The 72,089-nt window shown below is 49.9% G+C and overlaps 1 long non-coding RNA gene across 2 annotated transcripts; it reads right to left on the minus strand.

The window, feature by feature from the left end:
- Positions 1-2,551: 2,551 nt before the first annotated feature.
- Positions 2,552-22,893, minus strand: LOC123648219. Of its 2 annotated transcripts, none has more exons than XR_006738527.1 (2): positions 22,868-22,893; positions 2,552-2,828 (listed from the first exon to the last, which is right to left on the minus strand). It is a non-coding gene; the product is annotated as an uncharacterized LOC123648219 (long non-coding RNA). The 2 variants fall into 2 exon arrangements; XR_006738526.1 differs by lacking the exon at positions 22,868-22,893 and adding an exon at positions 14,731-14,857.
- Between the last annotated feature and the right edge of the window lie 49,196 nt (positions 22,894-72,089).

Consider the following 72,089-nt stretch of genomic DNA (forward strand, 5'->3'; position numbering starts at 1 on the left):
GTGCATTAAGCTAAGTAAAAGAAGCCAGACTACTGGGGATACATAGTATGGTTTCATTGACATGACATTCTGAAATAGGTAAAATTTTAAGAACAGGAAATATATCAGAGCATGAGAGAATTTTCTGGAATGAGGAAACTGTTCTGTATCTTGATTATGGTGGAGGTTACTTGCCCGTATGCCTTCATCTAAAGTCATGGACACCAAAATGTGCATTTTACTACATGTACATTGAAAAGAAAGGTCTGTGGATGCCTACGGGATCCCAGGCATTTTGCTGAGAAGTGGAAAGAGTGAACAAAGCAAACTTCCATCATTTTCCACATCGTGTTTAAAATTTCAGTGAGGTACAGATGAGGGCATAAAAAAATAAAATGACTGCATTTTATGGTTTCAACAATTATGAGATAACGTTAGCTACAAAAAGTGATGAAAGTATAATAATTAGTCACTTATAGAGTAGCACTATTCAAGAATAAAGAATTAAAAAAAGACTGTAAAGCACCAGTCCCCCACCTTTTTGGCATCATTCCTTTCACAGCCATCTTTACATCACTGTTTTTTTTTTTTTTTTTTGGAAAGCAAGAGATGCATATCTAAAATACAAAAGCAGAAAACCAAAAGATTTTTCATTAATGACTTTAAATTACCTCAAACTTAATTTTGTAACCACTGGCTCAAATATAGTTTTCAAAATAATAAATGCTCTTATAAAGGATGATATACTAAGCTGGGCAGGGTGGCTCACGCCTGTAATCCTAGCACTCTGGGAGGCCAAGGTGGGTGGATCGTTCAAGGTCAGGAGTTCGAGACCAGCCTGAGCAAGAGCAAGACCTGTTTCTACTAAAAATAGAAAGAAATTATCTGCCCAACTAAAAATATATGTAGAAAAAATTAGCCAGGCATGGTGGCACACGCCTGTAATCCCAGCTACTCGGAAGGCTGAGGCAGTAGGATTGCTTAAGCCCAGGAGTTTGAGGTTGCTGTGAGCTAGACTGATTCCAGGGCACTCTAGCCCGGGCAACAGAGTGAGACTCTGTCTCCCAAAAAAAAAAAATGGTTGATATACTTAGCTTGAAATCAGGAAGAATGTTTATTTAGGATAACTAAATAAAAACCAAATTAAAGATGACAAATAAAAGATAGTAAGCATTTCTCATGAATTATCTCCTATTAATTTTATATTAAAATTTAACATAAAACATTTGCAAAGCTGATGTATGATAAAGTTGCAGAGACTAGCAATCTGGGGACTATTTATACTAAAAAAATTAAAATTAATTCCTATGTTCAAACATAACCTCCAGATGACCCAAAAGCCTGCAATGTGAAAGTCAAAATTTAAAACATTTACCAGAATATTTAAGAGAATATCTTTATGGCCTTGTTGTGGGGAAATATGTAGACCAAAAAAAGAGCTGGAATATCTAATCAGAATTTTAGCCATATAATTGAGGCAGTCGAGCAAGAGCTATTCCTATAAAAGCACAGACCTAGACAGTGGCAGGATATGTACCAAATCTAAAAAGTGGTTGTTTTCAAATGATGCGACTATGGATAATTTTTTATAACCTCCTTGTATTTTTGCATTTAATTGTATTTCCTAAATTTCCACACAGTATGTATAATAATTAAGAAAAAAAAACCCACAGTTTGTTTTAAGGATTCAACAAGATATTGAAAGAATCTTTCACATCAGGTAATACTAGAATTATAATACTACTTTACTATAATGAAATGTATTAATACCACATTAATGAGTAAAATTTAAAAAGCACATACTCTTAGGTGACTCCATTAAATAAAATTAAACACCTATTTTTTAACAAATTTCAACCCCAACTACAAACAGGATTCTCTTAATTGATAAAGATTTTCATATTTGAAATGAACAGCCAGCACTTTTTATCAGAAGATAGTAAAGGTATTTCCATCACCACTGTGATTTGAATGATCTGAGAATGTCACAAAATAGAAAGTACCAATGTATATATTGGAAGAGATTATATATAGATGATGTAGCTATCTACCTAAAAAGTATAAAAGTGTCATCTAAAAAGCAATTAAAATTAGAAATAATAGAATACAATTTTCTGCGCATCTACTATGTGCTAGGCTTTACTCCTAGTGCTTTACATACTTAACTCATAGTTTCACAACAACGCTATGACAGTACTATTAACCTCACTTTATAGACAAAGAGGAGGCTGAGGTACAAAAAGATTAAGTAAATTGCCCAAATTTATTCATAAAGTTGCTAACAGACCTGGGAATTGAGCCAAAGTTATCTATTTCTGGAGCCCATTCTCCTTAACTAAGGCACTCTAATGACAAGCTACAAAGTATAATCAAAGAAAGATCTGATTAAGAACAGCACAAACTAATGACTGCAGCTATTTGTCTATAATGACTGCAACTATTTGTCTACGTGTCCCCCTATACTAGCCTGGGACACTCCTGTGGGAATGGCCTTTGACTTTATCACCACTGTGGCTGATGTCTGCTACAGAACCTCTAGTGAACAGCAGGCACACAGTAATGCACATTTGACTGAATTTGGGAAACACACCTGTAATTAGTAGAAGAATCATAAATTGAAATTTCAGAAACTTGGTATTTCTGGAAATGAGACCTTCAATCAGCATAAAAAAAGAGAAATAACTTTGTGAAAAGTAGAAACACAACAAATGATCATAATATGAACAATTAACAAACTTAAAAATGAAGTTCGAAAAAGAAATCTTGGCATACCTCAGATACTGAAGGACAGAGACCACCAATATGTACCAAATAACCTTTATCTCTTCGTAAGCATTCGGCATTCATTTCTGCTTGTAGAAAAACACAATATACCACAGAAATGATCATTATTGTATTGAGAAGTTTAAGAGAAAATGAAAAATTGCTAAATATTTCATGGTTTCTTTTTACTATCACAAAGCTTATTATAAAGTTATCAGCAAATATCAGCAAGACCAGACTAAAGACCAAAAGCCTGGAGTACAGTGCTAAGATTTCTGGGCCTTAATCATATCTTAAAAAATAAATGGGTTGGATTAGTTAATATTAAGTCTCTCACAGCTCAAATGAATAAATTACATCTAAAAGGAGTAATCAGTTACAGCTGATTACTGTCCCTTGGTATCCCTGGGGGACTGGTTCTAGGACTCCCTGCAGATACCAAGATCTGAGGATGCTCAAATCCCTTATATAAAATCGCATAGTATTTGCATATAATCCACACACATCTTCCTGTATACTTTAAATCATCTCTAGATTACTTATACTACCTAATACAATGTAAATTCTATGTAAATAATTGTTATGCTGCATTGTTTAGCAAATAATGACAAGAAAGTTGGTTGAATCCATGAATACAGAACCCATGGGCTGACTGTACATCATGATTAAAAAAGTCTGTCATTTGTCCTTGGTTCAGAGAAGTCCTATGAGAACACTGGATGTACACAGGATCTTAACTCCTTAGTGTCAGCACTGGATAGAGCTAGTGGTTTCAGAGACCTCTTTACACACATTCCTTTGCTGGGGAAATAGCACACCAAGAAAACCTTTCAATCAGACAAATATCAACAGCAGGTATTATATAGCTTGTGATAATGTTAAGAGCACATACGAAAAAGAGACAAATTACTTGAGTTAGACAGTATGATTTTGGAAACCACAAATACGAGGATTATAGATAATTTTTTTCTTGCTTGACAAAAAAAAAATGGAAAATTCTTAGACTGCAATCTCATAGTCAATATTGTGAAGGGAACCTGGTCTGAAATCAAAAAAGATTCAGTAAATTGAGATTTGATGGCCGGGCGCGGTGGCTCACGCCTGTAATCCTAGCACTCTGGGAGGCTGAGGAGGGCAGATTGTTTGAGCTCAGGAGTTCGAGAGCAGCCTGAGGAACAGCAAGACCCCGTCTCTACTATAAACAGAAAGAAATGACTTGGACAGCTAAAAATCTATATAGAAAAAAATTAGCCGGGAATGGTGGCGCATCCCTGTAGTCCCAGCTATTCGGGAGGCTGAGGCAGAAGGATTGCTTGAGCCAGGAGTTTGAGGTTGCTGTGAGGTAGGCTGACACCACGGCACTCACTCTAGGCCGGGCAACAGAGTGAGACACTGTCTCAAAAAAAAAAAAAAACATATCCACACAAAAAAACCTGTACATGAATTTTCATAGCAGCGTTGTTCATCTTAGTTGTTTGGGTTCACTCACTCACTATCTATTCATTAGTGAATACGTAAGTCAAATGTTGTATATCCTACAATGGAATAATATTTAGCCATAAAAGAGGATGATGTACTATTGATATACACTGTCCAGATCACACTTGAAACATTATGCAAAATGAAAAAAAGCCAGTTGGCCACACAGCATATAATTCCATTTATATCACATGTCCAAAGAGGCGAATCTAGAAAGATGAAATATGTTAGTGGTTGCCAGGGGCTGAGGAGAGAGGGAAGAACGGGGAACGACTACTAATTTCTTTTTTTTTTTTGGGGGGAGGTGATGAAAGTATTATAAAATTAGGTAGTGGCAAGGACTATATAACTCTGACTTATGTACTTTAAAAAGGTGTTTATGTTATGTGAATAATCTCAATAAGGCTGTTACAGTAAAAAAATTATTTCTCCCCTCATTCCCGCAAAACAGAAAAATCGGTTACTTAGGATGTACTCTCAGAAGTACTAAGTTCTGCTCTGTGACATTGCCAGAGTGCTTCTGCAACAGGTTCCACAGATTTGTACTCCCTCCAGCACTGCATTTAGCACCTGTGTCACTGTGCGCACATCTGAATCACACCATCTCTTAAATCTGATAAAAAAAATTTTATTATTGGTTAAACACTTTCTTCTCCTATTTTCATCATATATTTCTTTTCAAAGGGTCAGTTCTTAGCCTTTAAAATTCACCATCTTTATGCATACAGCACAAATGCTTCAATTTCTCAGGAAATGTAGAAATAGTTATTTTCTTGCCATTTTGGTCAGCAATAATTAACTCATCCCAATGGGTTCCATTTCAGCTTTTAACAATAAAACCTGACTTGAAGTCAAATATTTTGAACAGTTATAAGAACCACTCTGCTTCTCAGACAGGGCAATTAAGAGGGTCACTACAATATGAGTCCACCTGGGTTATGTCTATTTCCAGTTTCCTGACTGCAATTCACTTTCAAGTGAAATGTCCAAGTGGCTTCCAAGATATTTTAAAACCATAAGGTGTAGCAGAAAGGAAGTGAAACATTTATTGGCATCTTCTACAATCCAAGTGCTTTATGTGTATTACTTCATTTAATCTTAATAAGCCTATTACCCTCACTTAAATGAAAAGAAAAATAAAAATCACCAAGGGTAAGAACTTGCCATGCAGCAAATATGTGCCAGATTTAGGGATCAAACTGAGGTGTGTCTAACTCCAAAGTCCATATTCTTTCTGCCACTGTACAGCGCTTCCCAAGCTTACTGACTCTGAAAAATCAGAAAGGACTTCAAATGTGAGTTCTGCCACTTACTGTGTGACTAGTTTCTAAGCTTCTTTAGAACAGTTTACAAAAACAAAATAAATGTAAAAAGAGGAGGCTAAAAACTCACTGTGGTTTTTAAAACAGCAAAATGTATGGAGTAATTCTAAACACTTTCCTTGAATTTATCTCAAGATTCACTTTACCTTCCAACAAACAGAGACACCTGCATATCCATTCACAAACATATAATGTGGATGAAAAACATTTTTTAGTGACTACACCGCCAGTCTCTAAACAAGAAATACATCATTTCTCAGTAAAAAAAATCCACATTGACTACACTGCTTTTTATTTTTCTTTACCATGTGAGAAGTGCTTTCCGCAACACATGCACCGTCCAGGATGTAGCATTGCGGGGTAAGAGAAATGGCTACTGAACAGAAAAAGACTACAAGAGCTTGCGAGCAAGCAGTAATACAACACAGAAAATGACATAGCTAAAAACAAGGCAAAACATCAACAGCCTACTTCTGCCCTAGGTAACAGGTACCTTTCCTGTGGCAAAGGAAAAAACATTTAAATTATAAAACCCTTAAAGGATATTTGATTGGCTTTAAAAATTGCTACTTTAGGCCCAGCACAGTGGCTGGCGCCTGTAAGCCTAGCACTCTGGGAGGCCGAAGGGGGAGGATCCCTTCAGCTCAGGAGTTCAAGACCAGCTTGAGCAAGAGTGAGACCCCATCTCTACCACAAACAGAAAAAATTAGCCTGGCATGGTGGCGCATGCCTGTAGTCCCAACTACTTGGGAGGCTGTGGCAGGAGGATCACTTGAGCCGAGAAGGAGGTTGCAGAGAGATATGACGACTCCACCAGCACTCCAGCCCCAGCAACTGAGTAAGAGCTGTCTCAAAAAAAAATTGCTGGCCGGGCACGGTGGCTCATGCCTGTAATCCTAGCACTCTGGGAGGCCGAGGCGCAGGGATCGTTTGAACTCAGGAGTTCGAGACCAGCCTGAGCAAGAGCAAGACCCCGTCTCTATTAAACATAGAAAGAACTTATACAGACAGCTAAAAATATATATAGAAAAATTAGCCGAGCATGGTGGTGCATGCCTGTAGTCCCAGCTACTCAGGAGGCTGAGGCAGGAGGATTGCCTGAGCCCAGGAGTCTGAGGTTGCTGTGAGCAAGGTTGACACCACGGCACTCTAGCCCAGGCAACAGAGTAAGACTCTGTCTCAAAAAAAAAAAAAAAAAAAATTGCTACCTTAAGACCTAAACAATTACTTGACAAGATTGGGACTGGTAATTTCCAAGAATGCAATACACCAATACATATCAGCAATTCTTCCACAAGAATTTTCAGTCATAAAACAAAAGTCAAATCAAACATTAACATAAGAATTCTTACATGCTAAATTTTCTTTTTCTAAAAACTCCCTCACTCTGACACATAAAAAGGGTAGCAATATCTAATAAAACTGTCATACTACACATAGATGAAGGATGTCAAAAAAAACACATTTTTCTTCTAGAAGTTTTTAATATTAAGACATCAGTAGGACTTGGGCAATCTAAAAAATATGAAAATATTTACAGGCCCATATTTCACCATACGGCTATTTAAAATAATTCTACTTTACATAGAGTCAGGAACGGTTTTTGTTAGCTAGTATAAAACAATCAGGCTATTGTACAATGGTGAGACAGCTCCTAAGAAAAAAATTACTGCTTAAGTAATTCTTGTCTCCAGTTGACTGCCACATTCTGCTCTCCATAAACACCATTGTTTTTAATCACAACTTTACTGACAGCTTTACCCTTGTCAAACAAAATTTTCACTTTCCAATAATACCCTTTCAAACTGAAGTAATAAAAAGCAATGCTTATATGATCATAACATTTGCTAAGGCAAAATGTTATAGAATAGTATGTAGAATAAGATCCTACTTTTGTGAAAAAGCATACATTCACTGATTTATCTGGAAGGACACTCAGCAAAATATTACCAGCGGTTGGTTATCTTGCAGTGGTAGGCGTAAAGGTTTCTTCTTTACCTTATATGTACTTTCTGATGCTCTGTATTAAACACTTCTTTTTCATATGCACATAAGAGAACAATTTGAGTTAAAGGATAGGAAACGTGGGTGTCATATTTTATAATAATTCAATACCACCAGTTCAAATCCACTTATTCAGAATTAACATAAAGCAAATGTTGCTCAAAAAATACCAATAAATTCCTCTGAGCCAACTAAGTTCAATTTTTAAACAATAAACTTCCTCAGATAAGAAAATGATGCCTGTAATTTCATGTCTCTTTACTGGAGAGCTGGGGGGAGGGTTGGAAATGGGCTGCAATGTCCAGGTAACCACAGGAAAGATAACAGGAAAAAACTCTGAGAAACAAGACAAAATCATTTCATTGATTTAGTGACATTTATTTGTAGAAGAAATCATGGAGTAGCGAAAGTAAATGATCAGAAAATGTAAGCAAGCGCTTCAAGAGTAATAATGGGCAAAAGAAGAAAAAAGCCAGAAAAAAAAAACCCAAAGAACTGAACTCAGACATATTTATGTAAATCATTCTGGGGGGGAAAAAAAGGGTAGATAATGCTGTATCACTAACTGAATCGGATCTGCTTTCTTGACTAGAAAAGGAACACCTTTCAAAAGGCTTATTTACTGCTCAGTAGCAAAACCAAGAACATTCTCAGAGGAATCTGAAGATCTTTCATGCCTGCTTTGGAATAAGCTAAACTATTAGATATACAGTTAGATAACATACAAACATATAAATAGCTAATTTTATGCATTAAATGAATCTCAAGTAATCATCAGATGTGAAGGGAACATAATTTTGAAAAAGAAAGAAGGTAAAGCACTGAGGTAATTTCACTAACTCCTACAAAGAAATTATCTTTAAACCAAACCAACTAACTCTACTAGGTTAAAACATAAGAAATTGCCAATATTCAAGCAAAAACCAGCAATTTCACATGGGCCCACCCAGTGGTCTCCTGATAAATACTGAACCACCACCTCTTTTGAAAGAAAGAGCCCTGATCTGCAGCTTTTGCTCACTCCTGTGTTGTAACTGTCCCCCCACGGCCAGTCCAAGCTGCAGACGAGGCACCGGGCACGGACTCGGAGCGAGAGGCACAGGCACCCACCGACGCCAGCACCACTGGCTCCACGGGACACGCTGAGGACCAGAGCAGGTCCCAGACTGTCTCACCCTTTTCTAAAACCAGGCTTTTGTCTGACCGATCCAGTTTCTGTCTTCCCCAGGTCAGAAGAAATGTGCTGTTGACAGTTTAAAATACTAGTACACTAAAATCATTCATAACAGAACAGCTGAGACTGGTACCCGGTTTCATCAATTCAATACTTCACTGCACACCTGTTTGGTGCAAGGTAGCATTCTGGGCATTGTGGACAGCAGGGAACAAGACAAAGGAGGTCCCTGCTCTCATAAGAAATATATATAAAAATACTTAATTTCAAGGACTGAGAAATGTCATGAAGAAATTAAAACAGTAATGGGGAAGCTATTTTAAACTGAGTGGTGACTTAGGTGATATTTAAGCTGAGACCTTAAAGTTAAGGGGCCAGGCTCAAGATCTGGGAAAGACCATTCAGACAAAGGAAAGGACTAGTGTAAAAGTCCTAAGGCAAGACCAAGCATGGCATGTTTGAGAAATTGAACAGACTAACTTGGATAGAGTGTAATGAGCAAGGGTGAGATTGTCTGAGAGGTTGTCAGAGGCAGGAAAATCTCCTGAGCCCAAGAATTCAAGACCAGCCTGGGCAACACAGCAAGACCCCATCTCTAAAAAAAAAAAAAAATTCTGCTCAGCTGGGCACGGTGGTACACGCCTGTAGTCCCAGCTACTCAAGAGGCAATGGCAGGAGATTGCCAATGTAAAAACCTCCAATAGAAGTCTCATAGTTTTAGGGAGGGATTTTCAGTGTACAAAAATGTATTAGTATACCTGTCCTCTTGGTACTGTACTGCCTATTTAGTCCCCCCTTAAAAAAGGAGAGGAATATAAGTACATTTATTGTTCTGCATGGCAAATTAGTAGCTAGCTACAACAATCCCAGGAGTTATGATCACACCACTACACTCCAGCCTGGGCAACAGAGCAAAACTATGTCTCTTTAAAAAAAAAAACAAAACTGTGACTACAGCTGAAATAAACTTAGTGGTAGGACTACACACCAGCTCAGAAATAAGGATCTTATTAACCCAAGATGGTTACTTCATATGTGAAATGCTAACATATGAATTCAAGTACATCAATGTTGAATTCTAATGAAGATGACCTAATTAGTCCATAAAATAAATTCACTATGTTGTTCAGGCTAGGATTATTTCAAAACCGTAGGCAAACACTTCTAGTGTATCATCCAAAATCATTTTATTTGGTATGTAAATAGACTTTTTAAGAATTATAAAGGTCATGTTGATTTTAAAGTGAAAGAAAAATATAACACCAAATCCGATTTTTGTTCAAATTAGTGCTCAGGAGTTAAAGTAAAATATCAGCATATCAGTCTAAATTACATGTTCATATTACAAAAACTGTAAAGAAATACACACATATACACCCACAGTCCCTATAGCCATGAAAACCAAGTCCACATTATGGCCGCATAAAAGTCCCCCAAGTCAATAAAGACAAATTTTTGCATATTACACAAAAATAGGAAACTGTGGAGACTGGTTTAAGGAGAATTCATACTTGCACATAAAATTATTTATTCATTCAGGAACTACTGAGCTACTCATTTCAACAATTTATCTAAAAGATTTTTTTTTTTTAATCAACCAACAGGAAATCAGACCTACAGCTCAGGGAAAAAGGTTAAAAGAAAAAAATCTTGTCTTAGCAGAAGGAAATACTAAAAATCTGTATATCATTAATTCCCCTTGCACTCTCATTTCCCAACTAAATATCAGTTAAACTGCATTTTTAGACTATGCATTTAAGTCTGTACAAGCATTTTTCTTTTTTTTTCCCATTTAAGAGCACAAATAAGTATACGCATTTAATGCTACTCAATAAACTTGTGATTATTGTAGCTAGCTGCTAGTTTACCGTGCAAAACAATAAATGTACTTATATTCCTCTCCTTTTTTAAGGGGGGACTAAATAGGCGGTACAGTACCAAGAGGACAGGCATACCAATACATTTTTGTACACTGAAAATCTCTCCCTAAAACTATGACACTTCTATTGGAGGTTTCTACAAAAAAAATAAAAACTGCTAAGAATACCATTAGGCTTTCTCAGTAATTTCTCCTTTTCTTTAACAAAAAGAGTTGAGCAAAACACAGAAGAACAATGAAGTTTTGGCTTCTGATCTCACCTGAGCCTACATCCCTGATAAAAAGAAGGGTATCATATAGTCCAACTTGAAGTGTCTAGTCCATGAAAATCACCAACACTCAGAACTCAAGAAATGGAACTTAAAAGAAACATGGGGCAAGCCCAAAATACATTTTTTACACGTTGTCACCCTATTTCCAAACCAGGTTTTCGTCTTCTTTATTTCATTTGCCTTAGCTCTCTTCATTCCTTTCCCACCTCCTCTGTTCCTTACCATTTCACTGTGTATTTTCACTTCCCATACACAAAAATTGACTTAAAACTTACTTTACATTCTTGTATCTAAATTTGTTTGTACTTAATTCTTACAGGACTATACAGTTTTAAGTGAAGTTCAAATACTTTTGTTACAGAAACATGCATATAGGCTGTAACCAGAATCAGGAGTAACAAGACAAGCAGTCATTCATTCAGGAACTGTGAGTGCCCATCATGAGCCAGCCATGGCCCTGGGGACTCTGCAGTGAGTAAAACAATGCTCTATCCCTGAGGGCATGAAAGCAAGCCTGCGCTTGGCAGGTTCAAGAAACCTGGAGGATGCCTGGGGGCCAAAGTAGAGGAAGCCAAGTAGAAACCTGATTGTGTAGGACACAAAACCAGAAAGGCAGGAGGTATAGATCAACAGAGGCTCTTATGGGCACAGTAAATATTCTGGCTTTTACTCTCAAGGATATAGAAAGCCACTGAATGGTTTGAACACAAGAGTAAAATAATCAGACTTTCATGTTAAAAGGATCACCCTGGTTGCTGGGTTGAGAATAGAAAAGTACAGAAGCAGCGGGGAGACTAGTGACTATGAAAATAACACAAGAGATTATGGTTGCTTACAGGGGTGGCAGCAAATTGTGGTTCCATTTATAGTTATGGCAGCATTTCAAGTACACAAAGAATGTACTTTCATGATAATTATTTGAATTAGACATGGGAGTATCAGAAGGAAAGCAGTCAAGATGTCTATGAGGTTTGGGGCCAGAGATACTGCAAGAGCGAGTGGACATTTAAAAGATGAGGAAGAATGGAATGGAAACAATTACTGGAGGGGGTGGGAGAGAAGAAGGAGGCGAGGAGTTGTTCAGTTGTGACATGTTAATTTGGCATCTAGATGTCTAGTTAAATTAGACATCTAGCTGAAAATGTTGAGTACACAGACGAACATACAAGTCTGGAGATTAGGAAAGAAATTCAGACTAAAGGTAAAATTTTTAGTTAGAAATATATAATTCTAGCTAGATGAGATCAAAAGGGACTAAATATAAATACAGAAGAGGTCTAAATATATATACCTGGAACACTGCCTCATTTTTTAGAAGTTGGAGTGATGAAAAGGAACCAGCAAAAGAAACTGAAAATAAGCAGTAATATCACAGAAGCAAAGGGAAGAAGGTTTCAAACAAGAGAACATTATCAACCACATCAAATGCTGTTATTGCTGCTATATTCACTGACATTAGAATTCACCAAAGAGGTCACTAGTAACCTCAAAAAAGAGCTGCTATGGTAGAATGGAAGAGAAAAAAAAAACCTCACTGTAGTGGATCCAAGAGAGAGAGGGAGTACTGAAGACCACAAATATCAACTTTTCTGGAGAGTAGTAACTAAAGAAAGATGTGAACAAGGTTTTTTAAAGATGGGAGATAGCAGTATCTATATGCTGCATATATAGCTATACGCTGACAGAAACGATCCAGCAACTATTATAAGCATTGACAAGTCAAAAGGGTCCACCAAAATTCAAAAGCTAACTGCAAAAAAAATAGTAATCTACATTATTTTGTAAAGATCAAGATTGGCTTTAGAGTGCATTAACTCAGACTTCTGAAGAGGCCAAATATTGTTTTTAAACATATATAAATAAAATAATAATAGGCAATGCAACCTTAGAATAAATGCAATACTAAAAATTTCATTTTCTTTTTAATAAGCAGTTCTATCAGTTGTAAAACTATAAAGTCCATATATGGAACCACAAATTATTACTAATAATCCTTCTAATTTCAGCATTATCAAAGTTAATCCTGTGTTTGTACATAGTAAAGGACAAAATAAAATTCCTGAAATGGTGCTTTAATTAAAAACGTTCCTTATGGAAAAGTAATCCAATGTTTATTATCATCACTGATTTTTAAACACAGAAAATATTGTTGTTGCAAAGATTATTTACAGAACACAGACCCAGAAGTACAAGACCTTTCAATAAATATGCTGTCCTAAAATCTTCTTGTAAGACAGAGATAATAAAAACACCAGTTTGTTAAATCTCTTCCTCCCTTGTTTTTAAAATGTAGATAGATTTTACTAAACAGACAATAGGAAAGTGTAACCCAATGATCTTAGCCCTTTTAAGTTACTTATTAACTTTTAAATAGACTGTTAGGAATTAACAGTTCCTGCAGTTCACCTGCCATCTTTCCCAACTTAAAGCAGGCATTAGGCATTTAAGACAGCTTCCACTTGCAACATCGATCATAAGAACTTTATGCTCGTTTTAAAAAAGGATTATTGTGAGTTTTGTTCATCCCCAGAAACAGCACTCAACACAGATCTCAGCACATAATAGATGCTTAACGAATATCTGTTGAGTAAATGGTAATGTTTAATTGTATTAGTGCAACATTAGGTTTTTTTTTTTCTCTCCTTCAATTTACAGTTCTCCCTTGTAGAAAAAGAAACTCAAGACCATAGCAGTCCCTCAAAAACACATAACAACTTTACTCACAATGAAAAATAAAGCCGGGTCTCAAAATACAATCCCAGTGCCTCTTTAAGTTCTCCATTATTTTTAAAGAAAATGAGATATAAAGCCTGTTTTTAAGAAATAGATAATGTATGCCAACTTTTCTCAAAATAAAAAATTCACATTTCAAAATTATTTTCTATGTTAGTAGCACTGAGAGTAACAACTGATTTTCCAAAGTATGCATATATTGGGTAAAAATCAAAAACAAGCACATAAACAAAACTACATGTTTTCTGCCAACGTTTTTTCCTTAATCTTAGGCAAAAGCCTAAATTTTACTACATGTGAGACCTGCTTGGCCTGATGTTTCCAGATTCATTCGTTCAACAAATATTTTAAGGAGCATCTACTGTATTCCAAGCCCTTTAACGTTTAAATTTTTTAAGCTGCACACCACCACCAAATTCCTCTACGAAGCCTCATCATTTAAAATAATTGCAAGGTAATAAGGAATCTCAACACTGTTTCTTGCACATATTTAAGTCAGTGGATTGGGGCGCTTTTTCAGCTGTTAAAGCGGCAGAGCGAGCCGCTACCCACCACACCCGGGACCCAAAGTCACAACCCGCAGCCACAGCCGGTGAAACCACCTGCGGGAGTCGCCCGCGCTCCTCCGAAGAGGCGGCGGGACTTTCGCTCTGAGCCCGGCGAGCTCCGCGGCGGGACCGGCGAGCGGGACGCGCCGGGCACCTCGGGCGACAGTCGGGGCTCCGGAGCCCGGGTCCCCGCCCCGCCAACCCGCACCTGGAGACCCCGGGCGTCCCCACCCGCCCCCTCGCACCACCCTCGCGACCGCAGACCCGCCAAGTGGGGGAGGGGTCCGCATTTCCGCGTCCCCGCGGCGGGCGCTCGGCCGCCTCAGTGCCCGCCTGCCTGAATTCCGAGCTGCGCTCGCGTCCCTTCCTCAGAGAGAACGGACGAAACCCAAAGGGCAGTCCTCGGGGAAGAGACCTCGCCCAAACCTGGAAACGGAGCCGCAGCTGCAGCCTGCAGCGCGCGGCTGGCAGGGCCAGGCCGCGCTCACCGCGGAGCCCTCGGGGACCGGGGTTCGGGGCTTCAGGCCGCCGCGCAAGGGCCCAAGCGGGCGAGGCGCGGGGCCGGCGCTGCACTCACCGTCGCCTTTGTCTCGGCCGCCCGCTCCGGCAGCCCCGTTCTCGGGAAGGCTCTGCGGCTCCTGCGCCCCCAGGCCCGCAGCTGCGCTCCAGGCGCGCTCGACGCTTCCCGGCTCCCTCCGCCCCGCCCAGACTCGTGCGCAGGCGCAGCCAGAGGCCACGCACGTTCCGAGACTGGCGGGAGGGCGGGGCTTCGTGACGCAACCGCCGCGGCCGCCATGACGGCCCCGCCCCGGCCAGGCCCCGCCCCAGACCCGCCCCCGCCTCGGGATGGGCGGCCGCGGCTCCCCCAGCCCCGCGACGCCCAGCCGCTTCCGAGGCGAGCTGCCCTTGGGCAGCAGGGGGTGGAGCCTCCGCGGGAAAGAGCGCGCGGAAGATGGCGACCGAGCCTGGGCGGGAGCGCGCGGGAGCCTCTTCCCCGCCCGGCCTGCAGGCGGCTGCGGGTGGCGCCCGCCCGGCCGCGGAGGGACGGCGTCTGCGCGCGCTGTGGGCCGTGGCCCCGCCCTGACAAGGAAGCGGGGTGCCGGGCTGGCGGGGGGCGAGGTGTCTGCCGGTGGCAGGTGGACCTCAAGGTCCAGAAACCCTCCGACCACTGTTTTTTTCAATGTATCAGTCAGAATCGTTTTGTAATTCACTGGCTTCAGGCCAAGCACATTCAGCTGCCTTTTTTTTTTTTTTGAAACAGTGTGTCGCTTTGTTGCCCGGGCTAGAGTGAGTGCTGTGGCGTCAGCCTAGCTCACAGCAACCTCACACTCCTGGGCTTAAGCGATCCTACTGCCTCAGCCTCCTGAGGAGCTGGGACTACACTCATGCGCCACCATGCCCGGCTAACTTTTTCTATATATATATTTTAGTTGGCCAGATAATTTCTTTCTATTTTTAGTAGAGACGGGGTCTCACTCTTGCTCAGGCTGGTCTCGAACTCCTGACCTCGAGCGGTCTACCCACCTCGGCCTCTCACAGTGCTAGGATTACAGGCATGAGCCACCATGCCTGGCCCTGGATTTTTTAAATAGACTTCATTTTTTGTTATTCAGATATTGTATCACAAAGTTTTTTTCTACTATCTCCTATGTACTACACCATATTAGCATAATGAAGGAAAAATATCACATCATCGTATCCATTCTTACAGAAGGAGCTTTAAACAAAGTACAACACCATTTTTTTTTATCTAAAAACCAAACAAGCTAGGTATAGAATGCAATTTTATTAGTATGATAAAAAGCATTTATGGAAAACACACAGTGAACATTATCTCAATAGTGGGGACTGAGAGCTTTTACCGCTAAGATCAGGGACAAAGCAAAGATGCTCACTTTCACCTCTGCATGCCACATTATACTGAACAACAAATCTGGAGGTATGACATTACGTGACATCAAATTATACTACAAGGCTACAGGAACCCAAACACCATGGTACTGGTGTAAAAAACTGAGACTGATCCAAGGGAACAAAATAGAGAACCCAGACATAAAACCATCTACCTAGCACCAACTGATTTTTGACAAAGCAGAAAACACACTGAGGAAAAGAAGCCCTATTTAATACATAGTGCTGGGAAAATTAGATATCCATATGCAGAAGAAGGAAACAGGATCCCTCTCTCACTACATACAAAACTCAATTCAAGATGGATTAAAGACTTAAATGAAAAGCATGAAACCATAAAAATTCTAGAAAAAAGTAGGAAAAACTTTTGAGACTTCAGCCAAGTCAAAGAATTTATGACCAAGACCCCAAAGACAAATAGCAAAAACAAAAATAAATAAATGGGACTTAATTAAATTAGAAAATTTGTACACAGCAAAGGAAATAACCAACACCCTGAATAGACAACCTACACGATGGGAGAAATACTCATAAACTATACATCTGACTAAAGACTCATACCCAGAATCTACAAAGAACTCAAACAAATAAGCAAGAACAAAATGAACACCCTCATCCGAGAATGGGCAAAAGACTGAAACAGACATTCTTGGAAAGAAGATAGACAAATGGCCGAGAAACATATGAAAAACTGCTCAACATCACTAATGATCGGAGAAATGCAAATTAAAATTACACTAACGTACCACCTTACCCCAATCAAAGTAGCCATTATTAAAAAGTCAAAAAACAGGGCCGGGCGTGGTGGCTCATGCCTGTAATCCTAGCAATCTGGGAGGCCGAGGCAGATGGATTGTTTGAGCTCAGGAGTTCAAGACCACCCTGAGCAAGAGTGAGACCCCGTCTCTACTAAAAATAGAAAGAAATTATCTGACCAACTAAAAAATATATATAGAAAAAATTAGCCGGGCATCGTAGCACATGCCTGTAGTCCCAGCTACTCAGGAGGCTGAGGCAGGAGGATCGCTTAAGCCCAGGAGTTTGAGGTTGCTGTGAGCTAGGCTGACGCCATGGCACTCACTCTAGCCTGGGCAACAAAGCGAGACTCTGTCTCAAAAAAAAAAAAAAAAAAAAAAAGTCAAAAAACAATAGATGCTGCCACAAATGCATAGAGAAAGGAACACTGATACACTCGTGGGACTGAAATTAGTAGAAACTCTATGGAAAACAGAATGGAGAGTCCTCAAAGAAACAAATGTAGACCTACCATTGGATCCAGCAATGCCACTCCTGGGTATCTACTCAAGGGAAATGAAGTCATTTTATCCTGCACTTGAATGTTTATAGCAGAACAATTCACAATTGCAAAGATGTGGAATCAACATAAGTGCCCTTCAATTCATGAGGGAACAAAAATGTGTGTATATATGTGTGTGTGTGTATATATATATATATATATATATATGTATGTATGTATATAAATCATGAAGTACTATTCAGCCATAAAAAGGAAGGAAACACCAGCCAGAGCAAGAGTGAGACCCAGTCTCAAAAAAAAAAAAAAAAAAAGAAAAGAAAAAAGAAAAATAAGGCAGGCATGGTGTCATGTCCCCATAGTCCCAGCTACTCAGGAGGCTGAGAAAGGAGGATCACTTCAGCCCCAGAGTATGAGGTTGCAGTGAGCTATGACCATGCCATTGCCTTCTATCCCAGGAAACAGAGCAAGACCCTATCTCCAAAAAAAAAAAAAAAAAAAAAAAAGGACTGAAGTAATGTCATTTGCAGCAATGTGGAGGGAACTAGAAACCATTATCCTAAGTGAACTATCTCAGGAATGAAAAACCAAAAACCGTATGTTCTCACTAATAAGTGGGAGCTACTAGATGGATATACATGGGCACAAAGCGATATAAAGGACATGAAAAACCTATAAGGGGGGAGAGAGGGAGAGTTGTTGTAAGATAAAAGCTTGCCCATAATGAACACTATTCTGGCGATGGACACACTGAAACCCCTGACTTCAGCATCATACAAGACATCCATGCAACAAAATCACTTGTACCACTTTAATTAGCATTTTGAAATAAAAAATAACATTGTACTGAAAGTTCTGTCCAGAACATTTACATAAGAACAGGAAATAAAAGGCATCCATATGTGAAAGGAAAGTAAAACTATTCACAGATTCCAAATCACATGATCTTAAGTATAGAAAATCCTAAGGAATTAAAAAAAATTATTTGAGCTAGCAAACAAATACAGCTTAGTCACAGAACAACATATCAATGCACAGAAATCTATTTTATTTCTTTACACTAGTAATCAACAACGGGGAACTAAAATTAAGAAATAAAATCCATTTGAATAACATCAACAACAATAATCCATTAGGAAAAAACTTAACCAAGGTGCAAACCTGTATGTCAAAAATTACAAAATGCTACTGAAAAAATTAAAGAATTTCTAAATAACTGTAAAGACAGTCCGTGCTCATGGACTGGAGACTGAATGTGTTTGAAGATGGCCATACTACACAAAGTGATCTCAAATTCAATGCAATTCCTACAAAAACCCAAAACAGCCTTTGGGCAGAAATGGGCAAACTGATCCTAACATTCGGATGGAATTTTAAGGGAACACAAATAACCAAAATCTTCTTGAAATAGAAAGACACACTTGGAGGCTCACACTTCTCAATTTTAAATCTTAAACCTTACTGCAAAGCAACAGCAATCAAAACAGGATGATACTTGCATGAGGGTACACATATAGATCAATGGAACTGAACTGACAGTCCAGAAATAATTCCATACCTTTATGGTCAATTGATTGTAAACAAGATCCGAGGTCACTAAATTCAACAAGTGAAGTTAGAGAACTATCCACATGCACAGGAAGGAAACTATACCCTTACATCACATCATACAGAAAAATTTAACTAAAAATGCTCCAAAGTCCTAAATGTAAGAGATAAAAACATAAACTCTAGAAGAAAACACAGAGATAAACCTTCCTACCATTGGGTTTAACAATGGCTTCTTAGATCTGACACCATAAGCACAGCAAGTAAAGAAAAAATTTCCTCAAAATTAAAAACTTTTGGGAATCCAAACACACCACCAAGAAGTAAGATGACAACCCACAGAGGCATGTTATATATGTGATGAGGGTCCATTATCAAGAGTATATAAGTAACTTTTAAGACTCAACAGCAAAAAGACAAACAACCCAATTACAAAACAGACAAAGAGCTTAAAATACACACTGCACAGAAAAAGACAAGCAAATGGCCAACAAGCACGTAAGAAGATAGTACACATTATGAGTTATTATGGAAATTCACATTCCAACCACAATGACATACCCACTCACACACACTAGAAAGGCTACTGTTAAAAAACATTAAAGATATGTGTTGGCAAGGATGCAGAAAAACTGGATCCCCTTAAACACTGCTTGTGGAAATATAAAATGGTACAGCCTCTGTGTAAAATAGTTGAATGTTCCCCTCAAAAATTTATAAGTAGAATTACCATGGCTCAACAATTCCATTCCGAAGTATACACCACAAAGATTAGAAAACAAGTGTTCAAACAAGAACTTGTACATGAATATTTATAGCAGCTCTGTTCACAATAGCCGACAGGTGCAAACAACCCAAACGTCCATCAACAGATGGATGGATAAGCAAAATTAGATAAATCATAACCTAATATGTTTATTATTCAGCCATCAAAGGGAAAGAGAAAACTGAAATGGAGCAGTTGTTATGGAACACAATATGGCAGTACCTCAAAAATTAAGGATGGAATTAACTTACAACACGGTGATTCTACTTCTGGGTATATACTGAAAAGAACTGAAAACAGGGACTTGAACACCCACGTTCATGGCAGCACTATTCACTGTGCCAAAAGGGCAACACAAGTGTCCACTGACAGATTAGCAGATAAATAAAATGTGGTCCATCCACACAGTGAAACATAAGTCAGCTTTAAAAATGAGTAAATTCCGACAAATGTAACAACACAGATGAACCTTGAGTCATCGTGCTAAGTGAAACAACCCAGGCACACAAGGACAAACAGAGTATGCTCTAGTTATGAGGTAGCTGGAGTAGTTCCCAGGGGCTGGGGGAGAGGAAATAGGAAGTGGGTGTTTAAGGAGTACAGGGTTCCACTTGGGGAACATGAAAGAAATTCTGGAGACGGATGGTGGAGATGGTTACATAACAATGTGCACGTGGTTCATGCCACTGAAGAGTGCACTTAAAAATGGTGAAAATGGTGAATCCTGTATGTATTTAATTATACAGGAAAAAGGAATGAAGTACTGATGTATATTGCAACATGGATGAACCTCGAAAACATCCTAAGTGAAGGAAATCAGACACAAAAGGCCATATATTATATGAGTCCATTTGTATGAAATGTCCAGAGCAGGCAAATCCATGGCGATGAAAAATAGATTAGTGCTTGCTAGGGACTTGGGGGACAGGGAAAGGAAAGTGACTTTGTAATGGGCTCTGAGTTTCCTTCAGAGGAAGAAAAAAAATATCTGGTACTATTAATAAATACATGGTTGCACAACACAGCCAATGTATGACATTCCATTGAATTATACATTTACAAATGGTAAAAACGGTGAAATTTTAAAAGTTGCTTTCCAATGTTTATATACATTGCCATAGGATGGACTAGGACTTTGTCATATTGACTGGTGATGTAAACATAAGTGTGCAAACCTGAGATACCTCGCAACTGGTGGACACATGTGTGCACACACACGGCTAGAGAACACAGCAAGGTAACATGGGGTTCAGTAAATTCTTATGAAATTTCCATGATCAATTAGGCCATTTGCCTTTCATTTGGCAGTGAGATTTAATTTTTCTTTACTAATTATATAAAATATAAACTGTTTTTGGCTACTATTTCCTTGGTCTATATATAAATCAAAGCTGAGTCTCACAAATGATACACTGAAGAGTGAATTTTTTTGTCTTTTGAAAACTCACATTATCAACTTTTCTACTGTTAGATACCACAAACTGCTGTGACTTTAAGGCTCTAGCTGGGCAAACCCTTGGAAAACTTGCTAAGGGTGTCCACTGGGTGGATGCATTGAGGGAACCTGAATAAAAACCCTGAGACACCAAAAACTGGCTGTGTCCCTGAAAGTGAGAGCAGAGTAGACTGCAGGCAGCTGGGGTAGACTGTGTGGGAGAGGGGAGCAGGCAGGACCGCTCAGGGTCTGGAGGCCATGGTCAGTCCTGCGTTGTTTCTCCAAGGCCAGTAGGAAACCACTGGCAAAGTTATAAATCAGGAGAGCGACATGACGAGACTTGAGTCTGTAAAGCGCTGTTTGCCTTTGTCAGGTTGAGACCACCAGTGTGTGTGTGAGGGATCTGCGCTCCCCCTGGGGGGCTGCACTGAGAGAGCATGGCATAAACACAGGGTGTTCCTACCCGGAATGTGGGGTCTGCGTCTGCTCAGGAGGAAGTGCTGCCCAAACCAGCCTTGGAGTCATCTCTGCTCTTTAGATCTGCCAAGGCTGGGAAACTGAGGGACAGGCTCAGGAACAGTTCCAGAAAAAGAAAACTGGAACCAAAGGGAGACAAACGTAAGTGTGCAAACTTGAGATACCTTGCAACTGGTGTGCATGTACATGCGCGCACACACAGCTAGAGAATTACAGTAAGGTAATACGTGGCTCAGTAAATTCTTATGAAATTTCCATGATCAATTGGGCCATTTGCCTTTCATTTGGCAGTGAGATGTTTCTTTACTGATTATCCCAATTATGAACTCTGTTTAGCTATATTTCCTTGATTTATATATAAATCGAAGGTGATTCTTACATATATCAAATAATATATATATTTTTGGGGGGCCAGGTGCTGTGGCTCATGCCTGTAATCTTAGCACTCTGGGAGGCCGAGGCGGGTGGATCATTTGAGCTCAGGAGTTAGAGACCAGACTGAGCAAGAGCGAGACCCCATCTCTACTAAAAATAGAAAGAGACTAGCTGGACAACTAAAAACATATAGAAAAAATGAGCCAGGCATGGTGGCACATGCCTGTAGTCCCAGATACTTGGGAGGCTGAGGCAGAAGGACAGCTTGAGCCCAGGAGTTTGAGGTTGCTGTGAGCTAGGCTGGTGCCACGGCACCCTAGCCCAGGCAACAGAGTGAGACTCTGTCTTAAAGAAAAAGAAAGAAAGAAAAACAGAAATTTTTTTGTCTTTTGAAAAATCACATCACCCACCTTTTCTACTGTTAGATATTACAAACTGCTGTGACTTTAAGGGTCTAGCTGGGCAAAGCCTTAGAAAATTTGTTAAGGGTGTTTACTGTGTGGACAGGTTGATGGAACTCGAATAAAAGCCCTGAGACACCAAAAGCCTGCTGTGCACCTAAAAATGAAAGCAGAGTAGACTGCAGGCAGCTGGGGTAGACGGCATGGGAGAGGGGAGCAGGCAGCACCGCCCAGGGTCTGCAGGCCATGGCAGTCCTGTGCTGCTCAGGAGGAAGCGCTGCCCACACCCCCCCGGAGCCATCTCTGCTCTTTAGATCTGCCAAGGCTGGGAAACTGAGGGACAGTCTCAGACACAGTTCCAGAAAAAGAAAACTGGAACCGAAGGGAAAGACACATTGTTCTCCCAGTTGGGAAAGGCGGTGAAACAGGCCTGGTGGATTGGATTGTCAGGGAGAAAGGTGTATTTCCTGATTTGGGGTTAACAGGGATGATCCGGGAGCGTGTGGCTGCTGCAAAACACACGGTAAAACACACGGGAGTACTTACCGTGAAGTAGCAGACCTCACACAGCAATGACACTGGAGACTCTGAAGGCAGGACACAGAGGACTTTGCGCTGCGATGGCACGTTCCCTGGAAGGAGAAAATTACTGTAAGGAAACTACGTTTATGAACAACCACCTGCACACCCTGCCAGTGAAACAGAAATGACAACGAACTTCCTCCCAGAGGCTGAGCCAGAGCCACGTCCCACTCAGAGTCTGATACCCCATTAGGGTGGAGAGGCCACCGCGTGGACGTCACACCCGTGGCCACCATGTCCTAGGCGTGGGGACCCCAGTGTGGTGGAAACTGTGGGTTCCCCGTTTCCAAATGTCCACATGGAGCCCCTCCCGGGTCTCTGAGGGCTGCGGACAGGAAGGCGGTGCCCGTGGGGCTGGGACAGGAAGGTTGAACTCACCCTCAGGGCCTCATGTCTGAGTGAGGACAAGGAGGTCGCACTCGCTTTGGGTCTGAGGCTAGGCCAGCAGGCAGCAGGGAGGTGGCACCTGTGGGCGATGCTAACATGGCGGCACCTTGTCCTCTCCCACCAAGTGCAAAGCCGCGAGCAATGCTGTGGGACATGACGGCGCTCCGCCCCCCTGCCGGCCCCCACCGGCCCTGCAGCCCTGGGTGCTCATGGGGGGGTGACATGACGAGCACTCCCTCCTGGCCTTGCTGGGGAACCAGTTAAACTGCAAGTTCAGCATCTTCGGAGCAGGATTTGGAAATTCAAACTCAGATGGGCTCACTGTCCTGTGTCTTTCAGAAAATCAGGGAGGCCCCTGGGAGGTTCCTGAGCTGAAAGGGCCCCACCTAAGAGGGGTCTCACTTGGGGGGGCTCACCTTTAAGGGCCTCATCAGAAAGGAGCCTCATGTAAAAGGGGCCTTTGCTGAAAGGGCCCTCAGCTGGAAGGACCTCCCTCACCTAAAGGGGACTCACCTGACAGGGACCTGTGCTGAGTGTTCTCAGGTAAGAGGGTCTCACCTGAGAGGAGCTTCACCTTAGGCGGGGGCCTCAGCTGCGAGGGGCCTCACCTGAAAGCGGCCTCAGTTGAAGGGGCCTTTCCTGAAAAAGGACTGAAACTGGCCTCAGCTGAGAGGGGCCTCACCTGAAAAGCCCTCACCTGACAGGGCCTCAGCTGGAGGGTCCCCTCATATTTTGTGCCTCATCATACCTGATAGCAAATTTGAACTTGCACAAAGTGAACAATCCTGAAGAGATGCAGATGGCTTCATTCGGTTATTTGTCTCAACATGTGCTTTGTTGAAGAGTGAAGGAGGGGCCGGGCATGGTGGCTCACACCTGTAACCCCAGCACTTTGGGAGGCCGAGGCGGGTGGATCATTTGAGGTTAGAAGTTAAAGACCAGCCTTAGCAAGAGCGAGACCCCGTCTCTACTAAAATAGAAAGAAATTATATGGACAACTAAAAATATATATACAAAAAATTACCCGGGCATGGTAGCACATGCCTATAGTCCCAGCTACTCAGGAGGCTGAGGCAGGAGGATTGCTTAAGCCCAGGAGTTTGAGGTTGCTGTGAGCTAGGCTGACGCCACGGCACTCTAGCCCGGGCAACAGAGTGAGACTCTGTCTCAACAAAAAAAAAAAAGAAGAAGAAAGAGAAAGACCTCAAGTAGCCAAACCAATCCAGAGCAAAACAAAGCTGGAGGCATCAAACTACCTGACTTCAAAATCTATTACAAAGCTATAATAATTAAAACAGTATGGTACTGGCATAAAAACAAACACAGTGACCGACAGAACAGGACACAGAACCTAGCAATAAACCCACAACTTTATGGTCAACTAATTTTCAAAAACGTTGCCAAGAACACAAAATAGAGCAAGGACAATTACTTCAATACAGTAGTCTCCCCTTATCCAAGGGCAATACATTCCAAGATCTCCAGTGGATAGTACTGAACCCCATACATACTGTGTTTTTTCAATCTGATAACCTAGAAGCCACATAAAGAATATATACCGTAGAATCCATTTATATAAAATTCTAGGAAATGGAAACTAATCTCTAGTGACAGAAGCAGATCAGCTTAATTGCCTGGGAATGTGGGTGGGTGGACAAAAGCAGGACCTACGAAGGGCTGAAAAGAAACTTTTGGGGGTGACAGACATTTTCGATATCTTGAATGTGGTGATGAATGCACAGATGTGTACATATGTCAAAATTTATCAAACTGAGCTCTTTAAATGTATAATTTTGTGTTTAAAACAAAGTAACTGACTACATATTAATAAGTGGTAACAAGTCTGATTTATATGAAAAGCTGGACCCTCCTTTCAATGCTTTAAGTTTGAAAACTATGGCCACAATATTTCTCTTCAGAAAATAACTCTTCCAAAAGTATAATATCTCAATGCTAAGGATCAGAAACATGACTACAGATCACAAATGATATTGCAAAAATAGCACTCTGACCTAGTATAATTTAGCATAGACAAAAAGGAGACTTAGTGGATTTCAACATTATTAATTCAATCGTTTGCTTTCAATAAATTCCTTCTCATCTACCCCATTTTCCAAGGCAGAAACAAGATGTTATCCTTAATTTCTGCCTTAACCTACAGCCAAACAACTACATTATCTCAACTATTTTTCCAATCTGTTTCTTGCCAACCCTACAAGCCACTAATCAAGTTCTAGGTACCACCTTCATCTTTTTATCAAAAAACAAACAAAAAACCCCATAATATGTGCTAACTAATCCTCACTCCTCCAATTTGTTCCCATTTTGGCTAGAATGATACTTCTAAAATGAATGTCAGATCGTGTTACCCCTGACTAACGTCCTCAGGAAAAGTTCATTGGCCTCATATGACTTCTAAGCGCCTTTACCATTTGATCCCCACTTTTCATTTACTGGCTCTACCACTTCATGCCCCATAATTGTGTCATTCAATCGTTCCCAATTTCCTTCTGTTCTTCAGATACACCAGGCTCTCTCTCTCTTGCCTATAGGACATCACACTGTTCCCTTCTGCCTGGCTTACTCTTCAAAACTTGATATGGCCATCACCTTCAGGAAGCTTTTCCCAAATCCCCAAATCTGTCCAGGCACTCTTCCAACATATCTTGTACCTTCCCTCCAGGGCACTTACATTACAGACGTTATCACTCCTGGCTACACCTCCAAATCATGGTGGGAACTTAGCCCCAGAATTTCAGATTCAGAAATTCAAGAATATGGCATCCAGTTCTGGGTGGTTTTTGTTTTTTGTTTTTTTTTTTTGAGACAGAGTCTCAACTCTGTTGCTCGGGCTAGAGTGCCGTGGTGTCAGCCTAGCTCACAGCAACCTCCAACTCTTGGGCTCAAGCAATCCTACTGCCTCACCCTCCTGAGTAGCTGGGACTACAGGCATGTGCCACCATGCCCAGCTAAATTTCTCTATATGTAGTTTTAATTGTCTGGTTAATCTCTTTCTTATTTTTTAGTACAGATGGGGTCTCGCTCTTGCTCAGGCTAGTCTCGAACTCCTGACCTCAAGCGATCCCCCCACCTCGGCCTCCCAGAGTGCTAGGATTACAGGCGTGAGCCACCACGCCCGGCCTGGGTGTCATTTTTTAAGAGACATTATTCATTAGAATGTATCCAGAGAAGAGAAAGCAGATGGAAGAGTCTGACAATTACGTCACATAAGCAAGAGATAAGGAAACAAGAGAGATTTAGGCTACCAAAAAGCACAGAGGAAGAAAGGACACCCTTCAAATATTTGTAGGCCTCAGCATAGTACAAGAAACAGGAAGCAGACTTCTTATGAGTTGCCAAAGAAGGTGGAACCAAAGCTACTATGTCGAAGTTTGAGGAAGGCAATTTTTGGTTTGAAAAAAAGAACCACCTGAAAGTCTAACCACCCCCCAAAAGATAATGGGATGCCTAGAAAAGTGGTGAATTCATAATCACTACAGGTTTTTAAGTATCAGGAACACTAAAAGGATTTCTATATTTGGGCAAATGTCACATTAGACAGTATCGAAGGTCCAAATCAATTCTAAGAGTCTACAACACCTAAATTCATGAAATATTTTAAATATAACTGGACAGTAGCTTAATGAAAGCACATTACCCTAACCCACCTTAACAAGAAGCATAACTTCCTAAAATGTGAGATTTAATTGCTTGTTTTTCAAAGAACTCAGAATTACTCATAAAAATAGTGATAACATTTTCCTGTATTAATGAAATTTTTAAGAAAAACATGAAACATGTTCAATAAGATTGTAAGGAGAGTCTCCTAGTTATTTGACGCTGCATAAAAAAAGAAACCTAGATGTCAATTTGTCACTCTATTATTTCTCAAAGGGTAAAATGACATCAAAAGGGCTTCTTTTTAGAATGTAATAACTTTTTGTCAAGATAAAGACAATTTATTACCAAGTCTTTTTGGCATTTTAATTCAGAAACCCCATTTGGATGCAGTCACAGAGCAGTCTCAAGTAAATTCTAGTCCATTCATAATTTGGTAGTATTACAGAAAGATTCAAGCATACTTAAGCTTTGAATTGAGGCAGCAAGTTAATATTTAATATGCTAAATTCCAAGTTTTTACAGGTAGTATGAAAAAAAAAATCAGAAAAAATGCTATCACCTAACTAGCAATTAAGCATTAAGGATAAGCACATGTTTTACTCAGTTCCTCTCAAGAATACACAGGGAACCTACCGTGTCCCATTCTGACATAGACCTAAAACATTACTAACATTTAAGATTCAATAAAATGTTAAAATACTTGTTTCATAAAAACTGAGATAAAAAAACACTAAAACAGACCAGGTGGGGTGGCTCATACCTGTAATCCCAGCAGTTTGGGATGCAGAGGCTAGGAGTTCCAGACCAGTGTCGGCAACATAGCAACACCTTGGCTCTACAAAAAATTTGAAAATTAGCTGGGCATGGCAGTGCAAGCTTGTAGTCCCAGCTACTCGGGAGGCTGAGGTAGGAGCATCGCTTGAGCCCAGGTGTCTGAGGTTGCAGTGAGTGATAGTCATGCCACTGCACTTCAGCATGGGTGACAGAGTGAGATCCTGTCTCTAAAATTAAAAGAAAAAAAAGTACAACACATCAAAACCAATAAGCATGTTTCACCCTGAGCGAAAAATCTTATAAAACCTTAAAAAATCCCAGATTCATCCTAAAACAGATGAGAAACCTAAACATTTTCATGTTTTTTAAAAAGACAACTGGGAATTAAAAACATAATAGCAACCTAGAGAATAAACGTGAGAAATTTGTTATATACCACTTAAATAAAAATTTTAAAATTCAAAAATGTTTTCTACAAATGCTAATTGATAAACTCTCAAAATCTACACAGGCAAACATGGGCACAGCTGCAAATGCCACATTAGCATCATTCTTAATCACTACATTAATTACATCTGAGAGAAAAGAAATTCCTTCTAGATCACTCTGAAGGGTCTTAACAAAAAAACGAACCAACCCCCCCCCAGCAGACACATCTACCTCGATGAAGAAAACACCAACATTTCAAATACTCCAACAATTACAAAATAGGATAATCCTGGAATTTACTTAACCTCAAAACATTATGAACTACTCCAACACAGGAACAATACTTTAAAAACATTTACAGTTTTCTAAAGTACAAAAAATATTCATTATGAATTCTGATTTCTTGGAAAACTTATTTTAACATGTCTCAATGCTGTTGATTGTCAAGAATTCTGATGATGTGCTTATCCAAAAAAAAACATGCCAGGCACTTTTTATTTAACATATAACAGCCTGCTTACATTGTTCTTTATCATCACTATTAGATTTCTTATCAACACCAGACTGATAGTGGTAAACTGTCAAGAAATATCCATTTCTTCCTCCAAGGAATACACATTTAACAAAGAACTATCACAACCCTCTACCACTAAAATCTGAGGGATTCCTTTTCTTATTATTCCTAGGAACATCATAAAACACTAATAGCCAGTAAGTCTAAAATCTAAAAGTTCTATTTGAATGTATACATTATTTTCAACAATGTATAAACTATTATAAGCATTGACAAGTCAAAAGGGTCCACATAAATACTATTTTTTTTTTGCATTAGCTTTTGAAATCTACATTATTTTGTAAACATCAAGATTGGCTTTGGAGTGCATTAACTCCGACTTCTGAAGAGGCCAAATATTGTTTTTAAACATACAGAAATAAGATAAAAAATAAGCAATGCAACCTTAGAATAAATGCAATCCTAAAAATTTCATCCTCCTTTTAATAAGCAGTTTTATCAGTTGTAAAACTACAGGTAAAGTCCATATATGGAACAAGTTATTATTAATAATCCTTCCAATTTCAGCACTATCAAGTTAATACTGTATTTGTTTGTAAATAGTAAAGAAAAGGACAAAATAAAATTCTTGAAATGGTGCTTTACTTAAAAACATTTCTTATGGAAAAGGAATCCAATGTTTATCATCACTGATTTTTAAACATAGAAAATATTGTTGTTGCAAAGATTATTTACAGAACACAGAACCAGAAGTACCTTTCAATAAATATGCTGTACTAAAATCTTCTTGTAAGAGAGAGATAATAAAAACACTAGTCTGTTAAATCTTTCTCCCTTCTTTTTAAAATGTAGATAGATTTTACTAAACAGACAATATGGAAGTGTAACCCAATAATCTCAGTCCTATTAAGCTACTTATTAACTTTTAAATAGACTGTTAGGAATTTACAGTTCCTGCAGTTCACCTGCCATCTTTCCCAACCTCAAGCAGGCACTAGGGGTTTAACACAGTCTCCACTTGCAACATCGATTATAAGAAAGAACTTTATGCTCATTTTAAAAAAGGATTATTTTGAGTTTTGTTCATCCCCAGAAACAGCACTCAAAACAGATCTCAGCACATAATAGATGCTTAACGAATATCTGTTGAGTAAATGGTAATGTTTAATTGTATTAGTGCAACATTAGGTTTTTTTTTTTCTCTCCTTCAATTTACAGTTCTCCCTTGTTGGAAAAGAAACTCAACACCATAGCAGTCCCTCAAAAACACAAAAACAACTTTACTCACAATGAAAAATAAAGCCGGGTCTCAAAATACAATCCCAGCACCTCTTTATGTTCTCCATTATTTTTAAAGAAAATGAGATATAAAGCCTGTTTTTAAGAAATAGATAATGTATGCCAACTTTTCTCAAAATAAAAAATTCACATTTCAAATTTATTTTCTATGTTAGTAGCACTGAGAGTAACAACTGATTTTCCAAAGTATGCATATATTGGGTAAAAATCAAAAACAAGCATATAAAGAAAACTACATGTTTTTTGCCAACGTTTTTTTCTTAATCTTAGGCAAAAGGGTATGTGCCTAAATTTTACTACACATGAGACCCGCTTTGTCTGATGTTTCCAGATTCATTCGTTCAACAAATATTTTAAGGAGCATCTACTGTATTCCAAGCCCTTTAACGTTTAAATTTTTTAAGCTGCACACCACCACCAAATTCCTCTACGAAGCCTCATCATTTAAAATAATTGCAAGGTAATAAGGAATCTCAACACTGTTTCTTGCACATATTTAAGTCAGTGGATTGGGGCGCTTTTTCAGCTGTTAAAGCGGCAGAGCGAGCCGCTACCCACCACGCCCGGGACCAAAGTCACAACCCGCAGCCACAGCCGGTGAAACCACCTGCGGGAGTCGCCCGCGCTCCTCCGAAGAGGCGGCGGGACTTTCGCTCCGAGCCCAGCGAGCTCCGCGGCGGGACCGGCGAGCGGGACGCGCCGGGCACCTCGGGCGACAGTCGGGGCTCCGGAGCCCGGGTCCCCGCCCCGCCAACCCGCACCCGGAGACCCCGGCGTCCCCGCCCGACCCTCGCACCACCCTCGCGACCGCCAGACCCGCCAAGTGGGGGAGGGGCCCGCATTCCCGGGTCCCCGCGGCGGGCGCTCGGCCGCCTCAGTGCCCGCCTGCCTGAATTCCGAGCTGCGCTCGCGTCCCTTCTTCAGAGAGAACGGACGAAACCCAAAGGGCAGTCCTCGGGGAAGAGACCTCGCCCAAACCTGGAAGCGGAGCCGCAGGCGCAGCCCGCAGCCCGCAGCGCGCGGCTGGTAGGGCCGGGCCCCCTCACCGCGGAGCCCTAGGGGACCGGGGTTCGGGGCTTCAGGCCACCGCGCAAGGGCCCAAGCGGGCGAGGCGCGGGGCCGGCGCTGCACTCACCGTCGCCTTTGTCTCGGCCGCCCGCTCCGGCAGCCCCGTTCTCGGGAGGGCTCTGCGGCTCCTGCCGCCCCCATGCCCGCAGCTGCGCTCCAGGCGCGCTCGCCGCTTCCGCTTCCCGGCTCCCTCCGCCCCGCCCAGACTCGTGCGCAGGCGCAGCCAGAGGCCACGCACGTTCCGAGACTGGTGGGAGGGCGGGGCTTCGTGACGCAACCGCCGCGGCCGCCATGACGGCCCCGCCCCGGCCAGGCCCCGCCCCGGACCCGCCCCGGCCGGGCCCCGCCTCGGGATGGGCGGCGGCGGCTCCCCCACCCCCGCGACGCCCAGCCGCTTCCGAGGCGAGCTGCCCTTGGGCAGCAGGGGGTGGAGCCTGCGCGGGAAAGAGCGCGCGGAAGATGGCGACCGAGCCTGGGCAGGAGCGCGCGGGAGCCTCTTCCCCGCCCGGCCTGCAGGGGGCTGCGGGTGGCGCCCGCCCGGCCGCGCAGGGGCGGCGTCTGCGCGCGCTCTGGGCCGTGGCCCCGCCCTGACAAGGAAGCGGGGTGCCGGGCTGGCGGGGGGCGAGGTGTCTGTCGGTGGCAGGTGGACCTCAAGGTCCAGAAACCTTCTGACCACTGTTTTTTTCAATGTAACAGAATCGTTTTGTCATTCACTGGCTACAGGGCCAGCACATCCAGCTGGCATTTGAAATGCAAAAACTGTTGGAGCCCCAGACCTCTGTGACTCCTCTGGCCGGATCCCATAGGTCCCAGAAGTCGGGACACGTGATAGTGTCCCAGTCTAGCGGCCAGTACTCCACCAAAGTACCCACAAAACTCTGCCTGTGGTCAAAAGGACAGAGAGAGCCAGGTGCTGGTGTCAGGACATCCTTCTAGATGCTCAAGCCACAGACTTTGGCATCATCCTTGGTTCCTCTCACACTCTCATTTTCACTTCCAATCTGCCAAGAAAGCTCGTTGGTTGTACTTCCAAAATAAATCAGACTAGTTCTCACCTGCTCTACTTCCAGCATCTCGATTATACCTCAGTGGCCTACTAAACTACAGGGCCTCCCTGCCCATCATCTACTCTGTTCATTGTCGAAACAGCAGCCGGAATATCCTCTCACAAGGAAATGTCATTTAGCGTTGATACTTAGCCTGAGCCAGGTATTTAAAATTACAACCACCAGACACCAATTCTCCATGCCCCCTACCTCATTCTTTTTCTTTTCTTCCCATGACACTTCACACCTGGCAGCAATCTCTATGGTAAGCTTTCCGGATCTATGGTTAGGCATTGACAGATTCAACTAAATGCAGATCAAAAATATTCGGGGAAAAAAAATTAAATAACACAAAAAATACAGTATAACAACTATTTATATAGCATTTACATTGCATTTGGTATTGTAAGTAATCTAGAGATCATTTAAAGTATACAGGAGGATATATATAAGTTATGCACAAATATTATGCCATTTTATATAAGGGACTTGAGCATCCACAGATTTTGGTATCGGTGGGGATCCTGGAACCAATCCCCTAAAGATACTGAGGTATGACTGTATTTATTTTGTATGTTTATCCTTTAGTGTCTCTCTTGTCTTCGCCGGTAGAAGCTGGGATTTTTGTCTGTTTTGTTCAACTTATGTATCCCAAGTGCCTAGAATAAATGAATTTTTCCCCCCCACCCGGGGCCTCTAACATGGCTGTTCTCAGGGCTCGGATGAAAAATATTTAAATTCCCTGAGATAATAAAAAGTGTAAAGCAACAAAAAATGACCCGTTTTGTATTTTAAATTTCCTCTTGGTTTCCATTTCTATCAGTTAATTTGGTCAATATTATATTGATAACACTCTCTTTACATATTTAATTTAGCCTTTAAGATTTAAAACAAAACAATTTAAAGCCACAGATTATACAACACAGTTTGGATTTTTTTGTTTGTTTGTTTCTTTCTTTCTTTAAGACAGCGTCTTGCTCTGTCACCTGGGCTAGAGTGCAGTGGTGTCATAATAGCTATCTGCAACCTCCAACTCCTGGGCTCCAGGGATCCTCCAGCCTCAGCCTCCTGAGTAGCTGGGACTACAGGCACACGCCACCACACCTGGCTAATTTTCCTTTCTAGTTTTTGTCAAGACTGGGTCTCACTCTTGCTCAGGTTGGTCTCAAACTCCTGACCTCAAGTGATCCTCCTGCCTCAGCCTCCGAGAGTGCTAAGATTACAGGCACGAGCCACCATGCCTGGCCCTGGATTTTTTAAATAGACTTCATTTTTTGTTATTCAGATATTGTATCACAAAGTTTTTTTCTACTATCTCCTATGTACTACACCATATTAGCATAACGAAGGAAAAATATCACATCATCATATCCATTCTTACAGAAGGAGCTTTAAACAAAATACAACACCATTTTTTATCTAAAAACCAAACAAGCTAGGTATAGAATGCAATTTTATTAGCATGATAAACAGCATTTATGGAAAACACACAGTGAACATTATCTCAATAGTGGGGACTGAGAGCTTTTACCGCTAAGATCAGGGACAAAGCAAAGATACTCACTTTCACCTCGGCATGCAACATTATACTGAACAACAAATCTGGAGGTATGACATTACGTGACATCAAATTATACTACAAGGCTACAGGAACCCAAACATCATGGTACTGGTGTAAAAACCTGAGACTGATCCAAGGGAACAAAATAGAGAACCCAGACATAAAACCATCTACCTAGCACAAACTGATTTTTGACAAAGCAGAAAACATACACTGAGGAAAGGAAGCCCTATTCAATAAATAGTGCTGGGAAAATTGGATATCCATATGCAGAAAAAGGAAACAGGATCCCTCTGTCACTATATACAAAAATCAATTCAAGATGGATTAAAGATTTAAATGAAAAGCATGAAACCATAAAAATTCTAGAAAAAAGTAGGAAAAACTTTTGAGACTTCAGCCAAGTCAAAGAATTTATGACTAAGACCCCAAAGACAAATAGTAAAAACAAAAATAAATAAATGGGACTTAATTAAATTAGAAAATTTGTACACAGCAAAGGAAATAACCAACACCCTGAATAGACAACCTACACGATGGGAGAAACACTCATAAACTATACATCTGACAAAAGACTGATATCCAGAATCTACAAAGAACTCAAACAAATAAGCAAGAACAAAATGAACACCCTCATCCGAGAATGGGCAAAAGACTGAAACAGACATTCTTGGAAAGAAGATAGACAAATGGCCAAGAAACAAATGAAAAACTGCTCAACATCACTAATGATCGGAGAAATGCAAATTAAAATTACAATAACGTACCACCTTACCCCAATCAGAATAGCCATTATTAAAAAGTCAAAAAACAATAAATGCTGCCACAGATGCAGAGAGAAAGGAATGCTGATACACTGGTGGGACTGAAAATTAGTAGAAACTCTATGGAAAACAGAATGGAGAGTCCTCAAAGAAACAAATGTAGACCTACCATTCGATCTAGCAATCCCACTCCTGGGTATCTACTCAAAGGAAATAAAGTCATTTTTATCCTGCGCTCCAATGTTTATGGCAGAACAATTCACAATTGCAAAGATGTGGAATCAACGTAAGTGCCCTCGAATTCATGAGGGGACAAAAATGTGTGTATATATGTGTGTGTGTGTGTGTGTGTGTATATATATATATATATATATATATATATATATATATGTATATAAATCATGAAGTACTATTCAGCCATAAAAAGGAGGGAAACACCAGCCAGAGCAAGAGTGAGACCCAGTCTCAAAAAAAAAAAAAGAAAGAAAGAAAAAAGAAAAATAAGGCAGGCATGGTGTCATGTCCCCGTAGTCCCAGCTACTCAGGAGGCTGAGACAGGAGGATCACTTCAGCCCCAGCGTGTGAGGTTGCAGTGAGCTATGACCATGCCATTGCCTTCTATCCCAGGAAACAGAGCAAGATCCTATCTCTAAAAAAAAAAAAAAGGACTGAAGTAATGTCATTTGCAGCAATGTGGAGGGAACTAGAAACCATTATCCTAAGTGAACTATCTCAGGAATGAAAAACCAAAAACCATATGTTCTCACTAACAAGTGGGATCTACTAGATGGGTATACATGGGCACAAAGCGATATAAAGGACATGAAAAACCTATAAGGGGGGAGAGAGGGAGAGTTGTTGTAAGATAAAAGCTTGCCCACAATGAACACTATTCTGGCGATGGACACACTGAAACCCCTGATTTCAGCATCATACAAGACATCCATGTAACAAAATCACTTGTACCACCTTAATTAGCATTTTGAAATAAAAAATAACATTGTACTGAAAGTTCTGTCCAGAACATTTACATAAGAACAGGAAATATAAGGCATCCATATGTGAAAGGAAAGTAAAACTATTCACAGATTCCAAATCACATGATCTTAAGTATAGAAAATCCTAAGGAATTAAAAAAAATTATTTGAGCTAGCAAACAAATACAGCTTAGTCACAGAACAACATATCAATGCACAGAAATCTATTTTATTTCTTTACACTAGTAATCAACAACGGGGAACTAAAATTAAGAAATAAAATCCATTTGAATAACATCAACAACAATAATCCAGTTAGGAAAAAACTTAACCAAGGTGCAAACCTGTATGTCAAAAATTACAAAATGCTACTGAAAAAATTAAAGAATTTCTAAATAACTGTAAAGACAGTCCGTGCTCATGGACTGGAGACTGAATGTGTTTGAAGATGGCCATACTACACAAAGCGATCTCAAATTCAATGCAATTCCTACAAAAACCCAAAACGGCCTTTTGGCAGAAATGGGCAAACTGATCCTAACATTCGGATGGAATTTTAAGGGAACACAAATAACCAAAATCTTCTTGAAACAGAAAGACACACTTGGAGGCTCACACTTCTCAATTTTAAATCTTAAACCTTACTGCAAAGCAACAGCAATCAAAACAGGATGATACTTGCATGAGGGTACACATATAGATCAATGGAACTGAACTGACAGTCCAGAAATAATTCCATACCTTTATGGTCAATTGATTGTAAACAAGATCCGAGGTCACTAAATTCAACAAGTGACGTTAGAGAACTATCCACATGCACAGGAAGGAAACTATACCCTTACATCACATCACACAGAAAAATTTCACTAAAAATGCTCCAAAGCCCTAAATGTAAGAGATAAAAACATAAACTCTAGAAGAAAACACGGAGATAAACCTTCCTACCATTGGGTTTAACAATGGCTTCTTAGATCTGACACCATAAGCACAGCAAGTAAAGAAAAAATTTCCTCAAAATTAAAAACTTTTGGGAATCCAAACAAACCGCCAAGAAGTAAGATGACAACCCACAGAGGCATGTTATATATGTGATGATGGTCACACTTAAAGTATTTTTTTTAGGTTAAAATAAACTTTTATTAAATGTTAGAAGAGAGTTATACATAATTCACAAATTCTTTACAAAGAATTGCCAATCCTTGTCCACTTTTGTAATAATTCCTGTACAGATTTAGAAATTTTGCTGTGAAATACGGTCTAGAAAACATTTCTTTAGAAAGCATCATAATGCTAATTTTAGGCAAAATAATGTTTAAAAGTGAAATCTTTGCATGAAACTGAGCCGAGACACCCTTATTCTTTATCCCAGTGACAAAATAATGGTAAAATAAATATTAAACTGAGGAAACCATAAGTATCATGTAAACTCCTCAAATTCACCCAAAACATTTGATTACTTTCAGAACCAGTGCCATCCAAGGTATCAAAAATCATAGTATGTACTCAAATAAAATGAATGTTAATTAAATTAACATTCAAAGAATAAAGATATTGTCACAAAGAAGTACCCCTTATTGTAAGATATATTATAGAGGTCTTTGTACATTGAAGACTTATGGCAAGAGCCATAAACCCTACAGAAGATAGTCTCCTCACACAGAATAATGATAATTCATCCATTTTAGAAGTGAATAACATCTTCTTAGTAGTGCTGCTGGTATAAAAAAAGATACAAATTCAAAATAAGCTGGCAACATACAAAAGTAGCCAATGGTTTTGGTCTTTGTCTAAGAGTACATTCCCTAGTTTAACAAAGACTGGCTTTGAATCTCCCATTGAGAAGCACACGGTCACCACTTAAACATGGTGAAAATGGTGAAAATGGTGAATGCTATATGTATTTAATCATACAGAAAAAAGCAATGAAGTACTGATGAATATCGCAACATGGATGAACCTCGAAAATGTACTAAGTGAAGGAAATCAGACACAAAAGGCCACATATTATGAGTCCATTTGTATGAAATGTCCAGAGCAGGCAAATCCACGGTGATGAAAAATAGATTAGTGCTTGCCAGGGACTTGGGGGACAGGGAAAGGAAAGTGACTTTGTAATGGGCTCTGAGTTTCCTTCAGAGGAAGAAAAAAAACATCTGGAACTATTAATAAATACATGGTTGCACAACACGGCCAATGTATGACACTCCATTGAATTATATATTCACAAGTGGTAAAAATGGTGAAATTTTAAAAGGTGCTTTCCAATATTTATATACATTGTCATAGGATGGACTAGGACTTTGTCATATTGATTGGTGATGTAAACATAAGTGTGCAAACCTGAGATATCTCGCAACTGGTGGACACACGTGTGCACACACATGGCTAGAGAACACAGCAAGGTAACATGGGGTTCAGTAAATTCTTATGAAATTTCCATGATCAATTAGGCCATTTGCCTTTCATTTGGCAGTGAGATTTAATTTTTCTTTACTAGTTATCTAAAATATAAACTGTTTTTGGCTACTATTTCCTTGGTCTATATATAAATCGAAGCTGAGTCTCACAAATGATAAACTAAATAGTGAATTTTTTTATCTTTTGAAAAATCACATTATCAACTTTTCTACTGTTAGATACCACAGACTGCTGTGACTTTAAGGCTCTAGCTGGGCAAACCCTTGGAAAATTTGCTAAGGGTGTCCACTGGGTGGATGCGTTGAGGGAACCTGAATAAAAACCCTGAGACACCAAAAACCGGCTGTGTCCCTGAAAGTGAGAGCAGAGTAGACTGCAGGCAGCTGGGGTAGACTGTGTGGGAGAGGGGAGCAGGCAGGACCGCTCAGGGTCTGGAGGCCATGGCCAGTCCTGCGTTGTTTCTCCAAGGCCAGTGGGAAACCACTGGCAAAGTTATAAATCAGGAGAGCGACATGATGAGACTTGAATCTGTAAAGCGCTGTTTGCCTTTGTCAGGTTGAGACCACCAGTGGGGGGGGGGATCTGCGCTCCCCCTGGGGGGCTGCACTGAGAGAGCATGGCATAAACACAGGGTGTTCCTGCCCGGAATGTGCGGTCTGCATCTGCTCAGGAGGAAGCGCTGCCCAGACCAGCCTTGGAGTCATCTCTGCTCTTTAGATCTGCCAAGGCTGGGAAACTGAGGGACAGTCTCAGAAACAGTTCCAGAAAAAGAAACTGGAACCGAAGGGAAAGACACATTTTTCTCCCAGTTGGGAAAGGCGGTGAAACAGGCCTGGTGGATTGGACTGTCAGGGAGAAAGGTGTGTTTCCTGATTTGGGGTTAACGGTGATGACCGGGGAGCGTGTGGCTATTGTGAAACACAGTGAAACACACGGGAGTACCTACCGTGCAGTCGCAGACCTCACACAGCAATGATGCTGGAGACTCTGAAGGCAGGACACAGAGGACTTTAAGCTGTGACGGCATGTTCCCTGGAAGGAGAAAATTACTGTAAGGAAACTACGTTTATGAACAACCACCTGCACACCCTGCCAGTGAAACAGAGATGACAACGAACTTCCTCCCAGAGGCTGAGCCAGACCCACGTCCAGCTCAGAGTCTGATACCCCATTAGGGTAGAGAGGCCACCGGGTGGAAGTCACACCCGTGGCCACCACGTCCTGGGCATAAGGGACCCCAGTGTGGTGGAAACTGTGTTTCCCCGTTTCCAAATGTCCACACGGAGCCCCTCCCAGGTCTCTGAGGACTGGCCGCCCCTTAACAGGCGGCTGGGGACAGCAAGGCAGTGTCCCCAGGGCTGGGACCGGAAGGTCGCACTCACCCTCGGGACCTCAGGTCTGGGCATGGGAAGGCCTCACTCACTGGCAGCCGCATCCTCTCACACAGGGCGTGATGCCAGAGGACAGGAGCAAACAGATGGTATATCTGACATACCATCAAAACAGAAAATAAAATAACTTTTTCAGACCAAAAAATGAAAGAAATTATCACCACCAGATTCTCATTACCAAAAAAAAACTAAAAGAAATTCTTCAAGCAAAAAAACATTAACCAGCTGGAAAGGTGGATCTGCACAAAACAACGAGGATGACAAGTACTATGCCCTGTCCCCATCCAACGATCCTGCGTTTTCAAACCAACTCGCAGAGTCCCAGAGGGAGAGACCGTCTCACCCACGCGTGCAAACGCTAACCTCGGTGACGGCTCCGCCGGGTCCCCCACGACGGGGCCGACACAGACTCGGCAGTGGCGGGTCAAGGCAGGGGCGGCAGCTCTGCCTGGGCGCCTCAGCCCTTCCCACGGGAAAAGAGAACAGGACCTCCCCGGAGCCCAGGGGAACTCAGGGCTTCACGGTGAGTCCCCACCCCCGCGGGCCCGGAGGGCAACGCCGGCTGAGCTGTGGCCGCCTCCTCCAGGGACACTGTCGCTGCGGCCATCTGGGAAGGGAACGCCGGCACCTGCCGTGTGCAGAGCGCGAGAGCGGAGCACTGCTCCCCCCCACCCCATGCAGAGAGAGAGAGACTGAGTCAGAAGCCAAGGAGGGCCCTGCTCGCCCCTGGTCACTCGGCCACAGGGGACAGCTCCAGGGCAGGGACCCGGTGGTCCAGCAGCTGAGGCCCCAGCGGCAACGCCCTCTGCCCCCCACCCTGGCGCCATCTGCCACCTCATGGCCAGGCCGGGGCATCCGCCCCCCCACTGGCCGCCATCGGACAGACGTTACCCGCACTGTAAGGAGCGCAGAGAAGACCACAGCCTCTCAGCAGCCCCTGCCGGCCCGTCACACTCGGCTTTCCCATGAGCCCCCGGTGCTGCCTGTGCCTGACGCCTCCAGACCAGAAAGCGGCCTCTCAGCTGAGCTGTGGGTTTGCTGTGCTGTTACCTTCAAAGGCCAGGGAGAGGTTCACCTGCTCAGGTGCCAGAGGAGTTTGCGCACACCTGGTGAGAAGCTCCCCAGGTGACCCAGGAGTTCCCCCACAGGCTGCTCAGACGTGGGTGCAGGTCGCTGCTGCGTCCTCCCCGTCCACGGCCCAGGCGGGAGCCGACAGGCACCAGAAGCTGCTGTGTGGTCAGCACACGGCTGGGAGAAGCCCCTGGCACTGGAGCTGTCCAAGCCCCGGGGACAGGCAGGGCCAGACCAGGCCCGCATCGGGACAATTCAGCACCGGCCATGCAGGAGCCCAGGGCAGGGCAGAACCCCAGCTGGGAACCTGACCCGGAGCCCCAGCCATGCCCCCCCACAGTGCCCTCCCCACAGTGCAGACGCTGCCTGCTTCGTGGTTCTGTGAAAGAGGAAGTAAATCCAAACGTTGTCCTTGTAAGGACACAGCAAGGGCAAACCCCAACCTGGGAGAGCTGGAGGCTGTGCAGCGGCCAGGCCATCCCTCCTGCTTCCCAAGTATTTTTCAGCTCAGACAAGGTAGTTTTCATTTATGTAAGTTTCATTTGGGTCTTCTTTATTTACATCTTCTATACCTTTGCTTTGAACACGTTGATGCAGTTATGACAGCTATTTTAATGCCCTTGTTCTCTGCTGACATCTGTATCAGTTCTGGTTTGCTTTCAATTTATTGACTGCTCCTTAGTATGGGGGTCATATTTTTCTGCTTGCTCGGACATTTCATTGGATGCCAGACCTTGTGGATTTTACCTTGTTGGGTGCCAAGTGTTCTTACGAGGCTTCGAATACTCTTGAGTTTTGCTCTGGGATGCAGCTGGGCTTCTTGGAAAGCATTGACCAATTCGCATTGACCAATCAGGACTCAGCCTCACTGACCAATCAGACTCAGCCTCACTGGCCAATCAGGACTCAGCTGCACCACCCATTCAGATTCAGCCGCATTGACCAATCAGGACTCAGCCACACTCCAATCAGACTCAGCCGCATTGACCAATCAGGAATCAGTCCCACAGACCAATCAGACTCAGCCACACTAACCAATCAGGACTCAGTTGCACTGACCAATCAGACTCAGCTTTAGCACGTCTGGAGCTCACATGCATTAAGCAATTAGAACTGAGATGCACTGATCAGTCTCAGCCACACCGACCAATCACACTCAACGGCATTAACCAATCAGACTCAGATCCATTGACCAAACAGGACTCAGCCGGACTGACCAATCAGATGCAGCTACATTGACCAATAAGGACTCAGATGCACGGACAAATCAAGTCTCAGCTGCATTGACCAATCAAACTCAGCCGAATTGATGAATCAGGACTCAGCCGCACTCCAATCACACTCGGCAGAATTGACCAATCAGACTCAGTCTCACTGACCAACCAGACTCAGCCACACTGAACAATCAGGACTCAGCCTCACTGACCAATCAGACTCAGCCTCACTGACCAATCAGGACTCAGCTGCACTCCAATCAGACTCACCCGCACTGATCAATCAGGACTCAGCTTCCCTGACCAATCAGGACTCAGCCGCACTCCAAACAGACTCAGCAGAATTGAGCAATCAGACTCAGCCTCACTGACCAAGCAGATTCAGCAGAATTGACCAATCAGGACTCAGCCTCACTGACCAATAAGGACTAAGCCTCACTGACCAATCAGATTCAACCACATTGACCAATTAGGACTCAGCCTCACTGACCATCACGACTCAGCCTCACTGACATATCAGAGTCAGATGCACTGACGAATCAGGACACAGCTGCACTGATCACTCAGGACTCAGCTGCACTGATCAAACAAGACTCAGCCGCATCGACCAATGAGATTGAGCCACATTGACCACTCAGGACTCAGCCTCACTGACCAATCAGGACACGGCCACACTGACCAATCAGGACGCAGCTGCACTGGCCAGTCAGGACTAAGTCACATCGACCAATCAGGATTCAGCTGCATTGACCAATCAGGACTCAGTCTCACTGACCAATCAGACGTAGCCACATTGACCAATCAGAACTCAGTCTCACTGACCAATCAGACTCAGCCACATTGACCAATCAGGACTCAACTTCCCTGACCAATCGGGACTCAGCCTCATTGACCAAGCAGACTCAGCCGCATTGGCCAATTAGGAGACAGCCTCATTGACCAATCAGGACTCAGCCTCCCTGACCAACCACAGTCAGCTGCACTGACCAATCAGGAATCAGCTGCACTGACGAATCAGAAGTCCGATGCGCTGACGAATCAGGACTCTGCCGCACCGACCAATCAGGACCCAAGTGCACTGACCAGTCAGGACTCAGTCGCACCGACCAATCAGATACAGCTGCATTGACCAATCAGGATTCAGTCTCACTGACCAATCGGAATCAGCTGCACTGACCAATCAGGACTCAGCCTCACTGATCAATCAGGACAGAGCTGCATTGACCAATCAGGACTCAGCCTCACTGACCAATCAGGACAGAGCTGCATTGACCAATCAGGACTCAGCCTCACTGACCAATAAGGACTCAGCTGCACTGACCAATCAGGACTCCGCATCACTGACCAATCAGGACACAGCCTCACTGACCAATGAGGACTCAGCCTCACTGACCAATCAGACTCAGCCACATTGACCAATCAGACTCAACCCTATTAACCAATCAGGACTCAGCCTGACTGACCAATCAGGACTCCGCCCCACTGACCAATCAAGACTCAGCCTCACTGACCAATCAGGACTCAGCTGCACTGACCAATCAGGACTCGGCCGCACTGACCAATCAGGACTCGGCCGCACTGACCAACCAGGACTCAGCATCACTGACCAGTCACGACTCAGCCTCACTGACCAATCAGGACTCAGCCTCACTGACCAATCAGACTCAGCTGCACTGACCAATCAGACTCAGCCGCATTGACCAATCAGGACTCAGCCTCACTGACCAATAGGACCAAGCCAGTGAATCCCTCATTTGTATAATGAACCTGACCGGAGCCTGGGCGGGAACTTCCGCTGTGTGACCTGAGCCTTCCCTGTGCTCTCTGGAACGGCCACCCTATCACACGGAAGGTGGGGTCTCTGGAATGAGTCTCTTTCCTTCAGACTCCTTTTTAGAGAACTTCTGTTCCCGGCATGGCGCGTGTCCAGCAGACCTTCCCCCAGCTGTCCATACCCGTGGCCGGCCCGGCCCCGCCATGCACCCTCCCCAGACCTCCCGCTCAGGCGGCAGCTCATCCCTACTGGGGCTGCACGGGAGCTACTGGAGCCCCGAGGGCACGGACCTCGCTCGCTCGGCAGTGGGCTGCATGGTCGCGGTGCCCGGCAGAGGCTGCCTGGCTCCGGCGCATCACCTGGTTCTGGCAAGCAGTGGGGTCGCAGGGTGTGCTCCCTGGCGAGGGCTGTCATTGGGAGTGTGCAGATATCCTGGGGACACCTGCTCCGGACACCAGCTCCGCCCTTTTCCTCTCACTTCCTCGGGAACAGTGAAGGAGACCTGCTGGGCTTCGTCCTTTCCAGCCTCCAGGTTGCCCGAAGGAAGGGCAGGCACACCTGGCACCCTCGCGGGGCTGGGGCAGCACTGGAGTCAGAGACCTCGTCCCAGCGACCTTCTGGGCCAGTAAGTAGCCTGAGGCCGGGCACCTGGGCTGGGCTAGAGCTCAGCAGCCCAGCCGTGCCTGGCCCCTGGGTGGCCTGTGCCCACAGGGTGCGGGGACAGCGCTGTGGCTCACAGCGGCTCGAGCTTCCGTGGCTCCTGCTGGGTGTGCGGGGGAGGCACAGACAGCCAGTGCCGCTCTGTGCCACCCTGGGAAGCTCTCCCTGTCTGGGGCAGCGGCCGCAGCCACGACAAGTGGCCACTCACATGGAGTGTCCCGAGGAGAGGCGGAGGATTGCCCTGCTGTGACTGGAAACACGGACAACCGCCCCAGGGCCCCTGCGCTCGACTGGACTGTGACAGAAGAGCTGAGAACGCCCAGTGTGGGAGCTTGGTGCCGTCTGGGGCGTCCACAGCCTCTGAACGGCCTTTGTTCCCCTGGGCCTGTTCACTCGGGCCCTGGGGACCCGGGAAGCGCTGGGCTCAGGGACGCAGCACAGGGAGGTGAGTTCTTCAGGGGTGCCGGCCACTTGCTCCCACCAAGGGCAGTAGGGAGCCTCCCTCCCCCAACTCCAGACTGCTGTGGTCTTTCCATTTCACTGTCCCCAGGCCTCACTGTTACCACCAGGGATCTCGAGAGCCCCGAGCAGCCGTGGCCCAAGAGCGGCAGGCAGGTGCCTCCACTTGCCCCAGGGCCCGGCCTCCCTCTCGGGTGCTGCAGCTGGCTTTGGACTTAGCTGGGGGCTGTTCCCCTCCTGTCCCCGTCTCCTCTCCCCCGCCCCCTGTCAGCTTCCAGGGACCAGGCCATCATGGGGCCCAGGGCATGTTCTGGAGAGGCTGTCTGGGGCCCTGGCAGGACTTGCCTCCCTGGAGACCCGGAGGAGCTGGAGCTCCTTCCCTTTCCTCCTTTTCCTTCTGCCCACTCTGGGCTGGGCAGGCTGCCTCTGAGGGTCCAGTCACGTCCTGCCAGGCACAGGGCCTCCACAGGCATGTCCTTCACTCGGCTCTGAGTCCGAGGGCGATGGCTGGAGGGGCCCTGTCCCCAGGGCCTGGCCGAACCCACGGTCTGTGCAGAGCCAGGCCTTGTCCGATCCTTGGGACGCTTCCGTCTCCAGGACACACGGGCCGTCCCTGCCTGCAGCGGTGGCAAGACGCCCGGTGTTGCCTGCCCAGGAGTGGGGTCTGTCTCAGCAGGTCCTCCCTCGGTCTGTGGCCACACCTGGTCATGGTGAGCAGCACGGGCTCAAGGTGTGCTCCGAGGTGAGGACACGATGTGAGGTGGCCCAGGAAGGGTCCAGGGACTCCGGGAGGGCTGCAGGCCGCTGCCCCTCTGGGTGGAGGGAACTACCCTGGACAGGGCTTGGGATAGAGATTGGAAGGGTCCTGGTGGCACCACAGCCCCCAAGCCAGCCCTGCGGAGGCTGGAGCATTGAGGGGAGAACCACGGATGGCTGTAGGACCCGGCAGCCCCCGGAGGGGGGGCGCCCAGCAGTGGCTCAGGAAGACCCGCTTTAGGAAGCCCTGCCCACCTGCAGGGCCTGGGGCTGTCACCAGCTGGGAGACACAAGCTCCTGCCAAGCACAGCAGCCACCCAGCCGTTTCTCAATAGTCTGGCAACACAGCTCGGCCCGCACAGCTCCCTGGGCTATGGCACCCTCAAGGTGCTTGACGCTTTGCCCATAGACGGAAGAGGTCAGTGAGAGGTGCCCAGGCCAGGGCACTCACACACAGGGTGCTGATTGCTGCCAGGCAGAGACACGCAGGGCGAGCTGAGAACCTGAGTTATGAAGATTTAGTGGTAAAGGTCATGATGCCAAGGTCACAGAGTATCTTCATCCGCAGGGATGGGTTATCCCCATGGGACAACCTGGTCCTAGTGACAGGCCCCTGGTCCTAGTGACAAGACTTTGTCCTAGTGACAGGAACCTGGTCCTGGTGACAGGCCTCTGGGCCTCCAATCCTAGGGACAGGAACATGGCCCTAGGGACAGGAACGTGGTCCTACTGACAGAAACCTTGTCCTAGTGACAAGGACTTGGTCCTAGTGACAGGGACATGATCCTAGTAACAGAGACCTGGTCCTAGTGACAGGTCCCTGGTTCTAGTGACAAGACTTTGTCCTAGTGACAGGTCCCTCATCCTAGTGAAAGGCCCCTGGTCATAGTGACATACCCTGGTGCTGGTGACAGGCCCCTGGTCCTAGGGACAGGGACGTGGTCCTAGTGACAGAGACCTGGTCCTAGTGACAAGACTTTGTCCTAGTGACAGGAACTCAGATTTAATGACAGGAACCTGGTCCTAGTGATAGGCCCTTGGTCATGGTGACAGGTCCCTGGTCCTAGTGAAAGGCCCCTGGTCATAGTGACAGGCCCTTGGTGCTGGTGACAGTAACGTGGTCCTAGGGACAGGACCTGATCCTGCTCACAGGCTCCTTGCCCAGGTTGCTGTCACCTCACTGGCACCCCAATTTCCAGTCCTTCTGTTGGTGTCTCTGCTCTGATGCTGCCATGGCAGCTGTCCCTCTGCCTGTGATGTGTTGGATCACATTTCCACAGGTTTTGTTTCAGGCAGGCGAGTGGCCAGGAAGGTCCAGGGAGATTCATTGTGGGCTGTGGGTTCCATGGGGCCTATTCTGAGCAGGGAAGGCCCGTGAGCTAGTGGGCAAGGCCAGATCAGGTGTCTGAGCCCAGTGGGGCGAGGGCAGAAATGTCCAGGCCTGTGGCACTGCGGGAGGGCACTTGCTCCCCCACAGCGTGACATCACTTACCTGTGTGTTCGCACCTCTGCTCCCGCCAGAAGGAAATCCTCACGAGGGCAGGACTTGGACCTGCGCTCGGTCCTCACGCCTCACTTTGCCCTGAAGGCCGATCTCTAAGCGGGCTCAGGCATCCTGCGTGATTGCCAAGGGCCATCTCGAGAGCCAGACTCAGCCACATTGGCCAATCAGGCCTCAGCTGCACTGACCAATCAGGCCTCAGCCGCACTGACCAATCAAGACACAGCCGCACTGACGAATCAGGACTCCGCCGCACTGACCAATCACGATACAGATGCACCGACCAATCAGCACCCAGCTGCACTGACCAGTCAGGACTTAGTCGCTACGGCCAATGAGATACAGCCGCATTGACCAAGGAGGACGCAGCCTCACTGATCAATCGTAGTCACCTGCACTGACCAATCAGGACTCAGCCTCACTGACGAATCAGACTCAGACGCACTAACCAATCAGACTCAGCCGCATTGACCAATCAGGACAAGGCTGCACTGACCAATCAGGACTCCACTACACATACAAATCAGGACACAGGTGCATGGACCAATCGTGACTCAGCCTCACTGACCAATCATGACTCAGCCTAACTGACCAATCAGAACTCAGCCTCAATGACCAATCAGGACACAACTGCACTGACCAATTGGATTTCAGTCACACTGACCAATCAGGACACAACTGCACTGACCAATGAGGACTCAGCCGCACTGACCAATCAGAACTCAGCTGCACTGACCAATCAGACTCAACTGTATTGACCAATCAGGATGCAGCAGCACTGACCAATCAGAACTCAGCCTTAATGACCAATCAGGACTCAGCTGCACTGACCAATCAGAACTCAGCCTCACTGACCAATCAGGACACAACGACACTGACCAATCAGGACTCAGCTGCACTGACCAATCAGAACTCAGCCTCACTGACCAATCAGGACACAACGACACTGACCAATCAGGACTCAGCTGCACTGACCAATCAGAATTCAGTCACACTAACCAATCAGGACACAACTGCACTGACCAATCAGGACTCAGCTGCACTGACCAATCAGAATTCAGTCACACTGACCAATCAGGACACAACTGCACTAACCAATCAGGCCTCAGGTGCACTGACCAATCAGAACTCAGCTGCACTGACCAATCAGGACGCAGCCGCACTGACCAATCAGAACTCAGCCACACTGACCAATCAGGACTCCCCTGCACTGACCAATCAGAACTCAGCCTCACTGACCAATCAGAACTCAGCCACACTGACCAATCAGGACTCAGCTGCACTGACCAATCAGAATTCAGTCACACTGACCAATCAGGACACAACTGCACTGACCAATCAGGACTCAGCTGCACTGACCAATCAGATTCAACCGTATTGACCAATCAGGATGCAGCAGCACTGACCAATCAGGACTCACCTCCACTGACCAATCAGAACTCAGCCTTACTAACCAATCAGGACTCAGCTGCACTGACCAATCAGAATTCAGTCACACTGACCAATCAGGACACAACTGTACTGACCAATGAGGAATCAGCTGCACTGGCCAATCAGGACTCAGAAGCACTGACCTATCAGGACTCACCTGCACTGACCAATCAGAACTCAGCCGCACTGACCAATCAGGACACAACTGCACTAACCAATCAGTTCTCAGCTGCACTGGCCAATCAGAACTCAGCCTCACTGACCAATCAGGACTCCCCTGCACGGACCAATCAGGACTCAGCCTCACTGACCAATCAGGACTCAGCTGCACTGACCAATCAGAATTCAGTCACACTGACCAATCAGGACACAACTGCACTAACCAATCAAGACTCAGCAGCACTGACCAATCAGAACTCAGCCGCTCTGACTAATCGGGACACAACTGCACTGACCAATCAGGACTCAGCTGCACTGTCCAGGTGCTCTGTCCAGCCCTCGCTCCCGTCTGCCCGGACCCCCATCATGGTGTGGAGGGCGCCCCCCTGCCCCCCGGGAGGGGAAGGGACCCGCAGTGCCGCCGGCCAGGGTGGCCTCTGCGCACCTGGCTGAGGCATCGGCACCCAGGCGGGCCCTGGGGACGCCTCGGGAGGGTCCTGCCATACCCTGACCTTCGTTCCTATGTCACCGAGGCTGCACAGGAAAGGAGCAGACACATGACGCCAGAGGTGATCAGGCGAGTCATCCTTCCAATGTCACAGAGCACATGCTGGGGACTCCTGGGACTGTAGGACACGGTCTGCCATAAGTGTCCAGGGTGACAGGGTCTGACAATCGGGGGAAGGCATCTTATTTCCAAACTCCTTTTACTTGGGGGACCAGAGAGCAGGCTGTCAACACCCCGATACATTATTAAGAATGTGTCACCCCCACCAGGAGGCTGCCAGGGCCTCCAGAAGGGGTGGCAGGTCCTTCAGGCGTGGGGAGGCGGCGTGGGTGCCCGTGCTCATGGCCCATTTGCTATTTTAAAAACTACCCGTGAGAGGAGCCCCCACAGCAGAGCTGCACCCTCCCACCGCTCTCCTGCAGAGAGACTCGCCCAGGGCCCACGGGGGTCCGCAGGTGATCCAGGGGCCGGGTCTGCCAGTCATCCCGCGCTCTCCTTGCAGAAACTGCTGCGGGACCCTGGTCCCCCTTCCCTGGGTGGGCTCTGGGTCTGGAAACCAGCTTGGGTTAGAACTGGGCGTGAAAAAGTCATTTTCCACTTGCCCCCACCAAGGCCACCTCGGGCAGAAGAGCGGTGACGTCCTTTTGTTCTCAGATGTGGGCCCCAGGGTGCCCTCACTCTCCCCAGCTCTGCACCACCTTTTCTTCCTTGTCTACGGCGCTACCACCCTGATTGCGCCCGGTCTTGGCTGATCTCGGACGCTAAGCAGGATCAGGCCTGGTTAGTACACGGTGACCCCACCGACCCCAGCCTCCTGTAAAGGCTGCAGTTGCCCCGCCCTGTGGGCGGAAGTCCTGTGCCAACCCCACATCCACAGCCCTCGCTGCGCTCCCTGACTGACCCTGGACAGACCCAGGGCCGGTCCTGGGGCAGGACCCCAGGCACAGGCTCTCTGAATCATGTCTGGCTGTCTGGAATAGGTTCTCTGCTCCGACCTGCAGGGCATTCACACCCTGCTTCCCGAGGTCCCGGGTGCTCCTTGCCCACAGGACTGGCAAATAGTGGCAAAATACTGAAATTGTCACCTACAGGTACATCTGTAGTCAAGTGTGGGAGGCGAGTAAGTAGCTGCTTCTAAGCGTGTTGCAGAACCTGGGGGAAAAGGGGAAAGCCCCCAGTTTAGCACCAAAGGTCCCGGGCAAACTGGGACAGTTGCCATACCAGATGGAGACACTGCTCCAAGACCAGGGAAGCAGGCTGGGAGCGCCCGAGTCCCAGCCCCTGTTGGTCTCCTGCACAGAGGTGCAAAGTCTCTGGGCCCCAAGCAGCCCGGGGAAGGAAATCCCTGTACCTCCTCTGCAGCCAGGCCTCTGGCCCAGGGGGTGTGACCCTCAGTTCTCTTAGGCAAGGGACCTCCAGCCAGCCTGGGGCAGGGATCAGGCCAAAGCTCTGCCCACCCCGCTCCCCGCAAGGACTTATTTGGCCTCTGTCGCCTCACCGAACGCTGCAGATGGAGCAGCCTCTGCCAACCAGGGAGGGCTGCATGTTCCCGGGAGGGGAGGGCACTGTCCCAGGCCAGTGCCTGCCTCCCCACCTGAAGGACCGCAGGGCCAGCACGGATCCCATCCCCAGGGTACAGGGGTACCAACCTGGCCCTGACTCCGGCCCTGCAACGGGCACACACGTGGGCATTTAGGGCTGCACTGGCTCTTGTCCCCAGCAGCGACAGAAGCTGTGATCGAAGCTCTCACCAGACCCGTGCAAGCCACCCAGAGCCCGGGCTCAGTCTCAAGCTCTGGGTGGACTTGGCTGAGCCTGAGCAGGCCGAGCCCCCGTCACTAGGAAATTTACCTAAAATCAGGAACTTGCTCACCACTTTGAGTCCCCTCGACGTTGGCTAAACTAATAGTAATTGCATTTAAAAACGTGTCTGCCTTTACTCTTGCCTGAGACTTTGACATTCAAAGCGTCTGTCAGTTCAGTCGTCAAGAGTAGTTACTGCTGTGTCACATTTAGGTGGGTCTAAGCTGACATTCAGGCCAGACGAGGGTCTGGCGAGGGCTGGGTGAGGGCTCAGGCCCAGCTCTGGCTTGTGCTGTCCAGGGTTTGAGTCCCAGGCCGGCTTTGGCCTTTTCCCGGTTTGTGTGTCTCAGTTTCCCCACGAGGACGACCAGAATAGCTAGTGCGTGTTAGCGCTGTCCCCGCGGACCACGAGCACGCGCTGCACGATCTGTTTCCGCCAGCCACGTTCAGCGACTCATTACAACGACCGTCACGATGCTGCTCGCGGGGAGTGTCAGGCTCGGCCCGCCCGGGACCGCGGGGTGCCCCGGCCCCGACCCCACTCCTCTCCCCTGTCCGCGCCCACCCCCAGCCCCGCGCCGCGGCTCCGCTCGTCCCCCCGCGGCCACACGGGGGCGCAGCCGGACAGCGGGCGAGGGCGGGGCGGGGCGGGAGGACCGGGAGGGGGAGAGGACGGAGAGGGGCGGGGAAGGGGGCGCCGGGGAGGCGGGGGTCTGGCGTGTGGCGGCGCAGGTGGGGGATGGGAGGGGTGGGGGGTGGACGCGCAGGTGGAGGATGGGGCGGGAGGCGGGCCGAGGAGGTCGGGCCTCGGGCGAAACATGGGGAGAAGACCTGAGGGCTCACCGGGAGTGGAGCCTTCAGCCCCGCGGCGTTTCCCTGCCAGGGCCGGGGGTGCGCTGGGCCCCACGGCCCCCTGGAAGGGGTGCGGGCTCTCGGGAGCTCCTGCCAAGGCTGCCCCGCCCCGGGCCGCGGGCAGAGGGTCCCAGAGCCGGCCGTGCAGCTGGGGGCGCCGGGCCCACCTGGGAAAGCCCAGGCAGCGCCAGAAAGTGGGAGGCGGGGCCTTTCCCTCCTCCGCGTTTAAGGCTTGAGGTGGCCCTGTGGCCTGGCGGGCCGTGGAAGGCGGAGGAGGTGGGTGTGGTGGCCCCTGCCGGGCACCAGGTGCTCCTCCCAGGCCCAGCGCGCGCCAGGCCCCACCCCAGCGCCTGGCCGTGTGCAGACGGGTGCGCTGCTGTCTGCCCAGCCCCCACCCCGCTAGGTCCGTGGCTCAGGGCAGATTCCCAAACCTACCCCAGGATGCGGCCAGCTGCTGCCACACTGCACTGGCTGGTGAGAGGGCGGGGACGTAGGCTCCTTCCTGGGGACCGTCTCCGGCCTGTCTGCCCAGTGCACGCCCGGTGAGGGAGGCAACCCGGTGTCTCCCCCAGTGCCCCGTAAGCAGGGTGGGCCCCTTCGGGCTGGCACGGCGTCTCCATCTGAGCCAACCCCGCAACGGCAGCAGCAGCCCCCTCCCCGCTATGACTCAGCACACACACCTGTGCGGTTCAGGCCAGCCCAACAGGTAGAATCTTCTCTTCTCTCGACAAAGGATGAAGGTTTCCCTCTGCAGAGCGAGGCTTCCCAAGTCCCTCAGCAGACCTCAGGGTCACCCACACCTCGGGCCCGCGGTCTGAACCTTGGGGCAGGCCCTGCCCCGGGAGAGAAGGGACAGGATGGCAGGACACGGCTGTGGCTCTGGTCAGGTCCCTGCCTGGCTGGGACAGTATCTTTCCCCAGCTGCACTGACCAATCAGAACTCAGCCGCACTGACCAATGAGGACACAACCCCACGGACCAATCAGGACTCAGCTGCACTGACCAATCAGACTCAACCGTGTTGACCAATCAGGACGCAGCCGCACTGACCAATCAGAACTCAGCCACACTGACCAATCAGGACTCCCCTGCACTGACCAATCAGAACTCAGCCTCACTGACCAATCAGGACACAGCTGCACTGATCAATCAGGACTCAGCTGCACTGACCAATCAGACTCAACCGTATTGACCAATCAGGACGCAGCAGCACTGACCAATCAGAACTGAGCCTTACTGACCAATCAGGACTCACCTCCACTGACCAATCAGAACTCAGCCTTACTGACCAATCAGGACTCAGCTGCACTGACCAATCAGAATTCAGTCACACTGACCAATCAGGACACAACTGCACTGACCAATCAGGACTCAGCTGCACTGACCAATCAGGACACAACTGCACTGACCAATCAGGACTCAGCTGCACTGACCAATCAGACTCAACCGTATTGACCAATCAGGACGCAGCAGCACTGACCAATCAGAACTGAGCCTTACTGACCAATCAGGACTCACCTCCACTGACCAATCAGAACTCAGCCTTACTAACCAATCAGGACTCAGCTGCACTGACCAATCAGAATTCAGTCACACTGACCAATCAGGACACAACTGCACTGACCAATCAGGAATCAGCTGCACTGGCCAATCAGGACTCAGCAGCACTGACCAATCATGACTCAGCCTTACTGACCAATCAGGACACAACTTCACTGACCAATCAGAACTCAGCATTACTAACCAATCAGGACTCAGCTGCACTGACCAATCAGAACTCAGCCTCACTGACCAATCAGGACACAACGGCACTGACCAATCAGGACTCAGCTGCACTGACCAATCAGAATTCAGTCACAGTGACCAATCAGGACACAACTGCACTGACCAATCAGGACTCAGCTGCACTGACCAATCAGAATTCAGTCACACTAACCAATCAGGACACAACTGCACTGACCAATCAGGACTCAGGTGCACTGACCAATCAGAATTCAGTCACACTGACCAATCAGGACACAACTGCACTAACCAATCAGGACTCAGCTGCACTGACCAATCAGAACTCAGCCGCTCTGACTAATCGGGACACAACTGCACTGACCAATCAGGACTCAGCTGCACTGTCCAGGTGCTCTGTCCAGCCCTCGCTCCCGTCTGCCCGGACCCCCATCATGGTGTGGAGGGCGCCCCCCTGCCCCCCGGGAGGGGAAGGGACCCGCAGTGCCGCCGGCCAGGGTGGCCTCTGCGCACCTGGCTGAGGCATCGGCACCCAGGCGGGCCCTGGGGACGCCTCGGGAGGGTCCTGCCATACCCTGACCTTCGTTCCTATGTCACCGAGGCTGCACAGGAAAGGAGCAGACACATGACGCCAGAGGTGATCAGGCGAGTCATCCTTCCAATGTCACAGAGCACATGCTGGGGACTCCTGGGACTGCAGGACACGGTCTGCCATAAGTGTCCAGGGTGACAGGGTCTGACAATCGGGGGAAGGCATCTTATTTCCAAACTCCTTTTACTTGGGGGACCAGAGAGCAGGCTGTCGACACCCCGATACATTATTAAGAATGTGTCACCCCCACCAGGAGGCTGCCAGGGCCTCCAGAAGGGGTGGCAGGTCCTTCAGGCGTGGGGAGGCGGCGTGGGTGCCCGTGCTCATGGCCCATTTGCTATTTTAAAAACTACCCGTGAGAGGAGCCCCCACAGCAGAGCTGCACCCTCCCACCACTCTCCTGCAGAGAGACTCGCCCAGGGCCCACGGGGGTCCGCAGGTGATCCAGGGGCCGGGTCTGCCAGTCATCCCGCGCTCTCCTTGCAGAAACTGCTGTGGGACCCTGGTCCCCCTTCCCTGGGTGGGCTCTGGGTCTGGAAACCAGCTTGGGTTAGAACTGGGCGTGAAAAAGTCATTTTCCACTTGCCCCCACCAAGGCCACCTCGGGCAGAAGAGCGGTGACGTCCTTTTGTTCTCAGATGTGGGCCCCAGGGTGCCCTCACTCTCCCCAGCTCTGCACCACCTTTTCTTCCTTGTCTACGGCGCTACCACCCTGATTGCGCCCGGTCTTGGCTGATCTCGGACGCTAAGCAGGATCAGGCCTGGTTAGTACACGGTGACCCCACCGACCCCAGCCTCCTGTAAAGGCTGCAGTTGCCCCGCCCTGTGGGCGGAAGTCCTGTGCCAACCCCACATCCACAGCCCTCGCTGCGCTCCCTGACTGACCCTGGACAGACCCAGGGCCGGTCCTGGGGCAGGACCCCAGGCACAGGCTCTCTGAATCATGTCTGGCTGTCTGGAATAGGTTCTCTGCTCCGACCTGCAGGGCATTCACACCCTGCTTCCCGAGGTCCCGGGTGCTCCTTGCCCACAGGACTGGCAAATAGTGGCAAAATACTGAAATTGTCACCTACAGGTACATCTGTAGTCAAGTGTGGGAGGCGAGTAAGTAGCTGCTTCTAAGCGTGTTGCAGAACCTGGGGGAAAAGGGGAAAGCCCCCAGTTTAGCACCAAAGGTCCCGGGCAAACTGGGACAGTTGCCATACCAGATGGAGACACTGCTCCAAGACCAGGGAAGCAGGCTGGGAGCGCCCGAGTCCCAGCCCCTGTTGGTCTCCTGCACAGAGGTGCAAAGTCTCCGGGCCCCAAGCAGCCCGGGGAAGGAAATCCCTGCACCTCCTCTGCAGCCAGGCCTCTGGCCCAGGGGGTGTGACCCTCAGTTCTCTTAGGCAAGGGACCTCCAGCCAGCCTGGGGCAGGGATCAGGCCAAAGCTCTGCCCACCCCGCTCCCCGCAAGGACTTATTTGGCCTCTGTCGCCTCACCGAACGCTGCAGATGGAGCAGCCTCTGCCAACCAGGGAGGGCTGCATGTTCCCGGGAGGGGAGGGCACTGTCCCAGGCCAGTGCCTGCCTCCCCACCTGAAGGACCGCAGGGCCAGCACGGATCCCATCCCTAGGGTACAGGGGTACCAACCTGGCCCTGACTCCGGCCCTGCAACGGGCACACACGTGGGCATTTAGGGCTGCACTGGCTCTTGTCCCCAGCAGCGACAGAAGCTGTGATCGAAGCTCGCGCCAGACCCCTCCAAGGCACCCAAAGCCCGGGCTCAGTCTCAAGCTCTGGGTGGACTTGGCTGAGCCTGAGCAGGCCGAGCCCCCGTCACTAGGAAATTTACCTAAAATCAGGAACTTGCTCACCACTTTGAGTCCCCTCGACGTTGGCTAAACTAATAGTAATTGCATTTAAAAACGTGTCTGCCTTTACTCTTGCCTGAGACTTTGACATTCAAAGCGTCTGTCAGTTCAGTCGTCAAGAGTAGTTACTGCTGTGTCACATTTAGGTGGGTCTAAGCTGACATTCAGGCCAGACGAGGGTCTGGCGAGGGCTGGGTGAGGGCTCAGGCCCAGCTCTGGCTTGTGCTGTCCAGGGTTTGAGTCCCAGGCCGGCTTTGGCCTTTTCCCGGTTTGTGTGTCTCAGTTTCCCCACGAGGACGACCAGAATAGCTAGTGCGTGTTAGCGCTGTCCCCGCGGACCACGAGCACGCGCTGCACGATCTGTTTCCGCCAGCCACGTTCAGCGACTCATTACAACGACCGTCACGATGCTGCTCGCGGGGAGTGTCAGGCTCGGCCCGCCCGGGACCGCGGGGTGCCCCGGCCCCGACCCCACTCCTCTCCCCTGTCCGCGCCCACCCCCAGCCCCGCGCCGCGGCTCCGCTCGTCGCCCCGGGGCCACACGGGGGCGCAGCCGGACAGCGGGCGAGGGCGGGGCGGGGCGGGAGGACCGGGAGGGGGAGAGGACGGAGAGGGGCGGGGAAGGGGGCGCCGGGGAGGCGGGGGTCTGGCGTGTGGCGGCGCAGGTGGGGGATGGGAGGGGTGGGGGGTGGACGCGCAGGTGGAGGATGGGGCGGGAGGCGGGCCGAGGAGGTCGGGCCTCGGGCGAAACATGGGGAGAAGGCCTGAGGGCTCACCGGGAGCGGAGCCTTCAGCCCCGCGGCGTTTCCCTGCCAGGGCCGGGGGTGCGCTGGGCCCCACGGCCCCCTGGAAGGGGTGCGGGGTCTCGGGAGCTCCTGCCAAGGCGCCCCGCCCCGGGCCGCGGGCAGAGGGTCCCAGAGCCGGCCGTGCAGCTGGGGGCGCCGGGCCCACCTGGGAAAGCCCAGGCAGCGCCGGAAAGTGGGAGGCGGGGCCTTTCCCTCCTCCGCGTTTAAGGCTTGAGGTGGCCCTGTGGCCTGGCGGGCCGTGGAAGGCGGAGGAGGTGGGTGTGGTGGCCCCTGCCGGGCACCAGGTGCTCCTCCCAGGCCCAGCGCGCGCCAGGCCCCACCCCAGCGCCTGGCCGTGTGCAGACGGGTGCACTGCTGTCTGCCCAGCCCCCACCCCGCTAGGTCCGTGGCTCAGGGCAGATTCCCAAACCTACCCCAGGATGCGGCCAGCTGCTGCCACACTGCACTGGCTGGTGAGAGGGCGGGGACGTAGGCTCCTTCCTGGGGACCGTCTCCGGCCTGTCTGCCCAGTGCACGCCCGGTGAGGGAGGCAACCCGGTGTCTCCCCCAGTGCCCCGTAAGCAGGGTGGGCCCCTTCGGGCTGGCACGGCGTCTCCATCTGAGCCAACCCCGCAATGGCAGCAGCAGCCCCCTCCCCGCTATGACTCAGCACACACACCTGTGCGGTTCAGGCCAGCCCAACAGGTAGAATCTTCTCTTCTCTCGACAAAGGATGAAGGTTTCCCTCTGCAGAGCGAGGCTTCCCAAGTCCCTCAGCAGACCTCAGGGTCACCCACACCTCGGGCCCGCGGTCTGAACCTTGGGGCAGGCCCTGCCCCGGGAGAGAAGGGACAGGATGGCAGGACACGGCTGTGGCTCTGGTCAGGTCCCTGCCTGGCTGGGACAGTATCTTTCCCCAGCTGCACTGACCAATCAGAACTCAGCCGCACTGACCAATGAGGACACAACCCCACGGACCAATCAGGACTCAGCTGCACTGACCAATCAGACTCAACCGTGTTGACCAATCAGGACGCAGCCGCACTGACCAATCAGAACTCAGCCACACTGACCAATCAGGACTCCCCTGCACTGACCAATCAGAACTCAGCCTCACTGACCAATCAGGACACAGCTGCACTGATCAATCAGGACTCAGCTGCACTGACCAATCAGACTCAACCGTATTGACCAATCAGGACGCAGCAGCACTGACCAATCAGAACTGAGCCCTACTGACCAATCAGGACTCACCTCCACTGACCAATCAGAACTCAGCCTTACTGACCAATCAGGACTCAGCTGCACTGACCAATCAGATTCAACCGTATTGACCAATCAGGACGCAGCAGCACTGACCAATCAGGACTCACCTCCACTGACCAATCAGAACTCAGCCTTACTAACCAATCAGGACTCAGCTGCACTGACCAATCAGAATTCAGTCACACTGACCAATCAGGACACAACTGCACTGACCAATCAGGAATCAGCTGCACTGGCCAATCAGGACTCAGCAGCACTGACCAATCAGGACTCAGCCTTACTGACCAATCAGGACACAACTTCACTGACCAATCAGAACTCAGCATTACTAACCAATCAGGACTCAGCTGCACTGACCAATCAGAACTCAGCCTCACTGACCAATCAGGACACAACGGCACTGACCAATCAGGACTCAGCTGCACTGACCAATCAGAATTCAGTCACAGTGACCAATCAGGACACAACTGCACTGACCAATCAGGACTCAGCTGCACTGACCAATCAGAATTCAGTCACACTAACCAATCAGGACACAACTGCACTGACCAATCAGGACTCAGGTGCACTGACCAATCAGAATTCAGTCACACTGACCAATCAGGACACAACTGCACTAACCAATCAAGACTCAGCTGCACTGACCAATCAGAACTCAGCCGCTCTGACTAATCGGGACACAACTGCACTGACCAATCAGGACTCAGCTGCACTGTCCAGGTGCTCTGTCCAGCCCTCGCTCCCGTCTGCCTGGACCCCCATCATGGTGTGGAGGGCGCCCCCCTGCCCCCCGGGAGGGGAAGGGACCCGCAGTGCCGCCGGCCAGGGTGGCCTCTGCGCACCTGGCTGAGGCATCGGCACCCAGGCGGGCCCTGGGGACGCCTCGGGAGGGTCCTGCCATACCCTGACGTTCGTTCCTATGTCACCGAGGCTGCACAGGAAAGGAGCAGACACATGACGCCAGAGGTGATCAGGCGAGTCATCCTTCCAATGTCACAGAGCACATGCTGGGGACTCCTGGGACTGCAGGACACGGTCTGCCATAAGTGTCCAGGGTGACAGGGTCTGACAATCGGGGGAAGGCATCTTATTTCCAAACTCCTTTTACTTGGGGGACCAGAGAGCAGGCTGTCAACACCCCGATACATTATTAAGAATGTGTCACCCCCACCAGGAGGCTGCCAGGGCCTCCAGAAGGGGTGGCAGGTCCTTCAGGCGTGGGGAGGCGGCGTGGGTGCCCGTGCTCATGGCCCATTTGCTATTTTAAAAACTACCCGTGAGAGGAGCCCCCACAGCAGAGCTGCACCCCTCCCACCGCTCTCCTGCAGAGAGACTCGCCCAGGGCCCACGGGGGTCCGCAGGTGATCCAGGGGCCGGGTCTGCCAGTCATCCCGCGCTCTCCTTGCAGAAACTGCTGCGGGACCCTGGTCCCCCTTCCCTGGGTGGGCTCTGGGTCTGGAAACCAGCTTGGGTTAGAACTGGGCGTGAAAAAGTCATTTTCCACTTGCCCCCACCAAGGCCACCTCGGGCAGAAGAGCGGTGACGTCCTTTTGTTCTCAGATGTGGGCCCCAGGGTGCCCTCACTCTCCCCAGCTCTGCACCACCTTTTCTTCCTTGTCTACGGCGCTACCACCCTGATTGCGCCCGGTCTTGGCTGATCTCGGACGCTAAGCAGGATCAGGCCTGGTTAGTACACGGTGACCCCACCGACCCCAGCCTCCTGTAAAGGCTGCAGTTGCCCCGCCCTGTGGGCGGAAGTCCTGTGCCAACCCCACATCCACAGCCCTCGCTGCGCTCCCTGACTGACCCTGGACAGACCCAGGGCCGGTCCTGGGGCAGGACCCCAGGCACAGGCTCTCTGAATCATGTCTGGCTGTCTGGAATAGGTTCTCTGCTCCGACCTGCAGGGCATTCACACCCTGCTTCCCGAGGTCCCGGGTGCTCCTTGCCCACAGGACTGGCAAATAGTGGCAAAATACTGAAATTGTCACCTACAGGTACATCTGTAGTCAAGTGTGGGAGGCGAGTAAGTAGCTGCTTCTAAGCGTGTTGCAGAACCTGGGGGAAAAGGGGAAAGCCCCCAGTTTAGCACCAAAGGTCCCGGGCAAACTGGGACAGTTGCCATACCAGATGGAGACACTGCTCCAAGACCAGGGAAGCAGGCGGGGAGCGCCCGAGTCCCAGCCCCTGTTGGTCTCCTGCACAGAGGTGCAAAGTCTCCGGGCCCCAAGCAGCCCGGGGAAGGAAATCCCTGCACCTCCTCTGCAGCCAGGCCTCTGGCCCAGGGGGTGTGACCCTCAGTTCTCTTAGGCAAGGGACCTCCAGCCAGCCTGGGGCAGGGATCAGGCCAAAGCTCTGCCCACCCCGCTCCCCGCAAGGACTTATTTGGCCTCTGTCGCCTCACCGAACGCTGCAGATGGAGCAGCCTCTGCCAACCAGGGAGGGCTGCATGTTCCCGGGAGGGGAGGGCACTGTCCCAGGCCAGTGCCTGCCTCCCCACCTGAAGGACCGCAGGGCCAGCACGGATCCCATCCCCAGGGTACAGGGGTACCAACCTGGCCCTGACTCCGGCCCTGCAACGGGCACACACGTGGGCATTTAGGGCTGCACTGGCTCTTGTCCCCAGCAGCGACAGAAGCTGTGATCGAAGCTCGCGCCAGACCCCTCCAAGGCACCCAAAGCCCGGGCTCAGTCTCAAGCTCTGGGTGGACTTGGCTGAGCCTGAGCAGGCCGAGCCCCCGTCACTAGGAAATTTACCTAAAATCAGGAACTTGCTCACCACTTTGAGTCCCCTCGACGTTGGCTAAACTAATAGTAATTGCATTTAAAAACGTGTCTGCCTTTACTCTTGCCTGAGACTTTGACATTCAAAGCGTCTGTCAGTTCAGTCGTCAAGAGTAGTTACTGCTGTGTCACATTTAGGTGAGTCTAAGCTGACATTCAGGCCAGACGAGGGTCTGGCGAGGGCTGGGTGAGGGCTCAGGCCCAGCTCTGGCTTGTGCTGTCCAGGGTTTGAGTCCCAGGCCCGCTTTGGCCTTTTCACCGGTTTGTGTGTCTCAGTTTCCCCACGAGGACGACCAGAATAGCTAGTGCGTGTTAGCGCTGTCCCCGCGGACCACGAGCACGCGCTGCACGATCTGTTTCCGCCAGCCACGTTCAGCGACTCATTACAACGACCGTCACGATGCTGCTCGCGGGGAGTGTCAGGCTCGGCCCGCCCGGGACCGCGGGGTGCCCCGGCCCCGACCCCACTCCTCTCCCCTGTCCGCGCCCACCCCCAGCCCCGCGCCGCGGCTCCGCTCGTCGCCCCGGGGCCACACGGGGGCGCAGCCGGACAGCGGGCGAGGGCGGGGCGGGGCGGGAGGACCGGGAGGGGGAGAGGACGGAGAGGGGCGGGGAAGGGGGCGCCGGGGAGGCGGGGGTCTGGCGTGTGGCGGCGCAGGTGGGGGATGGGAGGGGTGGGGGGTGGACGCGCAGGTGGAGGATGGGGCGGGAGGCGGGCCGAGGAGGTCGGGCCTCGGGCGAAACATGGGGAGAAGACCTGAGGGCTCACCGGGAGCGGAGCCTTCAGCCCCGCGGCGTTTCCCTGCCAGGGCCGGGGGTGCGCTGGGCCCCACGGCCCCCTGGAAGGGGTGCGGGGTCTCGGGAGCTCCTGCCACGGCGCCCCGCCCCGGGCCGCGGGCAGAGGGTCCCAGAGCCGGCCGTGCAGCTGGGGGCGCCGGGCCCACCTGGGAAAGCCCAGGCAGCGCCGGAAAGTGGGAGGCGGGGCCTTTCCCTCCTCCGCGTTTAAGGCTTGAGGTGGCCCTGTGGCCTGGCGGGCCGTGGAAGGCGGAGGAGGTGGGTGTGGTGGCCCCTGCCGGGCACCAGGTGCTCCTCCCAGGCCCAGCGCGCGCCAGGCCCCACCCCAGCGCCTGGCCGGGTGCAGACGGGTGCACTGCTGTCTGCCCAGCCCCCACCCCGCTAGGTCCGTGGCTCAGGGCAGATTCCCAAACCTACCCCAGGATGCGGCCAGCTGCTGCCACACTGCACTGGCTGGTGAGAGGGCGGGGACGTAGGCTCCTTCCTGGGGACCGTCTCCGGCCTGTCTGCCCAGTGCACGCCCGGTGAGGGAGGCAACCCGGTGTCTCCCCCAGTGCCCCGTAAGCAGGGTGGGCCCCTTCGGGCTGGCACGGTGTCTCCATCTGAGCCAACCCCGCAACGGCAGCAGCAGCCCCCTCCCCGCTATGACTCAGCACACACACCTGTGCGGTTCAGGCCAGCCCAACAGGTAGAATCTTCTCTTCTCTCGACAAAGGATGAAGGTTTCCCTCTGCAGAGCGAGGCTTCCCAAGTCCCTCAGCAGACCTCAGGGTCACCCACACCTCGGGCCCGCGGTCTGAACCTTGGGGCAGGCCCTGCCCCGGGAGAGAAGGGACAGGATGGCAGGACACGGCTGTGGCTCTGGTCAGGTCCCTGCCTGGCTGGGACAGTATCTTTCCCCAGCTGCACTGACCAATCAGAACTCAGCCGCACTGACCAATGAGGACACAACCCCACGGACCAATCAGGACTCAGCTGCACTGACCAATCAGACTCAACCGTGTTGACCAATCAGGACGCAGCCGCACTGACCAATCAGAACTCAGCCACACTGACCAATCAGGACTCCCCTGCACTGACCAATCAGAACTCAGCCTCACTGACCAATCAGGACACAGCTGCACTGATCAATCAGGACTCAGCTGCACTGACCAATCAGACTCAACCGTATTGACCAATCAGGACGCAGCAGCACTGACCAATCAGAACTGAGCCTTACTGACCAATCAGGACTCACCTCCACTGACCAATCAGAACTCAGCCTTACTGACCAATCAGGACTCAGCTGCACTGACCAATCAGAATTCAGTCACACTGACCAATCAGGACACAACTGCACTGACCAATCAGGACTCAGCTGCACTGACCAATCAGGACACAACTGCACTGACCAATCAGGACTCAGCTGCACTGACCAATCAGACTCAACCGTATTGACCAATCAGGACGCAGCAGCACTGACCAATCAGAACTGAGCCTTACTGACCAATCAGGACTCACCTCCACTGACCAATCAGAACTCAGCCACACTGACCAATCAGGACTCAGCTGCACTGACCAATCAGAATTCAGTCACACTGACCAATCAGGACACAACTGCACTGACCAATCAGGACTCAGCTGCACTGACCAATCAGATTCAACCGTATTGACCAATCAGGACGCAGCAGCACTGACCAATCAGGACTCACCTCCACTGACCAATCAGAACTCAGCCTTACTAACCAATCAGGACTCAGCTGCACTGACCAATCAGAATTCAGTCACACTGACCAATCAGGACACAACTGCACTGACCAATCAGGAATCAGCTGCACTGGCCAATCAGGACTCAGCAGCACTGACCAATCATGACTCAGCCTTACTGACCAATCAGGACACAACTTCACTGACCAATCAGAACTCAGCATTACTAACCAATCAGGACTCAGCTGCACTGACCAATCAGAACTCAGCCTCACTGACCAATCAGGACACAACGGCACTGACCAATCAGGACTCAGCTGCACTGACCAATCAGAATTCAGTCACAGTGACCAATCAGGACACAACTGCACTGACCAATCAGGACTCAGCTGCACTGACCAATCAGAATTCAGTCACACTAACCAATCAGGACACAACTGCACTGACCAATCAGGACTCAGGTGCACTGACCAATCAGAATTCAGTCACACTGACCAATCAGGACACAACTGCACTAACCAATCAGGACTCAGCTGCACTGACCAATCAGAACTCAGCCGCTCTGACTAATCGGGACACAACTGCACTGACCAATCAGGACTCAGCTGCACTGTCCAGGTGCTCTGTCCAGCCCTCGCTCCCGTCTGCCCGGACCCCCATCATGGTGTGGAGGGCGCCCCCCTGCCCCCCGGGAGGGGAAGGGACCCGCAGTGCCGCCGGCCAGGGTGGCCTCTGCGCACCTGGCTGAGGCATCGGCACCCAGGCGGGCCCTGGGGACGCCTCGGGAGGGTCCTGCCATACCCTGACCTTCGTTCCTATGTCACCGAGGCTGCACAGGAAAGGAGCAGACACATGACGCCAGAGGTGATCAGGCGAGTCATCCTTCCAATGTCACAGAGCACATGCTGGGGACTCCTGGGACTGCAGGACACGGTCTGCCATAAGTGTCCAGGGTGACAGGGTCTGACAATCGGGGGAAGGCATCTTATTTCCAAACTCCTTTTACTTGGGGGACCAGAGAGCAGGCTGTCAACACCCCGATACATTATTAAGAATGTGTCACCCCCACCAGGAGGCTGCCAGGGCCTCCAGAAGGGGTGGCAGGTCCTTCAGGCGTGGGGAGGCGGCGTGGGTGCCCGTGCTCATGGCCCATTTGCTATTTTAAAAACTACCCGTGAGAGGAGCCCCCACAGCAGAGCTGCACCCCTCCCACCGCTCTCCTGCAGAGAGACTCGCCCAGGGCCCACGGGGGTCCGCAGGTGATCCAGGGGCCGGGTCTGCCAGTCATCCCGCGCTCTCCTTGCAGAAACTGCTGCGGGACCCTGGTCCCCCTTCCCTGGGTGGGCTCTGGGTCTGGAAACCAGCTTGGGTTAGAACTGGGCGTGAAAAAGTCATTTTCCACTTGCCCCCACCAAGGCCACCTCGGGCAGAAGAGCGGTGACGTCCTTTTGTTCTCAGATGTGGGCCCCAGGGTGCCCTCACTCTCCCCAGCTCTGCACCACCTTTTCTTCCTTGTCTACGGCGCTACCACCCTGATTGCGCCCGGTCTTGGCTGATCTCGGACGCTAAGCAGGATCAGGCCTGGTTAGTACACGGTGACCCCACCGACCCCAGCCTCCTGTAAAGGCTGCAGTTGCCCCGCCCTGTGGGCGGAAGTCCTGTGCCAACCCCACATCCACAGCCCTCGCTGCGCTCCCTGACTGACCCTGGACAGACCCAGGGCCGGTCCTGGGGCAGGACCCCAGGCACAGGCTCTCTGAATCATGTCTGGCTGTCTGGAATAGGTTCTCTGCTCCGACCTGCAGGGCATTCACACCCTGCTTCCCGAGGTCCCGGGTGCTCCTTGCCCACAGGACTGGCAAATAGTGGCAAAATACTGAAATTGTCACCTACAGGTACATCTGTAGTCAAGTGTGGGAGGCGAGTAAGTAGCTGCTTCTAAGCGTGTTGCAGAACCTGGGGGAAAAGGGGAAAGCCCCCAGTTTAGCACCAAAGGTCCCGGGCAAACTGGGACAGTTGCCATACCAGATGGAGACACTGCTCCAAGACCAGGGAAGCAGGCGGGGAGCGCCCGAGTCCCAGCCCCTGTTGGTCTCCTGCACAGAGGTGCAAAGTCTCCGGGCCCCAAGCAGCCCGGGGAAGGAAATCCCTGCACCTCCTCTGCAGCCAGGCCTCTGGCCCAGGGGGTGTGACCCTCAGTTCTCTTAGGCAAGGGACCTCCAGCCAGCCTGGGGCAGGGATCAGGCCAAAGCTCTGCCCACCCCGCTCCCCGCAAGGACTTATTTGGCCTCTGTCGCCTCACCGAACGCTGCAGATGGAGCAGCCTCTGCCAACCAGGGAGGGCTGCATGTTCCCGGGAGGGGAGGGCACTGTCCCAGGCCAGTGCCTGCCTCCCCACCTGAAGGACCGCAGGGCCAGCACGGATCCCATCCCCAGGGTACAGGGGTACCAACCTGGCCCTGACTCCGGCCCTGCAACGGGCACACACGTGGGCATTTAGGGCTGCACTGGCTCTTGTCCCCAGCAGCGACAGAAGCTGTGATCGAAGCTCGCGCCAGACCCCTCCAAGGCACCCAAAGCCCGGGCTCAGTCTCAAGCTCTGGGTGGACTTGGCTGAGCCTGAGCAGGCCGAGCCCCCGTCACTAGGAAATTTACCTAAAATCAGGAACTTGCTCACCACTTTGAGTCCCCTCGACGTTGGCTAAACTAATAGTAATTGCATTTAAAAACGTGTCTGCCTTTACTCTTGCCTGAGACTTTGACATTCAAAGCGTCTGTCAGTTCAGTCGTCAAGAGTAGTTACTGCTGTGTCACATTTAGGTGGGTCTAAGCTGACATTCAGGCCAGACGAGGGTCTGGCGAGGGCTGGGTGAGGGCTCAGGCCCAGCTCTGGCTTGTGCTGTCCAGGGTTTGAGTCCCAGGCCCGCTTTGGCCTTTTCACCGGTTTGTGTGTCTCAGTTTCCCCACGAGGACGACCAGAATAGCTAGTGCGTGTTAGCGCTGTCCCCGCGGACCACGAGCACGCGCTGCACGATCTGTTTCCGCCAGCCACGTTCAGCGACTCATTACAACGACCGTCACGATGCTGCTCGCGGGGAGTGTCAGGCTCGGCCCGCCCGGGACCGCGGGGTGCCCCGGCCCCGACCCCACTCCTCTCCCCTGTCCGCGCCCACCCCCAGCCCCGCGCCGCGGCTCCGCTCGTCGCCCCGGGGCCACACGGGGGCGCAGCCGGACAGCGGGCGAGGGCGGGGCGGGGCGGGAGGACCGGGAGGGGGAGAGGACGGAGAGGGGCGGGGAAGGGGGCGCCGGGGAGGCGGGGGTCTGGCGTGTGGCGGCGCAGGTGGGGGATGGGAGGGGTGGGGGGTGGACGCGCAGGTGGAGGATGGGGCGGGAGGCGGGCCGAGGAGGTCGGGCCTCGGGCGAAACATGGGGAGAAGGCCTGAGGGCTCACCGGGAGCGGAGCCTTCAGCCCCGCGGCGTTTCCCTGCCAGGGCCGGGGGTGCGCTGGGCCCCACGGCCCCCTGGAAGGGGTGCGGGGTCTCGGGAGCTCCTGCCAAGGCGCCCCGCCCCGGGCCGCGGGCAGAGGGTCCCAGAGCCGGCCGTGCAGCTGGGGGCGCCGGGCCCACCTGGGAAAGCCCAGGCAGCGCCGGAAAGTGGGAGGCGGGGCCTTTCCCTCCTCCGCGTTTAAGGCTTGAGGTGGCCCTGTGGCCTGGCGGGCCGTGGAAGGCGGAGGAGGTGGGTGTGGTGGCCCCTGCCGGGCACCAGGTGCTCCTCCCAGGCCCAGCGCGCGCCAGGCCCCACCCCAGCGCCTGGCCGTGTGCAGACGGGTGCACTGCTGTCTGCCCAGCCCCCACCCCGCTAGGTCCGTGGCTCAGGGCAGATTCCCAAACCTACCCCAGGATGCGGCCAGCTGCTGCCACACTGCACTGGCTGGTGAGAGGGCGGGGACGTAGGCTCCTTCCTGGGGACCGTCTCCGGCCTGTCTGCCCAGTGCACGCCCGGTGAGGGAGGCAACCCGGTGTCTCCCCCAGTGCCCCGTAAGCAGGGTGGGCCCCTTCGGGCTGGCACGGCGTCTCCATCTGAGCCAACCCCGCAATGGCAGCAGCAGCCCCCTCCCCGCTATGACTCAGCACACACACCTGTGCGGTTCAGGCCAGCCCAACAGGTAGAATCTTCTCTTCTCTCGACAAAGGATGAAGGTTTCCCTCTGCAGAGCGAGGCTTCCCAAGTCCCTCAGCAGACCTCAGGGTCACCCACACCTCGGGCCCGCGGTCTGAACCTTGGGGCAGGCCCTGCCCCGGGAGAGAAGGGACAGGATGGCAGGACACGGCTGTGGCTCTGGTCAGGTCCCTGCCTGGCTGGGACAGTATCTTTCCCCAGCTGCACTGACCAATCAGAACTCAGCCGCACTGACCAATGAGGACACAACCCCACGGACCAATCAGGACTCAGCTGCACTGACCAATCAGACTCAACCGTGTTGACCAATCAGGACGCAGCCGCACTGACCAATCAGAACTCAGCCACACTGACCAATCAGGACTCCCCTGCACTGACCAATCAGAACTCAGCCTCACTGACCAATCAGGACACAGCTGCACTGATCAATCAGGACTCAGCTGCACTGACCAATCAGACTCAACCGTATTGACCAATCAGGACGCAGCAGCACTGACCAATCAGAACTGAGCCTTACTGACCAATCAGGACTCACCTCCACTGACCAATCAGAACTCAGCCTTACTGACCAATCAGGACTCAGCTGCACTGACCAATCAGAATTCAGTCACACTGACCAATCAGGACACAACTGCACTGACCAATCAGGACTCAGCTGCACTGACCAATCAGGACACAACTGCACTGACCAATCAGGACTCAGCTGCACTGACCAATCAGACTCAACCGTATTGACCAATCAGGACGCAGCAGCACTGACCAATCAGAACTGAGCCTTACTGACCAATCAGGACTCACCTCCACTGACCAATCAGAACTCAGCCTTACTAACCAATCAGGACTCAGCTGCACTGACCAATCAGAATTCAGTCACACTGACCAATCAGGACACAACTGCACTGACCAATCAGGAATCAGCTGCACTGGCCAATCAGGACTCAGCAGCACTGACCAATCATGACTCAGCCTTACTGACCAATCAGGACACAACTTCACTGACCAATCAGAACTCAGCATTACTAACCAATCAGGACTCAGCTGCACTGACCAATCAGAACTCAGCCTCACTGACCAATCAGGACACAACGGCACTGACCAATCAGGACTCAGCTGCACTGACCAATCAGAATTCAGTCACAGTGACCAATCAGGACACAACTGCACTGACCAATCAGGACTCAGCTGCACTGACCAATCAGAATTCAGTCACACTAACCAATCAGGACACAACTGCACTGACCAATCAGGACTCAGGTGCACTGACCAATCAGAATTCAGTCACACTGACCAATCAGGACACAACTGCACTAACCAATCAGGACTCAGCTGCACTGACCAATCAGAACTCAGCCGCTCTGACTAATCGGGACACAACTGCACTGACCAATCAGGACTCAGCTGCACTGTCCAGGTGCTCTGTCCAGCCCTCGCTCCCGTCTGCCCGGACCCCCATCATGGTGTGGAGGGCGCCCCCCTGCCCCCCGGGAGGGGAAGGGACCCGCAGTGCCGCCGGCCAGGGTGGCCTCTGCGCACCTGGCTGAGGCATCGGCACCCAGGCGGGCCCTGGGGACGCCTCGGGAGGGTCCTGCCATACCCTGACCTTCGTTCCTATGTCACCGAGGCTGCACAGGAAAGGAGCAGACACATGACGCCAGAGGTGATCAGGCGAGTCATCCTTCCAATGTCACAGAGCACATGCTGGGGACTCCTGGGACTGCAGGACACGGTCTGCCATAAGTGTCCAGGGTGACAGGGTCTGACAATCGGGGGAAGGCATCTTATTTCCAAACTCCTTTTACTTGGGGGACCAGAGAGCAGGCTGTCGACACCCCGATACATTATTAAGAATGTGTCACCCCCACCAGGAGGCTGCCAGGGCCTCCAGAAGGGGTGGCAGGTCCTTCAGGCGTGGGGAGGCGGCGTGGGTGCCCGTGCTCATGGCCCATTTGCTATTTTAAAAACTACCCGTGAGAGGAGCCCCCACAGCAGAGCTGCACCCTCCCACCACTCTCCTGCAGAGAGACTCGCCCAGGGCCCACGGGGGTCCGCAGGTGATCCAGGGGCCGGGTCTGCCAGTCATCCCGCGCTCTCCTTGCAGAAACTGCTGCGGGACCCTGGTCCCCCTTCCCTGGGTGGGCTCTGGGTCTGGAAACCAGCTTGGGTTAGAACTGGGCGTGAAAAAGTCATTTTCCACTTGCCCCCACCAAGGCCACCTCGGGCAGAAGAGCGGTGACGTCCTTTTGTTCTCAGATGTGGGCCCCAGGGTGCCCTCACTCTCCCCAGCTCTGCACCACCTTTTCTTCCTTGTCTACGGCGCTACCACCCTGATTGCGCCCGGTCTTGGCTGATCTCGGACGCTAAGCAGGATCAGGCCTGGTTAGTACACGGTGACCCCACCGACCCCAGCCTCCTGTAAAGGCTGCAGTTGCCCCGCCCTGTGGGCGGAAGTCCTGTGCCAACCCCACATCCACAGCCCTCGCTGCGCTCCCTGACTGACCCTGGACAGACCCAGGGCCGGTCCTGGGGCAGGACCCCAGGCACAGGCTCTCTGAATCATGTCTGGCTGTCTGGAATAGGTTCTCTGCTCCGACCTGCAGGGCATTCACACCCTGCTTCCCGAGGTCCCGGGTGCTCCTTGCCCACAGGACTGGCAAATAGTGGCAAAATACTGAAATTGTCACCTACAGGTACATCTGTAGTCAAGTGTGGGAGGCGAGTAAGTAGCTGCTTCTAAGCGTGTTGCAGAACCTGGGGGAAAAGGGGAAAGCCCCCAGTTTAGCACCAAAGGTCCCGGGCAAACTGGGACAGTTGCCATACCAGATGGAGACACTGCTCCAAGACCAGGGAAGCAGGCTGGGAGCGCCCGAGTCCCAGCCCCTGTTGGTCTCCTGCACAGAGGTGCAAAGTCTCCGGGCCCCAAGCAGCCCGGGGAAGGAAATCCCTGCACCTCCTCTGCAGCCAGGCCTCTGGCCCAGGGGGTGTGACCCTCAGTTCTCTTAGGCAAGGGACCTCCAGCCAGCCTGGGGCAGGGATCAGGCCAAAGCTCTGCCCACCCCGCTCCCCGCAAGGACTTATTTGGCCTCTGTCGCCTCACCGAACGCTGCAGATGGAGCAGCCTCTGCCAACCAGGGAGGGCTGCATGTTCCCGGGAGGGGAGGGCACTGTCCCAGGCCAGTGCCTGCCTCCCCACCTGAAGGACCGCAGGGCCAGCACGGATCCCATCCCTAGGGTACAGGGGTACCAACCTGGCCCTGACTCCGGCCCTGCAACGGGCACACACGTGGGCATTTAGGGCTGCACTGGCTCTTGTCCCCAGCAGCGACAGAAGCTGTGATCGAAGCTCGCGCCAGACCCCTCCAAGGCACCCAAAGCCCGGGCTCAGTCTCAAGCTCTGGGTGGACTTGGCTGAGCCTGAGCAGGCCGAGCCCCCGTCACTAGGAAATTTACCTAAAATCAGGAACTTGCTCACCACTTTGAGTCCCCTCGACGTTGGCTAAACTAATAGTAATTGCATTTAAAAACGTGTCTGCCTTTACTCTTGCCTGAGACTTTGACATTCAAAGCGTCTGTCAGTTCAGTCGTCAAGAGTAGTTACTGCTGTGTCACATTTAGGTGGGTCTAAGCTGACATTCAGGCCAGACGAGGGTCTGGCGAGGGCTGGGTGAGGGCTCAGGCCCAGCTCTGGCTTGTGCTGTCCAGGGTTTGAGTCCCAGGCCGGCTTTGGCCTTTTCCCGGTTTGTGTGTCTCAGTTTCCCCACGAGGACGACCAGAATAGCTAGTGCGTGTTAGCGCTGTCCCCGCGGACCACGAGCACGCGCTGCACGATCTGTTTCCGCCAGCCACGTTCAGCGACTCATTACAACGACCGTCACGATGCTGCTCGCGGGGAGTGTCAGGCTCGGCCCGCCCGGGACCGCGGGGTGCCCCGGCCCCGACCCCACTCCTCTCCCCTGTCCGCGCCCACCCCCAGCCCCGCGCCGCGGCTCCGCTCGTCGCCCCGGGGCCACACGGGGGCGCAGCCGGACAGCGGGCGAGGGCGGGGCGGGGCGGGAGGACCGGGAGGGGGAGAGGACGGAGAGGGGCGGGGAAGGGGGCGCCGGGGAGGCGGGGGTCTGGCGTGTGGCGGCGCAGGTGGGGGATGGGAGGGGTGGGGGGTGGACGCGCAGGTGGAGGATGGGGCGGGAGGCGGGCCGAGGAGGTCGGGCCTCGGGCGAAACATGGGGAGAAGGCCTGAGGGCTCACCGGGAGCGGAGCCTTCAGCCCCGCGGCGTTTCCCTGCCAGGGCCGGGGGTGCGCTGGGCCCCACGGCCCCCTGGAAGGGGTGCGGGGTCTCGGGAGCTCCTGCCAAGGCGCCCCGCCCCGGGCCGCGGGCAGAGGGTCCCAGAGCCGGCCGTGCAGCTGGGGGCGCCGGGCCCACCTGGGAAAGCCCAGGCAGCGCCGGAAAGTGGGAGGCGGGGCCTTTCCCTCCTCCGCGTTTAAGGCTTGAGGTGGCCCTGTGGCCTGGCGGGCCGTGGAAGGCGGAGGAGGTGGGTGTGGTGGCCCCTGCCGGGCACCAGGTGCTCCTCCCAGGCCCAGCGCGCGCCAGGCCCCACCCCAGCGCCTGGCCGTGTGCAGACGGGTGCACTGCTGTCTGCCCAGCCCCCACCCCGCTAGGTCCGTGGCTCAGGGCAGATTCCCAAACCTACCCCAGGATGCGGCCAGCTGCTGCCACACTGCACTGGCTGGTGAGAGGGCGGGGACGTAGGCTCCTTCCTGGGGACCGTCTCCGGCCTGTCTGCCCAGTGCACGCCCGGTGAGGGAGGCAACCCGGTGTCTCCCCCAGTGCCCCGTAAGCAGGGTGGGCCCCTTCGGGCTGGCACGGCGTCTCCATCTGAGCCAACCCCGCAATGGCAGCAGCAGCCCCCTCCCCGCTATGACTCAGCACACACACCTGTGCGGTTCAGGCCAGCCCAACAGGTAGAATCTTCTCTTCTCTCGACAAAGGATGAAGGTTTCCCTCTGCAGAGCGAGGCTTCCCAAGTCCCTCAGCAGACCTCAGGGTCACCCACACCTCGGGCCCGCGGTCTGA

The sequence above is a fragment of the Lemur catta genome, chromosome 12 (assembly GCF_020740605.2).
Source record: "Lemur catta isolate mLemCat1 chromosome 12, mLemCat1.pri, whole genome shotgun sequence".
NCBI lineage: Eukaryota > Metazoa > Chordata > Mammalia > Primates > Lemuridae > Lemur > Lemur catta.